General features: G+C 40.4%; 1 protein-coding gene, 2 long non-coding RNA genes and 1 gene segment (V, D, J or C); 3 read left to right on the forward strand and 1 right to left on the reverse strand.

Moving 5' to 3' along the window:
• Window positions 1-253: 253 nt before the first annotated feature.
• On the forward strand, window positions 254-35,438 carry LOC103567348 (uncharacterized). Its single transcript, XR_011541656.1, has 6 exons — window positions 254-413; window positions 5,911-6,018; window positions 7,617-7,742; window positions 32,930-33,079; window positions 33,173-33,508; window positions 33,693-35,438. It is a non-coding gene; the product is annotated as an uncharacterized lncRNA (long non-coding RNA).
• On the reverse strand, window positions 3,167-5,614 carry OR4E1 (olfactory receptor family 4 subfamily E member 1). Its single transcript, XM_008543990.2, has 2 exons — window positions 5,549-5,614; window positions 3,167-4,093 (listed from the first exon to the last, which is right to left on the reverse strand). The coding sequence occupies exons 1-2, from the start codon at window positions 5,612-5,614 to the stop codon at window positions 3,167-3,169; spliced, it is 993 nt and encodes a 330-aa protein (XP_008542212.2).
• Window positions 35,439-43,338: 7,900 nt separating the features above from the next.
• Window positions 43,339-53,190, forward strand: LOC103567351 (T cell receptor alpha variable 4-like). The segment is given in 2 exon segments: window positions 43,339-43,789; window positions 52,895-53,190. Coding segments are annotated over 2 exon segments (342 nt in total).
• A 12,418-nt stretch (window positions 53,191-65,608) lies between these two features.
• On the forward strand, window positions 65,609-67,108 carry LOC103567352 (uncharacterized). The gene is made up of 2 exons (XR_011539296.1): window positions 65,609-65,794; window positions 65,924-67,108. It is a non-coding gene; the product is annotated as an uncharacterized lncRNA (long non-coding RNA).
• The last annotated feature ends 4,981 nt before the right edge of the window (window positions 67,109-72,089 follow it).

Consider the following 72,089-nt stretch of genomic DNA (forward strand, 5'->3'; position numbering starts at 1 on the left):
ACTCTTTGGGTTGAGGTATATCAGTTTATTGTGGAATGGGCAAGTCCATAACAGGGAGACTCCACGACAAATTCCTTAGGTAAAGAGGATGATGATATACTGTGACCAAAGGGAGCAGGATTAGAGGATCCTATAGATGGTCATTGAACAGCCGTATAAAATAGTTGTATCAATTTTAATGGAGCTAATGGAATGAAATAGAGTATACTTAATACTAAAACTATATCTAATATTTCTTTGCTTATTTTGAAAGGAATTTAGAATTGATTGGGGCCTTTGGTAGAACTATTCTACCAAGTTCTGTTAACTTTCAGAAATAATGCTCATCAGTATTCTAGAGAATTGGGTGCCAGACGATATGGACATCCACATCCACAATACAGAGTAAGTGACTCACTGACTCTGGCTAAACGGTAAGAAACGATTGAAATGACGGAAAGTACTCAAAAGGACAAAGAATCAGAGGCAGTTTATTAAATAAACTGGAAGATGCTCATGAAAATATCTAAACATCATTACTTGCAAATTGACAAACAAATGTAACATATTGTCAATCTTCTACAATTTTCATATAAAACCCAAGTGAAAATCAGAGTTTTATATATTTATGAGGAAATGAGACCCAGGTATCACTGCTATACACACTTGAAAAACTCAGAAAAATGATCTAATTATGCCTCTAAATTCTGGATTTGTATATGCCCAGATTTTTATACATATTAGTAATTTTTATGCAGAAATAAATTCTTAATGCCCTATTTACTTATTTGTATTATGGCAATATTAGTTACTCTATTGCACAAAAGTTGGTTGTAGTGTGAGGAATTCAACTGTTGAATACAAAGTTGCTGAACAAATTTCTATATCAATAGGTGATGATCCCTATCTCCCTTTCAAAGAAAGTAAATCACAGAATGGAGTCAAGATATTTTCATTTTATTCTTTACTCTTCTATTTATTCAGTAACTAAACACATTTTATCCTATTGCTGCCTAAAAAGTTTTTTCTGTGAAATTAAGAATGAATGTTTACTTTACCTCCCCAGAGAGTTGTGAGGATTAATGCGACTGAAACAGGTAGTATTAGAAATTTTGCTTGAAAGTATAAAACAAACAAATAAACAAATGTGACATTGTTGTTCTGTTGTAGTTTTACCATGAAGCATTCTCTTCTCTATCACATTGCATGTGCTCCTCTGTGCGGCTCATTCCTGCTCAGGACGGTTCTACTTGGGCTCTTTTATAGGCTATATCTCCTTATTGTCTGCCATTGCCTATAACAAAAGCATTTCCTTTATACAAATTCTATAATTCTCAAATTCAGTTCCGTTATTCCACCAATGAATGTACAGTTCAGTGAATTTAGTCTTACACTATGCAGAGTGTTATCTTTGGGAAAGAAACTACTCTATTAACTATTAGATTTGTCTGTTGGAGGTTAACTTTCCTACCCAGAAACCCTACATGATGCTTTCATAACCATGCCTCTGTATAACTGAAATGGCTTGCATGGTTTGAATTTCCTTCCCAACACATTTCCTAGGAAAAATGCCATAAAAAATATGAGCTGGGTCTTCTGAACCATAGGTTTATCGATAATATCCTCACTGATTGCCTGGGAAATCACTAGCTGCATTTAAGCATGGCCTTCTTTCTTGTGGAGTCAGAGTGAACTGTCAGTCCCCAAGAAGTCATGCCTCTTGGATATAGTTATGTGAGACACTGTTGCCTGGAATAGCCTCTTCATCTCCCGTTTTCCCAGTCCACTCAGCACTCACCACTCTTAGAGTGCTTATCACAGTGATACAATGTGTGTCAGGGCAACTAGGTTGAAGATACTGGATTATAGACAATGTGTTGTTCAACTTGGTATTTTCTCCCAGCAATTAATGCAATATTGAGTGGCCATTAAGTGTTTAGTAATGCATGCTCACTTGAATGAATTCACTACATAATAATTAGAATAATTTCCTTAAAACACGTGATATCATGCCATTTCTATGCCTAAACCCTTCTTCACAGTGTACTGAAAAAGATTCTATACTCCTTGAGAGGACATAAAAGTATTCTTTTTAGTTCTCCAGTATCATCTGTCACCATTCTCTGCCTCACAGTCTAAGCTGTAACCACATTGGTCTTTCACTTCTTGGAAAAAGCCAAGGTCTTTCCTAACTTAGGTCTTTTCATCTGCCCTTTTCTGTGTCTAGAGTGTTCATTACCTCTCTTTTCTCATGATTGGTTCCTTTTCATCTTTCACATCTTAGCTTAAGTGTCATTTCCTCAGAGAAGTTCTCCTTGACTGCCCAATCTAAAGACAGTCTCTTCTACAACTCTCTAACAGCTTCCCACTGTGTTCTTTCACAGCATTCGTCATGATCTGTAATTAAAATTTATTTGCTTATATTTTTGTTCTCTATTTGTTTTCTATTTTCACTAGACCCTAAATGACATGAAGGGGGTACTATATGTATGTTTTGTTTATGACTATTAACCCAATACTTAGGCCATAATAGTTGCTCAGTAAATATTTGTCAAATGAATGAATACTAAGACATCTCCATTTCATTGCTCTGATGGCAGATTGTTCTGGACACTTGAGGATATCAATAACTTCAGTGGTTTGAAGTCTTCTTTCTAGGTCACCAAAGTCATATGCAAACTCACTTTCTTTGTTTTACCAGTGTTTGCTAAGCTATTTAGGCAAGTGTCTGACTGAATGATGTAGGCAAATGATGCCCAGAAATCTGAAGGTTTGTTTAGACCTTGGTTATCACCAGAAGACAAAAACAGCGAGAGGCAGATGGTGTATTGAAAGCAACATGAGGTTGGGTTGATACACTTGGCTTAACACTCTGTCTTCATTATTTCCTAGTCTGGTGACCTTGGGCATGCTATTTGCTTTCTTTGAGTTTTGGTTTTGCCCTGTGTAAACAAGCATAATACCTACCTCATAGGTTCTTGTGAGAATTAAGTAAATGCAAAGTGCCTAGAATGGTTCCTAGAATATGGAAGATATTAAATATCATAGCTATTGCTGTGGTTGCCAGATATTTGGCCAGAAGATAATTTTATAAGTCATGGAGTCTGATAGATATGTTACATAACTTATTCTTTGCAAGACATTTCTTTGATTTGGAGCACCAAGCATCTTAAGGGCTTAGACATTTTCATTGTTTTTCTTTCCCCTCCATCCTCCCCATTAACTTGTTTAAGGCATTCTTCATGTCTTCATTCCTAAGGGTATAGATGATGGGGTTCAGCAGGGGGGTGACAGCAGTGAAAAACACAGACACTATCTTGTCCTCGGGGAGGCTGGTGGATGGACGGGAATAGACGAAAATGCAGAAAGAGTGTCCCAGAAAGAGTGTGACTACAGTGAGGTGGGCTGCACAGGTGGATAGGGCCTTCCGCCTGCCTTCGGAGATCTGCTGCCTCAGACTCACCAGGATGACTGCGTAGGACACCACAAGGACCACAAAACAGACCACTGAGATCAGCCCACTGTTGGAGATGATGAGGATCTCAATGATGTGGGTATCAGTGCAGGCCAGTTTGATCACCTGTGGTACATCGCAGAAGAAGTTGTCAATCTCATCAGGACCACAGTAGGGCAGCTTGACGGTGAGGGAGGTCAGGGCTATGGAGTGGATGGTCCCCCCTGTCCAAAGGGCCACAGCCAGCAGCACACATACTTTCCAGTTCATCACAGTCATGTACTGCAGGGGTTTGCAAATGGCCACATACCGATCATAGGCCATGACAGTGAGGAGAAAGATCTCTGTGCAGGCAAAGAGGTGCAGGAAGAACATCTGAGTCACACAGATATCAAAGGAGATGAGCTTCTCCTCTGACCAGGTGTCTATCAGCATCTTGGGGACAGTGACAGTGGAGTGGCAGACATCGATAAAGGACAGGTTACTGAGGAAGAAATACATGGGTGTATGGAGCCGGTGGTCATAGATAACAGTTATGACAATGAGGATGTTCCCAATCAGTGTGAAGACATAGAAAATGAGGAACATGGCAAATCCAGCTATCTGCACCTTCTGATTTACAGATAAACCTCCAAGTCGAACATACGTCACTAGCGTAGGCTAGCCTCTTCCATTCTTTTTGTTGGACACTCCTGTCAAGAATTAGAAAAAAAAAATAACACTTAGCATCTGCATCAATCATTTGGTTACTTAATTTGTTCTGTGTTTATAACTTTTTTACCCATCTAGAATTTATAGTGAAATATCTTATTTTAAAGTCCCCAGTCAGCATCTTAAATCATGCTGGACACGTAGAAGGTGCTAAACACACTGTCGGGATAGTAGGACAGAGAATCCTGATTCACTGAGAGATATAAAACCACCTTGGATAGGGAGGGACCAATCCAGTTATTTCTCCCTTATAGTAGTAAGATATTAGTGCTTGGATTTAGGTTATAGAGTTTTACAGGAGAAGAAATTAAGATTCCCCTTACTCCAGATAAGTAATTTGTCCAAGATCACACAAATCCTGGCCCTGAACACAGTTTTCTTTATTGTCTTGTTGACTGTATTTTTCACTAACCAGACTACTTGCTCTCCTGTTACCTCTGCCAAGATGCCCTGAGACTATAATTTTAATAATCTACTTCTCAGAAGGCAAAGACTTTTCACCAAGCTGCTGGGCAACCGGGAATGTGGCTGTGATGTTTTTTGAACAATTCTTTGGAGGAGGCAGGATAAAAGCCTGGAGGCTTAGAAAATCCAGAGATTTGGAGAGGGTGAGGGGAGGCTTGCTTCTCCTCCACCGCTCAGATGAGGGCAGACTTGTTGGAGGTCAATGTCAAGGTCTAATAGTATCACTGTCTCGACTAGATTATCCTCAGCTCTTTTTAAAGTCTAAATCTGTTATCTGACTTACTGGCTGACAAGTAAAACAAAAGCAGTCATTTTATGTTCTTTTAAAATAGCCTACCTTTGACTCAGCCTCATTATTTTTAATGTATATATTATTTAGAGTCACAAGATCTTAGCCCGTAAAGGGATCTGAGAATTTACCTACTTTTATTTTTTTCATTTTACAAATAGAGAGAATGAGGCACAGAGAGGTAAAGCAACTGGTCCAAGTTCATAGAGAAGTGGAATAATAGCGGGGTCTAGAGCTCAGGTCTCCTGACTCTTGGTTTGTACTTCTCTACTCCACCACCGCTCTGATCTGAATTTTGGTGGTAGTTGGCATGATTGGGGCGTTAAGTAGGATGTGTCTCAGTGGCCTTCCTCTTCCTCTCCTCGGTGTCCTGGGCCAGCTTGGGTGGGCATCTGTGGGGAGCCTCTCTTCTCTAGCTTGGCTCCTTCATCTGCTGCCCTGATGCACAGCCTTCCAGGGGTGGCCCACCCAAGCGCGCGGCCCCTCTTGGTTCCTTGGGCCCGATCATCCTGTGCTACCTTCTTCGTGTGATTGATCACGACTGGTACTTTATATCATCCCTCAAGATCAGGCTTTCTGCGAGACAAATGAATCAAATCCACATGGCCTATGAAAAAAAGACTAGAAGAAGCTTTTCTCTCTGCTCCTACTTCTCTCTTCCTTCTCAAATATTTCCTATATCTCATCATGCTGGTCTTCTGCAGACAATGGCCCATTTTGTCATCTATGTCAGAGGAACGATTAATGGTAGTGTCAAATCAGGGAACTGACAAAGTAGATCTGTGACAAATAAGGTATTCAGGGGGCAGAAGAAGTCTTTCAGTTAACACTAAATTAAACTCTCCGCATCTAGTGCTTGGATTAATATTTATAGTACCATCTTACTGTAGTTATGGATTAATTTTACTATTTATAATTTTTATTAGAGTGTTTACTTAAAACTTTTGCTCCAGAGAAAGAACTATTTTAAATGTTTAATGATTTATACCTGTTATCTTTTTAATTTATTAAGTTCTAAAAGGACGATTGCAAAATTGAAAACTAAAGAACTAACCAAGTTTGGAGCCAGGGGTTCATCTTAAATTCAACATGGAAAATGTCGCCTGCACAGATGGAGAAAGTGCGCCGACTGAGAACGGTGTCTGAAATGAAGACTTCTGTTCCACATCATCATTTTTTTCTATCTCTGTGGAGCCACGAGAAAAAATGCTTTGAAAAATGGAGATCTGTCCAACTACAGTAAAACTTTGTTGTTAGTTTATGTCAAGAATAGCGTGCACAAAAAGAAAATCTAGTGTCTACTGCATACACTTCAGAAAAACGAGAGGAAACAGTTAAGAGTAGAAACAGAATAAAACTAAAATGTCTATAAAACTTACCTTGGGTTGTTTCTGATGCTCCCAGCACCTCCAAAGAGAACTGAATTGTCACAGTCTTGAGTTTAAACATCAAGAGTATTTTTCCCAGTAGAAAGAACAATTTATTTGAAGTTGGCCAAGTCCAATAACCCCATTAGCTTGATTTTTCCATAAGGAAGTTCAGAGCCTTGAAGTTCCTTTGGGTCTTGTTCACAGTTTTTGGTAATAAGTCACAGTAGATGTATCTGTTGATATTTTACCAGAAGTTCTTCAGAATTTCTGCAAAAATCACACCTTTTAACCTATATTATTGTCGTATTTTTCAATATGTAGAAGATGTAACTTTGCACTGAGATTTTCCAGAATTGCTTTCCAGTCAGCTGAAGATGTGGTATGGGAATGGCGTATTTTTTGCACTTTTTCAGACTGCAGTGATTAAAACTCACTATCAACCACTTTTGCAGGCCATACTAGTTTACCAGGACCACTTCTGTCAGAAACCTTGACCTAATTACTCAGAACCAGTGTCACTGAAGCATCCTGTTTTCTTCGCAGCATGATCTCTAGAAATAAGTTTTGTGTTGCTAGTTTCAGATGGATGATTCCCCCTTCAAGTACTGAAGGGGGATCTGTAGAGGAAGAAAGCAGCTGGGGCTGGCAGCTGCAGCACTGGTGTTTTTCCACCTGAATTATATAGGCTTTACATCCTTGGGAACTTTTAAACAATGACATCAGCTTGCCCTAGTCACTAGTTAGGAAAAGTCAATTCTGTGGGGACTGAAATTACAGACTGCAATTTTCACGAAGGGAATTTAATGAGAAATCAGGACTTCAACATCTAAGTCTTTAGGACGTGTTTATCTATGATTGAATGAACTACTATTTAGTGATTGCTTACTATGTGCTAAGTATTAGGTGAGGAGTTTTCATGTTTTCTGATTTCATCCATATAAAAACACACCGATGGGGTGGGCAATGGAATTAAGATTTTAATCAGCTCTGCCAGAGAGGTCAGGTGTTTGGACCCTAGGGTCAGATTGTCTTAGTGCAAATTCCAATGTCCTAGATGTATAAATTTGGGCAAGTTATTTAACCTCTCTGGGCCTCAATTTTCTCATCCATAAAACATGAATAACAACGGTAAAATGTTTTTAGAACTCTTGAAATGTTTGCAAAGCATGTGGCACTTAGCAAATGTGTTGTCTATATTAATATAGTTATGCAATATGCATTTCAAACAAACAAACAAAGAAGACACCACCAACTACCAGCCAATTTTTTGGCCATCACTTATTCATTACTTTGGATAACAGAAAATTTAGAGTCTTGCTCTAATTCCCCTTTTGCTTTCTCTGTTTAGATATCTGAGCTTGGTGGTTTAAGTTGGCGAATGAAGAATCCAAAGGAGAAGGATGAAGATTATACATTGAGTTTGAATTGCAAGATTGAATAGTTTGTGGGATGGTTAGGATATATGCACTAAAGGGTATGGAGCTAGAGGTAAGACTTATAGCCAACTCTCTATGCAAAAGTGTGTAGAAGAGATGATGGCAACAGAGGGACAGTATCAGAAGTTACCAAAAATTCTTACTCCTAAAGACTTGTGGCTTGGGCTCCTTTCCCTCAGTTTTCTTGTTGAATTCATTATCATTGATCAGGCCGGACTTGACTGCATTGAAAAACTTGGAGCTTCCAGAATTTATAGATCTTGCTACTTGGCCAACATGGGGCTTGTATTGTTACTTTGGCAATTAGGGTACGCATTAGGAAGCGGGATGTGTTGACCACACTAATTCTTGGTACTTTTGGAATTGAGATACTTTATCATAGGCATAATATACCAAGGGCAATATAGAAAATGATGTTCAATTGAGTATAGGGCAATGACTATCACCGCTGTCATTAGTAAAATATAAGGATGAGAAATTAATCTTTGACCTCCTATATTACAGTTTCTGTACTTTCCCCTTCCTCTTGGTAGCCCTCTCTCCCTGGCCCACTACTTTCCTCCCTGACTGCACACAGACTGCCACTTATGTGCCCCACGCAAGCTTTTCCTCCCTGAAAGTCTCTCATCTCCAAAATTGTGTGTTCCTATTTCCTCCACAGAATAAATGAAAACAATTGTTCACACTTGCATAGCACTTTAAAGTTTGCAAACCTCTTACACACGCATTATTTTGTTTGATCTTTACAACACCCCTGTGAGGTAGTGAGCATTAAAGAAAAATTGGACTTAGTGTTAAGCGATTTTTCAGATAGTTTACATTTCAGCGAAGCACCTGAACCAGGTTGAGCTGAGGTCTGCTGCTGCTTACTTACTCTGTTGCTTCACTTGGAGGCTGCACTTCACAGGGGAGCAGTGGCTTCAAGGGGGGACTGACTGGTTGGCCTCACCTCCTATGGGGGATGCACACTTAAAAGGGTTGCTTCTTAAATTATATAAAAATTTTTCATCCATGTAGGGGAGAGATAGCTTTTTGGTCTTCTTTGATCCTACTGACTGACTCTTTCCTTCTTCCCGTTCTATTCTTTCCATTCTGAAAAATCAGAGTGATATGGTCTCCACTTTTGAAAGGTCATTGTCTCCCTGCTAAAAGCTGTCAATCAGCAGTCAATAACCCAGGGTGTGTACAATATCCTACTTAGTGTAGTATGAAATAAAAAGATCGAAAAGAGTAATGATTCTTTCCTATGAGGAATATGCAATATAGTGAAATAAGACAATTTTTATTTTAGAAATTTAAGAAAACCCCTTGAAAAAAACATTGGTGTGATGCCAGTAAATTCAGTGAGACTTAGTGTGACGTGACTTTCTGTCCCAGCCTTCACAGCAACAGAGCTTGCACGCTTCTAGTGAGACCATCATTCCACCCCTGACAACAAACTGTGCGGGAATCAGAACCCAAGAGGAAGCTACCAGTAGATCTCATCACTCACCCAGCCCCTCTCAAAAGAGACCAGCCAGTCTAATCTCATCAACCCCTGTCTGCCTGGTCATTTCAGTCTTCACAATATTTGTGAAGCTCCTGTTCAACCCTATGGACTCCTACCTTCTCAAGGCTTGGTACTTTCTCTAGTCAAGCTCTTATCTTTCTCTGACCCTGCAGATTCTTCATTACGCCCTCCAGCTAGCATTTGCAAGTGGAATCCTCAACCTTTTCTTGGCACATTACCTTTACATTCCTGCTCTGAGTGGCTGTCTCCTGCAGCCCTCTTAAGTAGTGCTGTTTCTTTTCCCTATGCCAGGTCTCAAGATTTGGTATGTGTTCTTTTTTTTTTTTTTTTTTTTTTTAACAATTGCTGATTCCAGTAATTTTTCTTTCCGCCTTTGTAAAAAAATCCCTATCCTTTGAAGAATATTCTATCAGCCTATTCCATCTGTAATCCTTTCTTTTGTCCTCAACTGTTCTTTCAGCCATTCCTCTGCTTTCCTTGAAGATTTTAGCATTTGTCATCATCTACATAGATGGTCCATATAATACCCCTGTCTCAGTTCTTTGACCTCCTCTCCAGTGACCTTGTCCTCCACCTCACCTCAGCGACACAACTGTATAGATGATCTCACCTTAAAGTTTTGCTCACAGCTTCAAATAGGCAATTCTACTACATTTTCCATGGTCACTTTACTTTCTTTTACTCTCCATGGTGACTATTTTACGGTGTCTTTACTCAAACCTTTAATAACTCCTTCTATTTTCTTACTCTCAGCTAAAGATTTGCTTATTATTTCAATGAGAAATAGAAGTAATCAGAAGAGACTTTTCACCTCAGCCCACTGCTAAATCCATCCCCCAAATCTGCATTTGAATCTGTAAACTCTGCCCACTCTTGTAATGGATATCCTGCTTTACCTAAGGCCAACTCCTCCATTTGTAGCTTGGGTGCCATCCTTTCTTGCCTCTCAAGGACTTTGGTCCTGCAATTCTCTGTCTCCTGCATCATCAAATTTCTGTCACTGTTGAATCATTCCCACCCGCACAAAAACGTGCAGTCATAACTCCAGAATTGTAAAACCCTTCCTTGACTTCACCTTTCTCTCCAACCACCACTTAATTTCTCTCTTCTTTTTTTTGAGGAAGATTAGCCCTGAGCTAACATCCTCTGCCAATCCTCCTCTTTTTTTTTGCTGAGGAAGATTGGTCTTGAGCTAACATCATGCCCATCTTCCTCTACTTTATATGTGGGACACTTGCTATGTGGTGGTAGGTCTGCACCCGGGATCTGAACCGGCAGACCCCAGGCCACCAAAGTGGAGCATGTGAACTTAACTGCTGCACTCCCAGGTGGCCCCTCTCTGTTCTTATTTATAGCAAAATTCCTTGAAAGAATAACCTATACTCATTGTCTCCACTCCATCTCCTGCTATTTCTTTATTGAATCTACTCCAATATGGCTTTGTGCCTCAGTCACTCGACTAAAATTGCTGTTATCCAGGTCACCAGTGATGTCCATGCTGCCAAATTCAATGGGCGGTTCTTGGTCCTTGTCTCATTTAACTTTCAGCACCATTTAACATAGTCAATTACTTTCTCCTTTTTGAGAGAGGACACCCAACTCTCCTGTTTTTCCTCCCACCTTTCTCATTGCTCCTTCGAAATCTCCTTTGCCGGACCTTCTTTCTTTACCTGACTTCTAAATAAAGTGCCCCAGGGCTCAGTCCTTGGACTTTTGCTTTTCTCTGTTTATGCTTCTTAAGTGAACTCATTCAAGTTCATGGTGTCAATGCCATCTTTATGCTGACAACTCAAATTTTTACCTCAACTTCTCTGAGCTACAGTTTTGTATATCCAGGGCCTATTTAACATATCTACGTGGATTTCTAATGAGTATCCCAAATTTAAAAAAATCCAAAACTCTTAATTTCACGCTACTCCAAAGTGATCTTTCCATTATCTTCCCCATTTTAAGTAACGTACTGTTATCTTTCACCCAACTGCTTAAGCAAGAAACTTTGAATACACTCTTGTCTTCTCTTTCTCTTATATCTCACATTAACCCATTCATCAGCAAATACAAATGATTCTGCCTCAAAATATATTTTGAACCTCACCACTACTCAGCCACAGTCTAAGACTTCATTATTTCTCTCTTTGACTACTGCAATAGCCTCTTTATCTACATCTCTATTTCCATTCTTGCCCCCGTACAATCTGTTCTCCATTCAGCAACCAGATTCATTCTTTAAAAGCACTTGTCTCTTTTGCTCAAAATCCTCTTTCCAATAACTATAAAATAAAAAGTCTTTACCATGATCTACAAGACTCTTCTTATTATTATTTGTATGTTATTCTCTATCTGTTTTCTGTCAAATGTCATCACTTACCTCTGTCCTTTTCTGCTCTCTCAACTCTAGCCACACTGGCGTGCTTTGTGTTCCTTGAGCACACCCAACATCCTCTTTTCTCGTGGCCTTTGCACTAACTATTCTCCTCACCTAGAATGCTTTTCTTTTTTCTTTTTTTTTTTTTTTAAAGATTTTATTTTTTCCTTTTTCTCCCCAAAGCCCCCCGGTACATAGTTGTGTATTCTTCATTGTGGGTCCTTCTAGTTGTGGCATGTGGGACGCCGCCTCAGTGTGGTCCGATGAGCAGTGCCATGTCCGCGCCCAGGATTCGAACCAACGAAACACTGGGCCGCCTGCAGCGGAGCGCGCGAACTTAACCACTCGGCCACGGGGCCAGCCCCAAGAATGCTTTTCCACATGGCTCTCCACTTCACTTTCTTCAGGCTTTTGACCAAATATCACCTTTTGAGAGAGGAGTTTTTTGATCATGTTTCCAAAAAGGAACATTCTCCAAAGCTTAATCTGCTGCCAATGACTTCCAGCCAATGACAACCAAAAAAAACTGGGTGTATTGACTCCTTGCCATGAGAGAGACGGTACATCATGGGCATCATGGGGTCTCAGGAAGATGATATTAGAGAGGACTATAGGATTTGTGCTTATGTTAGGTGATAAGGGAAGGGTTCAAGAAGCAAGGCTTTTCTCTGGAATGAGGGATAATTTATCAGGAAGTGGGGGTAATTCTCTAATTGGATATCTTGATAATTCTCATCTAGAAAGCAGGAGGATTGGAGAAAACCTAAAATTGTAATTGGTGAAAAAGGAACGGTTATTCATATGGCCTGGATAGGGGAGTATTTGGTTATTTTTGTGCTTTGGACATGTTCTCATTTCTGTCTGTGTTAATACATGACTATGGAAATCGTCTTGTTTTTATCTTGCTCCATTATGGTACAGAGTGGCCTCTTCAGATATTGATGTACTGGGAAATTGCTTATGTTTAACAGGAGATCACTATGGCCTACCTATGAGTGCTGGACTAGCTCCCAGCCACAATTTCTATACAATAGTACAAGTCAGGGTTCATATAGCAACTGAGTTCAAATTTTGTACTTTGTTAGTCACAGCTTTTTCACAACAACAACAATCTAAAACAGTGGCTCTCAAACTAGTATGCATTGGAATCACTTGGAGAACTTGTTAAAACACCGAGTTCTCATTCAGTAGGTCTAAGGTGGGGCCTGAGAATTTGTACCTATATCTACCAAGTTCCCACGTAGTGTTCATGCTGGTGTGGGGACCTGAGGTTGGCCACCCCAAGATATGTCTCTTTGGCATCGGGATTATTTGAGGCTCATTGCTTTTGATAAACTGGGACAGGCAAGGAGGCTCTGAGCAATGGAACTTGCCCTTTGTTAGGACACATTTACATTTGTAAGGTAAATCTCTATCTGTAAAAGGTGCCTCCCTCTCTGTACCAGGAAGAAGAGAGGTGATGACTTTCTCTCTAGAAACTCTTAGTCAATACCAAAGGCAAGGACTTAAATCTGCATTTTATTGTGCTTGTCTGGTAACCTCCTGTAACTAACTTCCCTCCCCTTCCCAACGCTGGCATTTCTTTAAGGATTAAGCATCTTTCCTTAGGCTAGGAACTGATTGCTGTGCTCACCTGTGACCGCACAGCTCCAGACAATCGACTAGCCTCCTGCTACGCCCACTGAGATAGCAGACCACTACCTGATGTGTCCATGAAGCACTGTGCCGACAGGGTAATCTTGTGACTATTGTGGGAGGGACATGTCAATCATATGAGAAACACCCTGTTTGGGGGTATATAACCACTCTGTGCACCCCACTTCTTCGGTGCCCTTTCTTCCTTCAGGAAGAAAGGCCCCGGGCCATGGTTCCTCATAAAGCTTTGTTTAATTTTCTCTTGCTATTCTGTCTCATGTGAATTTCATTCGTTCTCCGGCCAGATGAACCCACATTTGGGAAGAGGAAATGTCTTCCTCTCCCCTACACTGGTCTGGGGACCACACTTTAAGAACCACTGGTTTAGAACAATTTTGTTAGAATGTAGAATTAGAATTTCAGTTTTCCAAAAGCTTTCGGAAATCTCTTTTGGAAGGTGTTTTGGTACAGTTTGCCTTAATTCTAGTGAGAAATATATATGTTCCTAGCCAATTTGTATTGTCATAAGTTAATCTTTCACAGTCCAAGGAGAGAGAAATTCTGCTGCTCTATTCCCATCAGTTTACTTCCGCCACATTCACAAATTCTGAAATTCTAGTAGAGGAAAACCAGGGTTATGAAGGTTCCGGAAACCAGGCAACATGAAAAATGATTACAGGAAGAGGGGATATTTCCTACAAAGATGAGGAGAAGTAGTGATACAAAAACATTTTGAGGTTACTCATGTGGAAGAGGAGTTAGACAAAGGGTCACAAACTCAGATGTACCAGGGACCTGGCAGGTAACATAAATGTATTAAGAGGACTGGGTAGGAGCTATGGCTAACGTTGATGAAAATAATCCATAACCAATCTATAAATCAAAATTGGGGTGAGTTTATTATGAGCCAGATCTGAGGACTGTACAGCCCAAGAGAGTCCTTTCACAAAGGAAAGGAGCACTCCAAAGAAGTGGGGGTGTACAGAGCAGTTATATACCATGAAAGAGCATGCATCACATATGATTGGGAAGTCCCTTTTAGAACAGTCATGAGATTCCTTAGCTGGCACAGTGATTCACACAGCAGGTAACAGGTCTGTGGTTTTGAGCTGGGTGGTCACAGCAGGTCAGCAATCAATCCCTGGCCTAGAGAGAGATGCTTATCCTTAAGGAAATACTGATGTGGGGGAAGTTACATCATTCTTTATCTTAAAGGGCATTGTTCTTGTCTTTGGGGCATAGTAAATACTCAAAGCAGATATGCAATGCATGCTTAAGAGCCAGGCCAGGCCCTTTTGGAAAAACAAGGTCAGGCCAAATTAGTTTTACACCAAATGCCTTCCTCATATACACCAATATATCCTGTTGCTTGCCTTTTATTTATCTCTAATGAGAGTGTGAATGCATCTTCTAAAATGGATGGGTACCACACAGGACAAAGGAACTGTTGCTATGTGAGTATGTAGGACCAGTACTGCTAGATCTCCTGGTTTTTCAAAAGAAGGTGGAAATCCTGAGTTGCTTGAAAAATAGCCCAATTTTTAAATATGATTAATTGATTTAAAACATTTAAAATTCATTATGTGAGACAAGCAATATATATTTGCAGCCTCAATTTGGCCTTTGGTCCTACATCTTGCTACCTTGGGGTTATATTTACTCAATGGTAACTCCAGAAGGCAGACATAGGAGGGAAACTACAACTAAATGTTGAAATAACATATAGGACAGTATTTAAGAGTGGCTTTGGAGTCAAATGCACCTGGGTCTAAGCCCTCACTCCACTATTTACTACCAGTGTGACCTTGAACAAATTACTTAATGTTGTTCAACTTTAGTTTCCTCATTTGCAAACTTGGTGTAATAATAATGCCTATGCCAAGGAGTCGCAGTTAGGATTGGTAGATAATAAATGTAAAGTCTTAGCACAACCATAGCACATAGTAAACATTCAATAAATATTAGCTTTGAAAAATTAGAAATGGAGGATGCAGAATAAGGTCTTATCTGCCCATTATCTTTCTGAAATCAATTGAATATGACAAGGAAAATGAGAAAAAAGGGGAAAAATCCATCTGTTTTAATAAAAAGGGAACACTTAAAATGCAAAAATATACAAAGAAGAGTTACTCAGTGCATTTGAAATTGGATCAGGGTAAGGGAGGATGCCAGGAAAGGATGACTGCATTACACAGTTTGGGCAGAGTCCCAGAGGCCAGTGATTGGCTACACTTTTGGAACATAAGTAGGAATGGCTGTAAGAGTCTCTGTAACCTACTTGGCATCACAACGTGGTAGAAGAGGCAAGGCTGAATGAGGAAACTCTAAATACTATCTTTGCAACAATGCTGTCTGTGAAGGAGAATCTGCATGGCAAGCAAGTCTAAAGCAATTGTGGGGGAGGAAGACATTTCCTCTTCCCAAATGTGGGTTCGTCTGGCCGGAGAACGAATGAAATTCACATGAGACAGAATAGCAAGAGAAAATTAAACAAAGCTTTATGAGGAACCATGGTCCGGGGCCTTTCTTCCCGAAGGAAGAAAGGGCACTGAAGAAGTGGGGTGCACAGAGTGGTTATATACCCCCAAACAGGGTGTTTCACATATGATTGACATGTCCCTCCCACAATAGTCACAAGATTGCCCCGTCAGCACAGGGCTTGATGGACACAGCAGGTAGTGGTAAGTCTGGGTGGGCTATCTTGGTGGGCATAGCAGGAGGCTAGTCTATTGTCTGGAGCTGTGCGGTCACAGGTGAGCACAGCAATCAGTTCCTAGCCTAAGGAAAGATGCTTAATCCTTAAAGAAATGCCAGCGTTGGGAAGGGGAGGGAAGTTAGTTACAGGAGGTTACCAGACAAGCACAATAAAATGCAGATTTAAGTCTTTGCCTTTGGTATTGATTAAGAGTTTCTAGAGAGAAGCTCATCTCCTTTCTTCTTCCTGGTACAGAGAGGGAGGCATCTTTTACAGATAGAGATTTACCTTACAAATGTAAATGTGTCCTAACAAAGGGCAAGTTCCATTGCTCAGAGCCTCCTTGCCTGTCCCAGTTTATCAAAAGCAATGAGCCTCAAATAATCCTGATGCCAAAGAGACATATCTTGGGGTGGTCAATTCCAGGTCCCCACACAATTTATCTTTGTTAACCAATGAGAAGGGAAGGTCAAATCACCTTGCAATCTCACAGACCCAAACCATTACTATTGTCACCAACTAATTGCTCTGAGGAACTCAAGGATGGGTTCAGAAGCATTTAACTGTTTAAGAGATGCAATCACCAACCGCTCTGAACCAGACTAAGCCCCGCCACAAGAGCAAAGGCTATGACCTTTGCCTCATTTTTATCACTAAGATCTCCTCTCTGGAGATTACCATAACCTGCAGTGTATGTGGGAAGCATGTTTTCCATCTGAGCCTGCACAATCAAATACTCACCTCTCCCTTTTGAATATTCATTCCCCATCCAAAATAAAGGGTGCCTGCTTCCCTTTGGTTAGGGATGGCCAAGACTTTGGAAATGATTCTGCATGGCCTCCTATTTGCTGCAAATAAGTTCTACTTTGTGTGACAACTACTTCTGTTCGAAAGCCTGATCTTAAGTCTGCCAGGAGGTGAAACCCCTTGGTTTGGTAACCCTATCTATTGCTTCACTGTGAGCAGGGAGAATCCTTGATGACTTAGAACATTCCTTTGAAGCTTTTCCCACACTATCTTCCAAAAAATAACTTGGCTAAGAAGAAATCTCCTAATTTAAAAAGGAATATTATTGTAAAAGGAAACAAGATAGGATTTATGTGAAATGCTACAATCTGAAAATGAAATAAAGAAAACAATTCCATTTATAATAACATAAAAATACTTAGGAAAATATTTAACCAAGGTGGTACAATACTTGTACACAGAAAACTACAAAACATTGCTTAAAGAAATTGAAGACTATCTCAATCAATGTAAAGACATTCTACGTTTGTGGGTTGGGAGACTTCATATTCTTAAGTGGTTGACATATTCATACTCAAAGTGGTTGACAGACCAATCTCTATGAAAATGCTAACAATCGTTTTATGCTTGGAAAAAAGCAAAAAAAAAAAAAAAAAAAAAAAAAGAAGTGGAAAAACTGATCCAAAAATTCATATGGAATTTTCAGGGACCCAGAATGGCCAAAATAATCCTGAAAAAGAAAAATAAAGTTGGAAGAATCACACTATCAGATTTTGAAACTTAATACAAAGCTATAATACCAAAAAAGTGGGGTGATCACATATGGATAGACACATATATCAATAATATAGAATTTAGAATCCAGAAATAAGTCCATATGATACTGGCTCAACACAAGATTGACATAAGGGAAGCCATATTGTAGAAAAGAAACATATTGTAACTTTGAATGACCTCTGACTAACTAACCCAGCTGGATATGCACCCTCCATGAGATCTAACTGCTCTGTGGATTTTACGACCCGTGAACAGAGAGTTTATCTGGTATAGCCACTCCCAGTCTGTAACACCAGAGGATCAACAGTCCTAACCCCCTCCCCTATAACCCACTGGCCTATATAACTGCTTCAAGATTCTGTGCCCCCCTTAAGATGATTCTTTCAGACATTAGTCAGCCATCTTCCCCCTTGCTAGTAAGCTGTAATAAAATGCCTTTTCTCTGCCACCATCGTGCCTCTTGACAATTGGCTTTTGTCTCGTGGTGAGCAGATTGTGTCCTTTGTGTGGTAACAAATCTGGAGACTCTGGTGGGACTTTAAGTCCTTCTCAAGGCCAGGTGACCTTGGATGGGCAATCTGTCGGGTATGTCCCTAGCAGCTGCTGAGTCTCCCTTTGTCTCAGGGTTCTGCCCTTCCTGCTCTCCCCTACCAATGCCAGCTGTCTCCTAACACTCCCTGTGGTGGAAAGAGAAATGGCTATTTATACTGGGTTGACAGACTCACATCTGGAGGGTAAGTCTGGTTTTTCTGCATCTGTGTCTATAAAGAGCTCCAGGATCAGATGTCTTTTAGATGAGTGACCTCATTAAAATTCACCTTTGCCTAAAATTGTCTAGCAACTCATCAGGATAGTGGGTTAGAGGTCCCATGGGTGAGATTTGTCTGCCACGTTAAAGTCCCAAGGCTAGGATTGTGGAAGACAATAGAAAAGGGTTACAGCTGCTGGGGCGCTCAAGATGATTGGGTTAGAGTCTTGAGCTCTGGGTTAGAGTCCCAGAGTACCCTTGGTTAGAGTGTCAGAGTATTGGAGTTTGGTGTTGTAGAGGGGGAAGACATTTCCTCTACCCTCTCTGGGTTCATCTGGCTGGAGAATGAATTAAATTCACACGAGACAGACTAGCAAGACAAAATTAAACAAAGCTTTATAACATGTATACATGGGAGAGGTCAGGCAAGCTGAGCAACTCACCAAAATGGCTGAAACCCTCACCTTAAATATCATCTTCAGCTAATGACAAAGGAGGATGTTGGGGGTGGAGGGGGAGTCGGTTACAGGAGGTTACCAGAAACAGGAATAAGATTATTATGCAGATTTAAGTCCTTGCCTTTGGTATTGATTAAGAGTTTCTCGAGATAAAGTCATCCCCTTTCTTCTTCCTGGTACAGAGAAAGAGGGATATTTACAGATGGAGATTTCCTTTGCAGTGTAAATGTCTCTTAACAAAAGGCAAGCAAGTTCCACTCCTCAGAGCCTCCTTCCCTGTCCCAAATAATCCTCATGCCAAAGAGACATATCTTGGTGTGGCCAAGACCAGTCTCCCACAGTGTCTATTCATCTTTGTCTATGTCTGACAGTTTGATTTCTTAAAATTGACTCTTTGGAGACTGAGTTTCTTGGTGATGGTAACAAACTCTCTTAAGAAATTACCTTGTTTGTTGTGGCCACCTTGGGAAAGGCCCCCTAAAATGGAGATAACTGTAAATAGCTGGCGAGATAACCCAGTAAAATTTAAAATAATGTTGGCTACTTTGGGCTCCTTTTGAGCTTTCAAACTGAGAAACAAAGAAGTCTTTATAGAGTCAAGGGCTCCACTTTTCAACCTAGAGGTTCCAGGAGCTATAAACATTTACAGAGAACAGCAGAATCTTACCAAGCTTGTTTTGTGTTCTGAGGGCTTGGCTTGATAATTGTTAGGCTGTGGAGGGGTCTCAAAGCAGTCTGACAAAAATATGGTTGCACCCTGTGGGGACCTGGAAATGGCCACCCCAAGATATGTCTCTTTGGCATGAGGATTATTTGAGGCTAGTTACTTTGCACACAGGAAAGCAACTGAAAAGTAGAATTTACTTACCCTTTGTAAGAGACATTTACATTGTAAAGGAACTCTCCATCTGTAAAGACTCTTAATCAATGGGGAAGGCAAGGACTTAAATCTGCATTTGTTTATTGTGCTTCTCCGGTAACCTCCTGTAACTGACTTCCCTCCCCCTCCCAATGTTGGCATTTCTTTAAGGATTAAGCATCTTTCCTTAGGCTAGGAACTGATTGCTGTGCTCACCTGTGACCACCCAGCTTGAGACAATAGACTTGCCTCCTGCTACGCCCACCGAGATAGCAGACCCACTATCTGCTGTGTCCGTCAAGTGCTGTGCCGACAGGGCAATCTTGTGACTATTGTGGGAGGGACATTTCAATCATATGTGAAACATCCTGTTTGGGGGTATATAACCACTCTGTGCACTCCACTTCTTCGGTGCCCTTTCTTCCTTTGGGAAGAAAGGCCCCAGGCCATGGTTCTCATAAAGCTTTGTTTAATTTTCTCTTGCTATTCTGTCTCATGCGAATTTAATTCGTTCTCCGGCCAGATGAACCCAGAGAAGATAGAGGAAATGTCTTCCTCCCCTACAACCCCTTTGGCAGTCAGAGATAGTTGGACAGAAATGCGGGTTGCACTCTTGTTTGTGAATAAGGGTCCTGCCAAGCTCCTGTCAGCCTCAGGGGAATTACATTGGCCACTGGAAGAAAGCCTTGGCTGGACATTCATTGTAAGGGTCTTGATTTCAGGGATGCCTGAGATTTTCACGATCTGGTTCTAGCTGCAGCACAAATATACTTTTGACTGGCCATGCATAAATTCTGAAACAATGGGAAATGCTAATTTGATCCCCACCTGTAGCCCCTTAGGCTGTATTTTCCCAAACTGAGTGACTTTTAGCTACAAGCCCATGAAACAGGAAAAGGCGGTATTCTTATAACATCTCATGGCCACAATCAGAGAGCTCTTGCAATGACTGGTCTTAAGAATTTAATCAAACTTGGAATCTCAGCTTCCTCTCATGGTCTTACAGATGCTAATGAAAGCTCCACACAACCCCCACCCCAGGGTAAATTGGTCTACAGTTGATTTGTGCATTTGGAAAGAGAGTCTTTATTAAACCCTTTGTGCAGACTTTTTATAAAGGTGTGATGATATATTGTTTTGAAGTTTTAGAACATAAAAATCTTTTGATTCACCTCTTAAGCTAAAAATCTTCCTGACATAAAGAAGTAATTGGAAAAAATGTGCTGAAAAGGTGAGTCAACCTCTTTCCAGTTCTTTGGGGAACATGGAAAAAACTATCTTTGTCTTGCAAATCCCTTCAGGGTCAGAGGTATGGCCCTAGAAAGTGGGTTAAAGTTCACTTGTCCTTTTCTGATCCCAAAGCCTCCCCTCTTCCTCTCAAAATGCTTGTAGATATCAGGACATTAAAAACTGATAAGGCATATATGCCCACAGACTCCATCTTGGAGAAAACTTGAGTGGTTTCTCTGTGCCTTTGCAATGTAGTTGGACAGGTAGATCAATCTATAATGTCATTTGAGTTGGGAATGGATTAGAGTCTTTGAACTTTTAATAACATCCTGTGATTTTCAGTTGTGACAGGTTCTAGAGATTATAGTCTGATCCAAGCTTTCAAAAAATGGGCTTCAAAAACAATGCAAACATGGTTAGATATATCTCTGTTTTCTTCTTTTTTTCACAGCAGTGAGAATAGCCTCTTTGACACGAAACTGTGACCAAATTCAAAACCACAGATTCACTAGTTAGAGGGACCTTTGTCTTAGCTCTGAAAGAACTGGTTCAATTTGGGATTTGTCTCACTCACTGATGGATAGAGTGAGATACTGAGCCCTGGGGAGGGATCATTTCCTCTCCTTTTCTGACAAATGAAAAAGCCTTGTGTCCCTGTAGAATCACTCTCTCTAGCTGGTTTCCAGTGAGGAAGGAGTCTGCCCACTCCAGAACGAGACATGAGAGCCAGATTTGGAAGGAGATAATGTGGTGGGGCTGCTCTCTGTGGGCGTGTTGGTGCTAAATGAGTTCAGGTGTTAGATATTCATTCTTGTTAATGTGGCAATTATTCTATTTAGAAAGATATAATTGCACATAGAAATGCAAATAAAGTGGGGATTCATTAACTAATAAGCAATTATAATTGTGCTAAATGTTTTTGATCCTAGCCCAGGAGGTATCTAAGCTAATTCCCCGGTAATAGAGACCACAAATGCCTCCAGAGGAGACGTCACTCTGAAAATTATAGCCACTGCTGAATCTATGCATATAATATATATTATATATTTTTATCAACACCTTCACTCTTGAAAACATTTGCAAAGGGCTCATCTGTGGCAACCATGGAAACAGAAGCAAATTAAGATATGAATCTAGTCCTTCCCTCCTCCCACCCCCCATCCCATGCTCCCATCCTAAGATAGGTTGTCACAGGTTTGAAAAGAGAATCATTAGCAATTAATAAAAAATTGCCTTCATTAGTTTCACCGCTTTGACGCTGACACACATACACGGGATTTATGGACCCAAATATTCATTCCAATATAAAGTATGTATTTACGAGTAAGAATTACAATGATGCTTATATGGGAGAATATGGCAGTGTGGAAGAGGGAAGAGAATAGAAATCGATACCACAAAGAGCTGGGTTCAAATCCTAATCCTGCCTCTTACTAATTGAATGATCTTGGGAAATTTGCTTAACTTCTCCAAACTTCATTTTTCTTAACGAAAATTGAAAATAGTAACATCTGTTTCGTCGGATTGATATGGAGATCTTATGCACTAATGAAGATATGTGTGTACTTTGTGTATATAATTAAGATAAACATATTAAAATTAAATGAATTTAATTATTTAAATAATTAAATATAATTCAATGTAAATCTTACTCTTTAATTAGATATTCAATAAATGAATTGTCTAAGAAAGTTACTGTGTGAAATGTTGATGAATACGTGGAAGATTGTGGTGAGGAAGTTATACTAGTTTCTTCGTCTCAACATCTTACTGAATTTAGCAAGAGTTCTTGGAATCTGGGCTACAAATGACATACAAGGTTGTGGTGCGGACAGTTCTCCAGACTGTGGCTGGGTTATGGAGTCTAGTTATGGTCAAGAGATCTGATTTCTAGCCTGCTACCCACTAGATGTGTGATTTTGAATATTCCTTTCACCTTTTTGCTTTTAGTATCTTTATTTATAAAGTCAGGAATTTATGTTAGATGTCCTTTAAGATGTTTTCCAGCTCTAACATTATGTGTTTTTACGAAGTGGAAATGCTGAGTGCAGAGTTAAATATGCTAAAATCTTCACATTCAATTTGGCTATCTTTCAACTCGTAAGCATTCTTTTGTATGAAAGTCAAATGCTAATCTTTCCATTATTCCATAAAATCTTACTTTCTTCTTCCTTCAGTAGTGTGCCGACCTGGTATCTTTCAAATTCTACAGTTCTCCCTTTTTCAGAAAAGGGAAATGTCTGGATCTCCTGCATGCACAGTTCCATCACACATGACAACAAGTTTTGATACCAGCCGGCCAAGGGAAGTTGGGGAACAGGGCTCCATTTTCTGGGGAACTCAACTGATGTACCTGTAGTAGTTGGAGTTTTTCTCATCAAAACTAGAATGTCCCCTAAGACATCTAATCTCTCTTAAGAGGGGGCAGAATAGAGTTAGAGCAGCATATATTTCTGTGCTGTAACAGATAATATGAGAAGAGCTGAGACCAGTGTACACCAAAATCCTTTGCTTCAGAGTGCACAGCAAGGTGGGGTGAAGTTAGCAAAGCAAGACTTAGACCTGAGAGAAATTTACAAGGTTTTAAATTGAATTTATGACCTAAATGTGCCTATGTTCAAAGACCTTAGTAAAATGGTGCTTTAAAGTGAACTTTGTGAAAAGTGAAGATCCTTTTGGAAAACATCCCAGAAGGTGGAATTGGTATTAAAGACAATTGGGTAAATCCATGTAGATTTCAAAGTTGTTAAGGAGACTTTCAGAGATATACTTATGTCTCACATGCATGGGGTGGTCTCCTAAATTCTTTGTTTGCGGGGAAGGTTCTGAATTTTTGTGGTAAATATCTTCCATTCTCCCTTGGGACTCTATCATTTTACTCCCTCGCTCATTGACATCTTAATTTTATTCCCACTAAATCAGCCTATATATATGCTTAGAACTTCCGTATAATTAAAAAATCTCTAATTTTGGTCCTGTTGATTGATTGGGCTACTATTCTGTTTCTTCTTTATTTCACCAAGTTATTTGCCCCCAATACCTGACTATCTACTCACTCTTTATTTCTTACAATTGGCTTTCTGTACTTGTCTTAGTCCATTTGGGCTGGTATGACAAAAGTACCATATACTGGGTGATTTAAACAAGAAACTTTTATTTCTCACTGTTCTAGAGGCTGGGAAGTCTAAGGCCAAGGCGCCAGCAGATTTGGTATCTGGTGAGTGCTTTCCTCCCGGTTTGCAGATGGCTGTCTTCTTACTGTATCTTCACATGGCAGAGAGCAGAGAGAGAGGTCTAGTGTCTCCTCTACTTATTATAAGGGCATTAATCTCCTCATGAGGGCTCCACCCTCATGACGTAATCTAACTCTAATTACCTCCCAAAGGTACCATGTCCAAATAACATCACATTGGGGTTTAAGATTTCATCCTATGAATTTTGCAGAGACACAAACATTCAGCCCATTACACCTGCTTTCTATGGAACTCATTCCCTTGAAGGTCACCAGTGATCTCATAATGGTTAGTTCAGAAAGCCTTTCTCTTTTTCATAACAGCCTTATTGAGGTATAACTGACATGCAGTAAACTGAACATATTTAAATTGTACAGTTTGATGAATACTGACATATGTATACAGCCATGAAACCACCACCGCAATCAAATTAATGATCATAACCATCAGTCCCAAGAGTTTTCTTGTGCCCCTTTGTAATTCTCCTTTCTGTACCTTCCCAACCTCTATCTCCCTTTCCCAGGAAACTACTGATGTGCTTTCTGTCACTATCAATTATTTGTCTTTTCCAGAATTGCTAGAATTTTATGTAAATGGACAATGTGTACTGTTATTTTGTCTGGCTTCTCTCACTCAGCATAATTATTTTGAGATAAATTTATGTCATTCCTTATATCAATGGTCACTCCTGTTTACTGCTGAGTAGTATTTGATTGGGTGGATATATCACAGTTTGTTTTTCCAATTTATACAGATGCAGTTGCCAAAAAGGTGGAACATATATAATTAACTGAAAGATGCATGGAACATCAACAACAAAAAGCCCAGAAATAAATGCTACTATATCTAAGAATCTAATATGTGATTAAAAAAGATGGCATAAGTCAATGAATTACATGAATTTAAACAAATTAGTTTTGAGTCACTGAACAGAAATTTGTAGCAAAAAATATAATTAGACCCCTTCTTCCTTGGTACAGCATGAGTAATCAAGCAGAGCAGTGACATTAAGTTTATAAAGTTTATTTTATTAAATAGATTGGGATGTGATCTTCTTTTAGGAACATTCTTTGGCAGTGATATGCAGGATAGATTAGAAATAGGAATGGCTGGAATATGGAAGCCAAAGATGGAGTCTGTGGTAGCAGTAGGAGCATGAGCTAACAAGAACAAAGACCATGAAGATGGAGAGGAAAAGGAACCTATGGGAGAGATTTCAAAATGTCAAAGGAAGGAAAAACAGGGCATCATATCTCCTTAACCACAATTCAGTTAAGGCAATCTCTTAATTTTTTTCCAGACTTGTCTTCACGTGCCATTCTCATGATTTTTGTTGGAAGAAAACTGAACTAGGAGACTAGAGTTCTACCTTTAGATCTGGTTCAATCACCAACTTTCTGTGTGACCTTAGGCAAGTTGTGAAAACTTCTGGAATGTCTGCTTTCTCTCTTGTAGTATAAACGGGCTACAGCAGGTAAAGCCTAAGCTTCTTCCAGATCCAAATTTCTTAGATGATAAGAATTTATTATCTTGAATTTCCTTTCTAGTTGGGCCTAAGACAACAGACCAACTAGCTAGAAATTAAAAGAATAAGTGAATTGTGTGGACTAATGACTCACACAGGGCCCCGGTGAAGTAGTTAACTATAATCTAGATTAGAAATCCTCTCTGCACACTGCTTTCTCTTAATGATGAAGGGAGCTGTGCACAAAGGAACAGGATTGTAGGGTGGTAATTTGCTTCTGCTTTGCTGGGTCAAACGCACTCAAGAGTGTAGGTGTTTGTAATCAGAACACACAAAGTTCAGGGAAGGAAGAAGCCTAGAATTTGGTTACTTTTGACAAATTACAGGTCAATAGGGACTGCCTGTTAAGATGACCCAGAAGAAAATCCAACCTTTTAATTAATCTCCTGTGTTCCTCTGGCCCATGCCAGCATCATAGATAATACCAGAGGATGCCTCTAGCGACTCATTATAACTCTTGCTCCCACTGATTACTTTCTGGTCTCTAAGTGCTTCTTTGCGGTAAGAATAGTAGTTAACAAAGGGAGTTGCATTCCCCAGCAGACCTTATTAAAACTGTTGTGCTTATGCGGTGATTAACTTATGTAAATTAATTAAAGTGGCCAATGAACCAAGCTGTGCACACAGAATATATCCAGGAGGCACAGAATCACAAAGTCTAGTCGTACTCAGGAGAACACTGTTTAGCATTTACGGTGAATTCTGGGAGAAAAATGGAAAAGGAACTCTGAGAATTGTTGCTTTGATTTCAGAAATACTAAACATGAAATGACAGATGATTAGAAGATCTTTGTAGAATTTGTACACGTTGTTTTAGAATGGACTACTGGAACAAAACTAAAAATGCCTTGCCATTGGGGAAGGCTGGTCAGTTCAAGAGGCTGTACTCCAGCTACCACTCTACACCTGGTACACATCCTATTTGCAGTCAGCAAACATCACCAGCTCCCTTATTGTGCCACTTGTTGTATCTCAGGGGCAGATTAATCTTACTCTGCTGTGTAGAACAGATTGGAGAGGAGAGTGAGCTAGCCTAAGATTTCAAATCTAAGTGAATGATAGAAACATTACATAAATTGAAAGGAAGGGAGGCAGGTTTTGTGTGAAAAAGATAAGTTAGATTTCGGCCTGTTTAATAATGTGTCTTGAGTAAAGAGAATTGAATTTTTCTGTTAGGAGGTTGTTTCCTTCGTGATCCTAACTCACTAGGAATGCCAGAGTTTAGGGTCATTATGGCACTTTTATGTGAATTAAAATTACTCGTAAGATGGTCACAATCTACTGATTTTTGTGAGATAAAGCTGCTTTAAATTTGCTGGAAAATTGTAATGGAGATACAAATCTACAGGTCTGTGATGTGAGTAGTTCTCCTGAGGTTGGGCAGTGCACACTTACATGATTGTATGTAGAGCTATGTCAGGTTAGTTATTTAAAAAGAAGTGGTTCACCTAATTCCCCAAAGCTTTGTCCTTGGAATGACTACCAGAGATACACGTATTGCTGAGAGATAAGGAGCAGGAGGTAAAGGTCTGGAACCTTATGGGATACCTATGAAAAGGGAGAAAAGTCAGGGAAGAAGAACGAAAAGAGTAATCTGAGAAGTTTTAGGAGAATTAGGCTTGGGCACGCTCATGAAAATTTTCAGCATTGTTTCCTCATAATCATAAGATGGAAAGCATTCCCTCTTGTTCTGTTTTTTGGAAGAGTTTGTGCAGGATTGGGGTTAATTCTTTAAGCATTCAGTACAATTCACCAGTGAAACTATCTGGGTCTGGGCTTTTCTTTCTGGGATATTTTTTTGATTACTAATTTGATCTTTTACTTGTTATAGATCTATTCAGATTTTCTATTTCTTCTTAAGTCAGTTTTGTTAGTTTATGTCTTCCTGGGAATTTTCCCATTTCATATAGGTTATCTAATTTGCTGGCATATAATTGTTTCTCTAATTCACTTTTATTTTTGTAAGCTTGGTAGTAATGCTCCTGTTCTCAATTTTAATAATGTTCGTGTCCTCTCTTTTTTTCTTGGTCAATCTAGCTAAATGATTGTCACTTTTGTTGATCACTTCAAAGAACCAACTTTTGGTTTCATTTGGTTTTCTCTACTTTTTTATAGTCTCTATTTCATTTATTTCCACTCTGATCTTTATTATTTCCTTCCTTATGTTTGTTTTGAGTTTAGTTGTCTCTTCTCTTTCTAGTTTCTTATGGTGGAAAGTTAGGTCATTGATTTGAGATATTCTTCCTTTTTATAATATAGGTATTTACAGCTATAAATTTCTCTCTAAATCTCACTTTAGCTGCATCTCATATTTTTTTTTTTAAGATTGGCACCTGAGCTAACATCTGTTGCCAATCTTATTTTTTCTCTTCTTTTCCCCAAAGCCCCACAGTACATAGTTGTATATTCTAGCTCTAGGTCCTTCTAGTTGTACTCATAAATTTTGTTGTGGGATTTTATTGTGTTTTTGTTTTCATTTGTCTCAATTATTTTCTAATTTTCCCTTGTGATTTCTTCTTTGATTCATTTATTTGAGTGTGTTGTTTAATCTCCACATATTTGTGAATTCCCCAAATTTCCTTCTTTTATTGATTCCTAATTTCATTCCATTGTGGTAGGAGAATATTGTTTGTGTGATTTCAAACCTTTTAAATTTATTAATTTTTATTTGGTTCTTTTGTAATAATTCTATCTCTTTATTGATATTCTTTATTTGCTGAAGCATAATTCTTATACTTATACTTTCTTATACTTTCCTTTAGTTCTTTATACATAGTTTTCTTTAGTTCTTTGAAGAAATAGCTGATGTAAGGTCTTTGTCTAGTAGGTCCAATATGTAGTCACCTCAAGCTCTCCTTTTCTCCTTTGACTTTTCTTTTCTTCTGTATGGACCACAACTTCTTATTTCCTTGCACGCATTATCATTTTTTAAAATTGAAAACAGGACATTTTATCTAATATAATATGGTGACACTGGAAATCAGATCACCCATCCCCTTGAGGTTTGCTCCTGTTGTTGTTTTCATTGTATTTGCTCTCAGCTTGTTTAGTGACTTTCCTGAACTAATTTGTAAGGTCTGCATTTTTTGTCATATGTGGTCACTGGGATTGATTAACTTAGAGGTTAGCTGATGATTGGACAGAGATTTCCTTAAATGCCTGGAGCCAGTAGGCCTCCTACACTTTGCCAGTGGGCTTTGCGTGGGTGTTTAGGCAATATTTCAAGATTTGGCCAGGCAGTTTACAACTCTGTGTTAACTTTCACGTCTTGCTTTCACAGGGCTTCAAGGTCAGCCCTAGGTGAAAGAGTAGGGCTTTCTTAGATCTTTCCTGGTCTTTCAAGTGGCCCTTGGCATGCATACAGGCTTCTCTGTGCCCATGCATGGAAGTCTAGAGTCCCAGGAATATGTTGGAGCTTTTCAGCGCCCCCTATGGACATCACATTCCTCAGTTTTTCCTTTAACTATTTTGGTCAGCTTATTGTTTGTTCTACTGTTATCACGTTCTCAGGCAGTGGCAAAGTTAAACAATTGGTGCTGATTGCTTTCAATAAATGCTGCCGAGGAAAAGGTTGTCTGCAATGAGCAAGATCTAAGTCAGCTCAAATAAACACAAATCCTACCAATGGAGGTTTCCAGGGATGTGCCAGACGGGTCAAATAATGACAATCCTCTGAGAATGTGTTTTTGGAGAGTTCCTAACCAGTTTCAGCTTCTCCAGTGGCTGCTAGGCTGCTGTTTTTCACCATGTAGTGAGGCTGCTGGTTTTCAAAGCTATTGCACAATTAGGGATAAAGTGATGAGAGCAGGGCAAGTTAAAATGCCCACAGAAAATTACTTTCTGCTCTTATCAAAATTCAGCAAGTATTCTTGAATAAATGCTTCTTGGACTGTTGCAAGCCTTAGGTTAACCTCTAGTATTCAGAAAAAGTTGGTTTTAACAATTTTTTTTTGCCAATGTTCTTATTGCTTTTATGGAGAAGTGACTTTTTGGAAGTCTTTGCTCTGCCATTCCCACCAATCTCACTCATGCTGTTCTGTTGTGCCTCAATCAACCTGAGTCACAGAGGTTGGATCTCTTCATTTCCAACAAAAAAATCCAACTAGAGTAATAACTCTTTTTTTTTTTTTTTTAAAGATTTTACTTTTTCCTTTTTCTCCCCAAAGCCCCCCGGTACATAGTTGTGTATTCTTCGTTGTGGGTTCTTCTAGTTGTGGCATGTGGGACGCTGCCTCAGCGTGGTCTGATGAGCAGTGCCATGTCCGCGCCCAGGATTCGAACTAACGAAACACTGGGCTGCCTGCAGCAGAGCGCACGAACTTAACCACTCAGCCACGGGGCCAGCCCCAATAACTCATTTTTAATAGACTTTATAAAAGTTTATTTGAAAAATCTGAAGAATTCATTGACAAGGTCACATTGCATGTATGTTGCTTTTTGCAATCTGGGGAACTGCACTATTATTTCCCCCCCCTTTTTTTTTTTTCCTTATTTATCTCCCACCTCATCTCCACACACCCCTCCCTGTATTAATAAGCACATTCTTTCCCCTTTGAAACCTGTATGGTATTATTTTCTTTTCTAATCACTACCTTAAATGTTGAATTGTCTTAGGAAGAATTCAAATGGATTAGAATTTTATCTATTATAAACATTATATTTAAGTCTTAGATGAGATGCATATAGATCATTTCACAAAGTCTCTTCAATCTGTACAATGGCATGTTGGCTGGCTTCTTTTCATGGAATCAACATCTTTCATTTTTCCCTCTCCCCAGCTTTCATTTTTCCTTCCCTCCACACTTGAATTTATTTTTCTCCATTCACAAATATGAGAATTTTTTTGTAACTTGGAGAGAAGAGAGAAAATTTTGCTGAGTAAAGGGGCCAAGGTGAGGAGAAGAGTGGAGAGGGAAGACAAAGCATCTGTTCTCCTGTAGTCTTCTTGTACTGATTTTGAACTCCCTCCTTAGGGGCAGGAGTTTAGAGACAGAAGCTGGTTGAAATATACTCAAAGGGAACATAGTGAGATGTACAGTATGTTCACACTCTTTTCCAGCATATATAGAACATTCTCAAAAATTGAGCGTGTACTAGGTGAAAAGGAAGTCTCTATAATGGAGACATTTCAGGTCCTTTCTCTTTATGGTCATAAGCAAGAAGGGATGGCCACTGTCACTACTGCCCATTACAGTCCTCCAAGAGTAGACGTGCAGAAGTATCCTCTAGTGTGTGTAGTTTGGACTGTGTCTAGCAGGGTAATGATGGAATAGCTTTGGATATTCAATACTGAGTGCCCTTGTTGCTGGTTGAGTGAATGTGTGGTGCTGGCGCTGAGTAGTGATGACATTTGATTGCTTGATTACAGCATCCCCTGTGGTGTGTTTGAGCATTGTTTACGGCTGTGTAGCATGGAATCCCCACTACCTACCTCTTCTGTAGAGTCTATGAGGTCCTTAATATCGCTTAATGTACTCTTTTTCTGCTTAAACTAGCTGGAGTGAATTTTATTGAATTGCATCTGAAAATTTGACTGATTAAAGGGACACCTTGGTAAAGCATATTGCTTGATAAAGATAAGATAATAAAAAGAGTATGGTAGTGTTTCAGAAAGAAGCAACCAAATCAATGCAACAAAATATAAAACTCAGGAAGAGACCTAGTTCATAGATAACTTTTTATATGATAAAGGTGGAACCACAAATCTATGGGGGAAAGATAGATGATTTTAGTAGATAGTGCGGGGAAAACTGTCTTGCTCTATGAAGAAAAATAAAGTTACATATATAGATGCAAATTTCAGATGAATTAAAACGTAAATGGAAAAGGAAAACCTATAAAGATAGTAAAATACAATGTGGGAAAAATGCATTTGTGTCCTTGGGGTGGGGGAATGATTTCTAAGTCAATATCCCTGAAACTCAAATCATAAGGTGAAAAAAAGTGATAACTTTGACTTTATGAAAATGAAGGATTACCGTTTAAAAAAAGGACACCATAGACAAACATTAACAGACTAGGGGTATACTGGAAGGAGGTATTTGTGATGTTGAACACATCTAGGGATCAACATATGCGGAACTCCTGCAATTTACTGAGCAAAAGACTGGAGAGCTAATTTAAAAATGGGCAAATCATTTGAATATGTAATATCAGAAAGGAAAACATGAATGGCTCAATTTCACTATTAATCAAAGTAACATAAATTAAAATAAGACTCCACACTCAGCATATTGGTAAAGTTTAGTCAGTGTTACAAATTTTACAATACCAATTGTTAAGGATTTGGAGAGACTTGAATGTTCATGCACTAAAGATATGTTCATTGCTGTGACAGCAGGACTTAGAGGCAGCCTATGAGTCCGTCACAAAGAGATTGTATAAGTAAATGTGGAGGAGGCACAGGCTAAAATACTGCGCAGTAGTTAGAAACTTTGAATCAGTAACATAAGACGTTTTAAGGTGCCTATAGCTATATACTAGTTGGTTTCAGGAAGAAGCTACTTGAACACTTAATGAGCTTATTTGTAGAACCATATTCCCTTCATGTTTCCTTTCATGATTCAGTTGTTAGAAATTTCAGAGCTCAAAGTAATCACAGTAGCTATATTAGTCCTTCCACTAAATGAATCTGTGCCCATTTGTCTTTGATTTTTCCATCCTAATTTTACAGCCATATTGGAATTCAGTATTTTTTTGGAAGCTATTTGGGGTCATAAATATAAATAAAAGGTCCCTGTTAGACCTAAACAATCATCTTACCGTTATTAAGGAAACTGTCAGTAAAAAAAGAGAAAAGATTAGGGAAGAAACAAATTTCTCCTGACCTGGAAGACTGTTAAGAAAGGAAAGGAAATGAATTAAGCAACCATCTTAGGATGATAGTGAAATATTTCATTCCATGGAAGTATATGTTTAAACAATCCCTTGCCTAAATGAAGAACATCTTTTGGTAACAAAAGGCTTTCCAAGAAGGCAGTTATTTCCACTGGGTAGCCTTCCCATCCGTATAGAAGTTGACTAGGATGAGGAATTTGAACAAAAAGAAAGGGTATGAAATCTGTTCAAGATGGGAGAGGCTCCCAACACTGTCTTCGGCTCCGTAGGGAAAAAAGATTTCCCATCAGTTCCCATGTAGTCCACTAGGAGGCGGTGGTGCCCATCAAAACTTCACTGTATAGACTTTGAATTGCCTCAAATCTTGTTTATTCTTCTTTTTCAATTATAATCACAAGAAAATCTGTATAAAGCAATAAAAGGCAGAGGGAGAATGGTTAGCAGCATCTGCGTTAGTAGCAGAGGGGACAGTCTCAGGCTACAGAATGAGGATAGGTACCATCCAAAAGGGATCATCTCCAAATGCAGCTTTTGGGTCTTTCTTGACCCAGTTTCTTTTGGTTACAGAAACATGTAACTGAGATTTTCTTTCCTTATTTGTTCTAGAGACCACCTTGGATGCAAGGAGTTGAATTCTGATGAATATGTTTACACAAAAATTTTTGTGCCTTAAAAAAACCCATCTCTCATCTACCACAGTTGCTAAGATTTCATGATCATTATTTTTAATGTTAGCATGTCACCATATCACACGTGGTAAGTTCAGCATACTTTTATGTGAATACATCACTTTAATTTGAATGATGAAACAGTCTCTCATCAATTTTGTGACTCCTTCTGACACCCTAGGGAGGAAAGCAAGCTTCTTGAATGATTAAATTTGCACAGTGTGGTGACCTCTGAAAGAAAGACACGTTCCCTTTAAGACTACTTCACAGAACAAAGCAGAGTCGAAGTCACTATTAAGCAGCCTCACAACTGTAGTCACTCTTCTACAGTTCACGGATTCTGGCTGTGATGTCATTGACAAAAGAAGAAAATGCAAAGCAGGTGGTCTTGAATCAGCTTCCTGGTGAGCATCATACTTACAGCTGAGGCCTGAGACCAGCTGCATTTTGGCCATGGCTTTACAGAGCGCTCTGGAAGCGGTGTGGCTGGGCCTCCTCCTCAGCTTTCTCTGGAAGGGTGAGTAGACTCCTTCATCATCTGGTCTTGGAAAAGCATGTGCCATTGTTTTAAAATTTGGACTCATGTTTTTTTTTTAAAAAACAAAAAAGTCAGATTTATTAATACTCACTGTACCTAAGGGGCGATCAGTAAGCCAAATAGCAGCATAAAAATCACAGCCTTCTTTATTTGTTCACTGCAGTTGCAGAGAGCAAGGACCAAGTACTTCAGCCTTCCACTGTGGTATCTTCGGAGGGAGCTGTGGCAGAAATCTCCTGTAATCACTCTATATCCAATGCTTACAGTTTCTTCTGGTACCTTCATCTCCCAGGATGTGCACCAAGACTCCTTGTTAGGGGCTCAAGCCCTTCTCAGCAGGGACGCTACAACATGACATACGAGCGATTCTCCTCATCACTGCTCATCCTCCATGTGCAGGTGGCAGACGCTGCCACTTACTACTGTGCTCTGCAGGACACAGAGGCAGGGAACCCATGAAGAGCTGAACAGAAACAGGGAGAGATCACAACGTTTCCAGGAGGTGGAAAAAGGATAAGCAATAGCTGCTTTCTCCCCTGATGCAGTGTTCTTCAAGCTTTCCCATTTGGCACTGCCATCAGAAAAAAATTGAGTCCAGACACACTATCTATTAGCAAATGTGCACAGGAACATATGTTTTTAGGGAGTGATTCAATGATGGTGCTATAAATCCATATTAAATAGTCTTGATGACTGAAACACTTTTGACCCATTTCTTTTGAGAGCTGATTAGATTGTTTTTTATTTTCCTCATAAAACAAATGATGATGAACTTATGATAGGAGTAAGAGGCATGTCAATTCTGCCATTTTATTCTTGCTCTCTGTGCTTGCATCTTAAATATTATCTGCTAGCTTCAGTCTCTTTGCAGGAACATTTTCAAGGTGTGCCCATTTTGAAAAGAGTAGTTTAGTTAATATTGGATAATATAATAAGAAGCTGAAAGAGAATGAGTAAGCGAGTGGCTATTACCAACAGCCCTGAGTTTGGAACCTCAATCCTTCCCTCAGGATACTTTGCATATAATCTAACATGCAGACCCAGTGAGGACACCAGTGTCAATCAGTATATGAAATATTAGTAAAACTCAATCTCATTCCTAATTTTTAAACTGAAAACAAATACGAATGGAAATTGTAATATATTCTTCCCACATCCTTATTAACTTATCTTGGTCTTCCCGCCCAGATGTGTCCCTCCCACTTTAGAGACCAATGCCCTAGGGTAGACCAGTGGTTCCTAAACCTGTTTATCAGAAGTATCTGGAATTTTGGGAAAAAAATTGATTTTTTTTTTTTGTTGTTGCTATATTCCAGATCAACTGAATCAGAGTTTGCAAGGGTGTGGCCCAGAAGTCTGTATTTCCTATTTAGTTCTCTCTGGTGATTCTGCTGCTCAGCCAAGTTTGACCTGGGAATCCCAGACTCTGGACCCCAGATCTAAGGCTTTAACCACTATTCTCTACCACCTTTCAGTTAGAAATATAGTGCTAGGGAAGGGTTTCAGGAAGTGATCCCCACATGCCAGTACTTGCTATGCAGTAGGTTTTCAGTAGGTATTTGCATATGGAAGAAAAAGTGAGGGGCAGTTACTGACCGCAGAAGAAAAGAGCATTCTAGTAATATTAAATATCATAAAGCTGTACCATCATGTCTTAAATAGCTTGGGTCTGAACTCAAATTTTTAAGAGCGTCCAAATATCTCTATTGGATATAAATATAAATTGGTATATGTTTGTACCACTTCTTTAGGCATATTCTGGTCTGGATTGTTGCTTTTTAAAAGTGTGTTAGTCTTATCTTTTTAACCAAATGAAATGTTTGAGAAGAGGGGCCATGTGTGCTTCCTCTTTAAGAGTCCTGCCCAACGCTATGTGTACTATTGTTGCTCAATAAATAATGAATAAGTATGTGGCTCTCTCACTGCCTTGGCAAGCAATAAAAGAGAGAAAATTCCCTTTGGTCATACTAGGAAGTTCTTTTCAGTTCACCGAGGAGTATGTGTGTGGTGTGTTGAAAACCCTACCTTTTACCTTGGTGTTTTGACTCTATTGTTTGAAATGTCAACAGCTAGACTTCCTACCATATTTTTTTCTAGATCACATATAGAACACTAAAGGCATCATTACCCAAAGGGGAAAGTGGAAAAAGAATAAAATAAAAGAAGAGGAAAATGCAGTTGATGGGAGAGGAATTAGAAATAAGAGAGCGGAAGTGATAGCTCCCCCTTAAAGGTAGGTTGAAGCTCTCAATGCAGTGGTGACAAGGAGAAAAGAATCCACAGCAGAGTAAAATTCCTTGTACTCTCAAATCCTGGGAGTTGGTATGTATACAAAGATTGCCATCCCTTTTTTTCATTTACTTCCTGTAAAAACAAAACAAAATAAAAAATTCCTAGGTGAAAAAGCTGTTGTAGGGATCCTGAGAATAAACATGGAGGGCAGAGCTGGAGAGATTACCTGACAGGCCAGTGCAGGTGGCATGGAGCTGTCCGAGGTCTCTCTCTGGATTGGTCTGCTCTGTCAGCTGCTGGTTGTGTCTACACTGATACTGCTCTGGGGGCAGCATCTAGGGTCACCCAGGCTCTTCAAATGTCTGAGGAACTCCTCAGGAGGATATCTGCATCTGCCATTGGCTCCACTGAGGGATCTAAGACCCCAACTCACTCTCAGGTCAGGGCTTATCTTGCTTTGCTCCTGTGGGCCCTGCCTTCTCTAACTTCACTGCTTTTCTTTGGGGGGGCATGGAACTCACCTGGGGTACCCTTCTGCACCTTCTGAAGGTTAGGGCACTACAGAGAATGAGTGGGGATTGGGATGCTGAGCTACTTTCATTTTCTTCCAAGGGTTGGTGTTATGGGTTGAATCGGGACCCCCTGAAAAAGTTATGTTGAATTCATAGCCCCAAGTACCTCAGAATGTGATCTTAGTTGGCAACAGGGTCTAGAGGTAGTGAAATTAAAATGAAGTCATTGGAATGGGCCTTAATCCAATATGACTGATGTCCTTAGAAAAAGGGGGCATTTGGACATAGAGACAGACAAGTATAGAAGGAAGACAGTGTGGAAAGACACAGGGAAAAGAGGACCTTGTGACTGGAGTGATGTATAGATAAGGCTAGGAACCAAGGATAGCGTGAAAACACCAGAAGCTCAAAGAAGCAAGGAAGGATTCTCTTTTAGAGCTGTCAGAGAGAGCATGGCCCTGCTGACAACTTAATTTCAGACTTCTAGCTTCCAGAACTGTAAGACAATAACTTTCTGTTGTAAGCCACCCAGTTTTTGGTGCTCCGATCTCCTTGCTTCAGAAATATCTAGACCAGAGATGGATATCAATTTCCATGTTAAAGAATATGGGACTCCAGGGGATATAGAGAGTTCTTCTGAGAACTCCCTGACCACTCTCCACTTTGCTCCATTGACAGCAGTGGGACATAAAGGGAAAGTGGCAAAGGAAGGTGTTTTGAAATATTTTGAACTCTAGGATTCAAGTAGCTTTATAGTTCATAAGGAGTTGTAAGAGGAAAGAGCATAACTGCAAACCATGTCCTTGAAGCTCTGTTGACTGTTTGGATTTCGGAAAACGAAATGACCAATTGGGACCAGGCCATTAAGGAAACACTGCAGCAGCACTGTGGTAGGCCCAGGTCCCAAGAATAAATCCTTCAGGGCTTTGTAATGTTACATAGAAAAAAGACAACAAAGCCAACAAATCTAAATAGTAGTACCCTCTGCTCAGAAACTCTCCCATATTGTAAATCCAACAAAAATTTTCTGCTTTCTTTTCTGCCAGCACACCCCATGACCTGTTGGGTGATTAAGTAGATTACTCTCTAACCCTTAAGACCTGTTGGCATTCTCTCCTATATGACTTGTATCAGTTCATTTATTTTTCTGCCTGAAATGCCCTCTCCTTCCCCTTTAGGTTATAGAAAATATGTATATTGGTATCTGCCCCCTGTTCCTGGCACAGAGCTCTTAAAACCCTTGTAATTTCCTAAGTGATAAGAGCACTAGGAGCATCTTTTGTTCTAAGGTTTGGTCTTTGACTCTGGCTCCTGACAAAGAGCTCCTAAATTCCTTGGAATTTCCTGGGTGACAGCTGTGTCTTTTGTTCTAATAAGGTGACTTCTGGTGAGCTCCTGGATTGGGGCTGGTCAACAGAAAGATGAAGCCATGATTAGAAGCTTGGAACCTTCAGCCCCACCCCCCATTCTCCAGAGACGGGAGAGGGGCTGGAAATGGAGTTAATGACTGATAATGCCTACATGATGAAGCTTTCAGAAAAATCCCAAAAGTATGGGGTCCAGAGAGTTTCAGGGCTGGTGAACAGGTGGAGGAGCTGGGAGAGTGGTGCACCAGGAGCCGGCATGGAAGCCCCACTGTCCCTCCCCACAGACTTTGCCCTATGCATCTCTTCCACCTGGCTGTTCATCTACATCCTTTTCACATATTTTTATAATCAACTGGTAAACAGTAAGTAGACTGCTTCCCTGATTTCTCTAAGCCACTCTAGAAAATTAATCGAACCCAATGAGGAATTGTGGGAACCTCCGATTTATAGCTGATTCATCAGAACTGGTGTTCTTTTCAGGTAGATAGAGTCAGGATTGAGTTAAATTATAGGGCACCCAGCTGGTGTCACAGAATTGCCTGGTGTGAGAAAAGCCCCCACACATCTGGTATCAGAAGGGTTGTGAGTGTGGTAGTAGTGTGAGAGTAAAAGAGAAACAGGAGGAGGACTGAGGTTTTTCCTTCTCATTCCTCATATTCAGAGTCTAGCTCAAACCCTGTACTGCCTGTGCTGAGGGCTCTCTACTGTAGTACAATGATCTCCAAGGATTTGATTCTATCAGTAAAATCTGTTACTCTTCCAATATATGCATATTTATATGCTTATAGATTATGGTCATGTATGTGACAAACAAAAATAGAAATTAGAATAAACAAAAATAGGTTAAGATGAATACATATATTAATTCTCATGGTTTTCTTCTTGCACTCAAGAGGAACATCTTGGGAAGCACATCTCTGTCCCTACTTACAGGATGAACTAGAATAATTCTGTCTTTTATTAATTGGTAAATTCCTTAAGCTTTGTGAGATCCTTTCTTCTCTCATTTGGATGGAATATCCCTAATGATTTCTCCATTGCTGCAATTACAGCACATTTTACTTTAGTTTGTTAATGGTTTATCTCCTGAATAAGTGTCCCATCTACCAAAACAGATGGTAAGTTTTCGAGGGCAAGGACTATGTCTTGTTCTTCTGCTAATGACTCAATGCAAATGGTGTCTTGCGTTTAACAGGTATTCAACAGTAATTTGTGAGGACCACCGACTTGCAAGGTTTTCTCCTGGAATAATCAGGATGCCAGGGCAGCTCCTGAGTGAACCCTTGAAGAGGTCAGGACCTCTGCAAAGGCAGTTCATTCATCATGAATGAAGGGAAACAGCTCTTATTCCATTGCCTGGCATCCAGCATGTAAAATGGCTTCTCGTTACATGGATTGCTGCTAGCTCTGTGCACTTATTTAAAGTTTCAATCATTTGAAAAATATTTATTGAATACCTATGATTTGCCAGTCACATGATTTTCCCCTTTGCTCCTGTCTCATTAAAACAAAGTTACAAAACAAACAAAACAAAAAACTCAGCCTCAGAGCTTCTCTATAAAATAGACAGACACAAACTAAAAAGAAATATGGCATAAATCTCAGGAGGTAAAGTTCTCAAAGGGAAACTAAACCATCTGTCCATGAGCTTCTTAGATCTCCTTACAGCATCACCAAGGGAATTACCAGCATTTTCTTCAAACCGGGTCCCTGCTGTTCCCACACTGTCCATCCAAACTTTGGGCAGCTGTGAATTAATAAGCAATTATCTTCATATTGAGGCAGCACCTGTGTTCCTGTGGCTTCTACACTTTTTGGAACATAGAAGTGTTCACATGTTTCCTTTACAAATTTTGGACCACATCTGATATTTGCACTGAGTAGTTTCTTTCCATATTAAACATTTATGTTTTCTTAACCATTTATTATATTTATACTGCAATTTTGATTCCCCTCTCTACTGTGCACTTCGAACAGTTTCCAGTTGGCTTATATTTCTCTAAAAATATACTTTTAGAACTTAACAATACACCTCAGATGTAGCCTGACCTATTAGTAAACAACAAGGCAACAATGAGGAAACTGGGTCTGGGTGAGAGGGAAGGTATTAGACCCGGAGAAACTGGAAAATCTCTTCAGTCCACAGAGATATGGAGGTCATTGACTTATGGTCTCTTCTGTTGGAGGTAGGAGAGCAGAAGGTTAAATCATGGATTTCCCTTTTTTCTTTTAAGAGTCTCCTAATTTATGCAGAAGAAGTATGATTGTCTTGGCTGGGCTGTATTCTTTGTCAAATTTTAATATGAAAAGCATTGATTTTCTTCCTTACTCCAACGACTTTATTTTGGGCTGATTTTTCTCTGATATTTCTAAAATGAATGTAATCTACATTTGCGTCTGATGTTTACAAAGAGCTTTCTCATTATTTTACTTGAGTCATTTCTTGGGAAATGTCTCCTGGGAAGTCAGTGACATTTACAGACTTCCGATATTTATAAACAGTTTATTGGGAAGAGCAGTAAGCACTCTTAGAGAAGCACCTGGAATCTCAGATTGAAGCCCCTTGACATCACTGCGGGCTAGATCTTCAGTGCCCTTGTGTTGTGATGCGCATGTCTGAGCAGTAGTCACACAAGAAGGAGTGAAGAGAGGCACCTCTTGGAGGGCAGGGACTCTGGAGGAGAGCAGAGACCTCAACCTGCAGCATTTTGGGAACGTGCCCCACTGGCTCACACACCTCACATCTGAGTCATCTCCAAATCAGGCAGCACTGCATTCATTTTACAGTGGGTTAGGGAAGCAGTTCATGTGATTTTTCTGTGAACTTGATGATTCTTTCAATAGAAATTGGAGAGTTGGGCAGAATTGTCAGAATGTGGTCCATACCAGGAAGGTAGAGTAAGTTGATAAGAAAAAAAGCCAAGTTTTCATCAGATTATCTGCACATAAACCAATAATGGCATAGAAATGAGCAAGAGATGCTAGAGAAGGTGAATAATCATTGCATGTTAGAGGTGGTTTAGAGACAATTATCTAGGGGCTGTTTTGGTTAAGTGGTACATACATGCGAGGTCAGCATTTGGGATCCACTCAATTAACAAAACTATCTCTAAAGTTCTACTTGGCTCATTCAAGTATATGATTGTATAATTTTACTATGATAATAGGACTACTTTCCATTATAAGGCTTTTAAAAAGTTAGTGATGAAAATTGATATTCTCAGTGTGATTTAGTAGAAAGAATACCTCTGAAGTCAGAAAAGTGTGAGTTAAAATCTTCGTTCTATTTCTTTAGGGATGACTTGAGGAAATTGTTTAATTTTCCTAAACTCTAGTTTCCTCTAAAATGTGGAATGTTAGGAAGAGCAGATGTGTCAAAAAATGCAAAGGGCTTAACATTATGCTCAGAGTAGGCATTTGATGAATAATTTCCTCATTAATCTCATAAATCAAAGCATACAAACAGAATAGCTATTGAAGCTATGTTGTTCAATTCCGAAAGCTCAGTTGATGCCCTAGAAACCCTTTGGGTGTGCACAGCATTTTGTGGAGGCCCTTGACTGCTTCCCTACCTCTTCAGCAGTTAAGGAGCAGTTCTTTAATTAGAAGCAAACAAGAGGCTGAACTGTCCTACTTTTCAAGAAGAAGAAGAATAAGGCTCCCGCATCAGTCCTGCTACTACAAATGGATTCTCATAAGTTCCAACCATAGCATAAATTCAGAGGAAAACTTTCTTCCTTCTATAACTAAGCATAGCTAATTAATAAATATGGTTAGTTCCTCCCATGAGCACCCTTAGGGGGAAACCACTGAACAATCAGTCATTTCTAGAGTAAGATTAAAAAATAAGTCTCCTAAAGGTTTTGTTCATTTGTAACTCTTGAGATTAATTGTTAAATGATTGAAGGCAAACAATATCTGTGCCACTTGCGCTATCTAGACATAATCTTGCGAGCTGTGTGTGCTGCATTTGCAGAGGATAGAGAAGTAGAGATTGAATAATTACTTGAAAAACTTTATTAGGACACTAAAGCCTATACTGGACTATTGTTTTAGTGGGACTTATTTGTCTTTCTACATTGATCAAAATACAGTATAGATATGCTCATATGTACATTTAGGGCAGACATACATCTTTGCCTGAGTGGCAGGACAACAGTAAACCTGTGTCAGGAGTCTGGATGTTTGATTTTCCTCTCCAGGTCTCCTCTCCATCCTACTCTTTGCCCAGCCGGCTGACTTCTACACACTGCATCCACTGGTCTCCCTGGTCCTTTTGCTTCTGGTTGGGTTTGGCCCAGTGAGAGGCATCGGCAGGAGAGAGTGGTCAAGATGTTTACATTCCAAGGTCCTTTCTTTCCTGTACTGAAGTCCACAGGTCCTTTGGGTGCTATTCTCTCTCAGTTACAGGTCTCCCCAGGCTAGGATAACTTCTTCCCCTGCTGTCCCTTCTGGCCAAGGAGTGGTGAAGTCTTCTGGCTGTTGCTAGCCCCAGGCTGCTTTGCTGTCTCTTGTAGGTTTCCCTTAATTCTGCCCACACATTCAAAATATTCCTTTCATTCAGCTTTTTTTTCCAATCATCCTCTTGAAGTGGTTGCCAGGAACCTCAATGATTCAACATTAACACCCATCTTAAGCTCTAGGCAAAGAGAGAAGAAATTTTTTGTATGTTTCCATTCATCGCAGGTCTCTTGGGGCTTGAAGATGAGGATTTAAAGATAATTTCCCTATTCCAAAGAAAGACATTATCATAGGGTCAAGGTTTCAATGATTAAAGCATGAGATCCTTAGCAAAGCTTTCAGAAACAGCTACATTCTGCTTTTTTTCTGATTCAAAGCAAAGAGATTTTCTATCCTCTTTTCAAAATATATGGCTTATTAGAACCTATTTAAAGGAAAAATAAGGCAAATCAGAGGAACGATGTCTTTCTATTGACACTTGCTTGTTTCCTTTAAATTCAAATCTATTGAATAATCACTCTGCTGCTACTGTGGCATTTTTTAGTACAAAACTTACCCCGGTCTTCCACTTAAAATGAGCCCTTTATCATCATAATAATACCTCAAACTTCGTTAACCATCAATTTTTGCTCAACATGCACTTCGTTTGAGTTCTTTTTTAAGTAGCTTCTCCATGTGGAAAATCTCTAGTTTTGCAACTCCTTCACAGAGGGGTTTTTTTTGCTTTATAATCTACTGTTTACTAGGGCAAATGTGCCAAGAGGTTTTTATAACACCATACCTTCCTTTTCTTTCTTTACAAATGTTTCAAGAGAAGGTTAAAGTTCTTTTTGTGTGAATCTTTAACTAAAGATCATTGTGGGGAGGGGGTCCCAACAGGCCCAACCTAGAGAAACCCCTGAGTTATCTTTTGGTCAAAGAGATTTACACAGAAGCCAGCCCTAAATTATTTCTAAAGAGCAGAACAAGGTTCTCCTTCTTTCTTATCACTTCTCTTCTCTTGCCTTACTCTTTTCTCTTATTTTGCCTTTTCTTATCTCACATTTTAATGTTTCTTCCCCTCTTCACCCAAACCTATGCTCTCTCCTTCTTTTTCAATTTATTTTCCTATCCTATTAAAAATTTCTATTTCCCTTCTTTCTGTCTCTATATTATCTTGAGAGCACAAACCATCTAAAGCTTCAGCCATTCAGCATGCGTTTTTTCCACTTTGATTCACAAACTCCTGTTTCTTCTACTTGATGCCAAATCCCCCCTCTGTCCCTCATGGAAAATGTAAACATCCAGAGATCTGGTCTTGTGATAAAATAAGACCTGGAAGCACTGGCTACTTGATAGGAAAGTCACCCGGTTCTGTGTGTGGGCTCTAGGGGGTGCTGCAGTGTGCGCCTTGTCCTGGGTGCAAGAGGAGCCGCAGTCTTGCTCCCCACAGAGCTCTGAGAAGCCTGAACCAAGATCTTGATCAACAGAGAGAAGACACAGGTGCCAGGAAGCCCCAGGTTCCCTGAACAAGGGCCATTTCTAAAAACACCTGCTAACACAGGGGTGCTGGTTCCTTTTCGAAAGCCCACTTGCTGGGGTGGGGCCATACCTCCCACTGAGGTAGGCTAGAAAGGAGCCCTGAGACAGCTCAGCTTAAGCCATGGCCTCTGTACGCATCTCAACACTGGTGATTCTCTTCACACTGGGTGAGTAATACTCCCTTCCTGTTCTCCACTTGTATTCCCTTACATTCTTTTCAGTAGCTTTGCTGATGCAGCATGGATTAATTTACAGGTGGACTGAGAGCTCAGTCGGTGACTCAACCGGATGATCTGGTCACTATCACCGAAGGGAATCCACTGACTGTGAAATGCACCTATTCAATTTCTGGGAGCCCTTATCTCTTTTGGTACGTCCAATATCCGAACCAAGGTCTCCAGTTTCTTCTGAGATACATCTCAGGGGACAACCTGGTTAAAGGAAGCTATGGTTTTGAGGCTGAATTTAATAAGAGCCAAACCTCTTTCCACCTGAAGAAACCATCTGTCCTCGGGAGTGACTCTGCTGTGTACTTCTGTGCTGGGAGTGACACAGTGGTGGGGGCTGCAGGGAGGGCTGAACACAAATAGTACAGTTTGTGAGGACAGTAAAAACCATTTTCCTGAAGCCTTTATGTCCCTCCACAAGAGGGTGGCGAGGTTCCAGGTTATGTCGCTGACTATACCTAAATTACAACTTAAAGTCACGGAATTTGTTCATTTGACAAATATTTATTGAATCCTATGTGCCAGGTACTGTCTTAAGCACTGATCATAAAGAGGTGAAAGAAGTGATCCTTGATCTCTATGTGCCAGGAGTGATCCAAAACATTTACAAAACCATTAAATTCTCACATCTATTATCATGAGCTTCATTATTTAGATGAAGGAACTAAGGCACGGAGAATTTAAGTATCGCACTCAAGTCGCAAAACTATTAAATGGCAAATTGAAACCCAGGCAGTCTGCCTCTCGGGTGTGTGTTCTAACCACTCTACTTCTTTGCCAGCCTGTAGGCTCCTTGTGGCACGAGACTGCGATTTCAGTGATGGTGTAGCCCAACTCTTCATATGGTCACTGTCAAAAAAAAGTGTTGGTTGTAGGAATGAACAGTAAATTAGCAACTCAAAACAGTTTTGTAAGCGCTAAGATGGAGGATTGCACAAATGCTATGCGTGATGAGGAAGTAGAGGTAGCTTAGCTGTGAAGGAAGGAGAGGGAGAATGCGTAATGGAAGGAGAATTTGAATCAAGGGAAGATTTAAACATAGTTCTAAATATGACTGCTTACAGCTTCTGTGCTCACATCTTATGTACACCCTTGAGAGGGACTGGACTTGATGCTCCTCCTTCCCTCCCCAACTCTCTCTCTCTCCCTCCCTCCCCCTCCTTCCCTCCTTCCTCCCTCTCTCTCTCTCCTCCAGGTGTCTATCTCCCTCCCTCTGTATCTCTCTCTCTTCAATTTCGAATATCCTGGGAAGGGCTCTGGTTGACTCCATGTGAGTCAGGTGCTCTTCCCCGGACTAACCAGTGGTGGCCATGGGTGTGCGCTGCTGGGATTAGCCCAGCTAGGCTTGCACATTTGGCCAGTTAATGGTGGCTGGGGGGATGATTCTGCAAGAAGGTAGAAGCTCCGTTTTGAACCACGTGGTTCAAAGGAGTATGTCTGAAAAGAAATTAATTTTTGCATAAGGACTTATATTTATTTATTTTTTCCAAATGGATAGCCAATAGTAGGAACACCACTTATTCAAAAATTCACTCTTGCCCCATAGATTTGGAATACTACATTTATAGTATACTAAATTCCCCTGTCTTCCTGGATCCATTTTTGAACTCTCCATTCTTGTAGTTCTGTGCTGGAATGTGCTGCTTCAGGGAGAGTCACCCTCCAGCCTCTGGCTTACACCCTGTGATCTTCTCTCCTTCTTTTCCTATCCCTAAGTCTGTCACATACCTTGAGGGGATTTACACATAAGGATGTGGACACCTTAGTCTGCATGCCTATGATCCCTGCAAGCAGCCATCTCTTGGCCATTCCTTGGTCCTAGGGCTGTGTACACTGGTGGGATGTCTGCTTTTGGGAAGACAGTCCTTTGAAGAGGCCTATGCAGATCTGGGAACATGTGTGCAGGGAATTCAGGGATCTTGGGTACGCAGAGTATGGTCTAGAAGAAGTATTTAGACTCCAGAGGGCCATGTGCCCTTGGCCCTGTGGATTTCTCATAGAAAGTATGGTGGGAGGAGCTGGAGGAAGGCCAGGGTGGAGCCTTTTAAAGAGCACGACTACAACAGGGATGTTGCTTGCTCAGGTCTAAGAGTGGCAGTGTTGTATACCATTATTGCCCCAATACGTTTGTGTTCATAAAACCACGGGCCCCATTTTAGATTTAAATACATAGTTTCCATACTTCTAGGTAAGCCCTTAGCCTCCATCACTGTTTTTCTCCAAAGTAAGTTCATCCCCAGAAGGATATTCTCAGCATACTACACCGTCAACCTTGCAACCTGGTCTGCTTCTGACTTCGATACTTTTAAGTAGGTTTTATGCAAGTCCTACAAGTGAAAGAAGGACATTTACACAATTACAACTCGTTCATTCATTTACCTATTCGTTCAACAATTATTTGTAGCATTCCCACTATGTGACAGGCATTGTTCTTGTCATTGGGAATACAATGGTGAACGAACTCTTTCCATCCACTCATTGCCCAGATTTTAAAACTATAATACCATTTCCTTACTCAAATGGAATTATTTTTTAGTCAAAGACACACAACTCTCAAGGATATTTCCTTATCAGGAAGACTCTCCAAGGTCAGACTAGCCCTCAGATGTTTGTCTTCATCAGGTGGTATGATGGGAGGGGAGTCACATAGAAAAGTGAGAATTTAATTTTCCCCATTTTTGAGGTGTCTGGGAGGCAACAACTATGTTTCCTTAGAAGTTCTATTTTGGGGCCGGCCCCATGGCCAAGTGGTTAGATTTGGGCACTCTGTTTGGGCGGCCTGGGGTTTGCCGGTTTGGGTCATGGGCGTGGACCTAACACTGCTTGTCAGGACTTGCTGAGGCAGTGTCCCACATAGCAGAACTAGAAGAATCTGCAACTAGGACATACAACTATGTACTAGGGGGTTTTGGGGAGAAAAAACAAAAGAGGAAGATTGGCAACAGAGGTTAGCTCTGGGCCAATCTTTTTCACACACACACAAAAAGAAAAGAAATCCTTTAAAAAAAAGTTCTGTTTTGTCATGTGGTCCTAGTAATTAGCCCGTTTCATTTTGTGAGGAAGGTTAACCTAGCATTCTTCTTTCCTCTGCTTATTGGAAAATATTCCTTATAACCAGGTAACCTTTAGGCAGAACAAGAGATCCAATACAGATTCTTTTCATAATATTAATTTTTTATCCCCCTTTTAATTTCACTTCAAGAACTCTGGAAAGAGGACTACGTTAAGAATTAGGAAGTGTCATTTGTATTTCCTGATTCTTCTTCTAGGTAACAATGTGCCATTGGATAAGCCATTTATACTCTATGTGCCTCATCTCCTAATTCATAAAAGTGAGATAATTAGAAGGATTGTTGTGAGGATTGTATACGTGAAACTGTGTCTCAGATTCCAAATAAAAGTGGATGTTGATGATGACATAGTAACCAGATACTTAGGGCACTGCTATAGACTGAATGTTTACGTCCCCCGAAAAGTCATTTGTTGAAACCTAATCCCAAGTGTGATGATACTAGGAAGTGGGGGCCTTTGGGAGGTGACTAGGTCATGAGGATGAGGCGCTCATTAATGGGATTAGTGTCCTTACAAAAGGGACTCCAGAGAGCTCCCTTGCCCCTTCCTCCATGTGAGGACACAAGAGGAAGATGGTGAACCAGGAATGGGCTCTCACCGGACACTGAATCTGCTGGCACCTTCATCCTGGAGTTTCCAAACTCCAGAACTGCGAGAAATAAACATTTGTTGTTTAAGCCACTCAGTCTATGGTATTTTTGTTCTAGAAGTCAAAATGGACTAAGAAAGTCACCAACACTTGGAGCTCTTATATCTGCTCTGAACTGCTTATATTTGGACTGCAATATGAGAAGATAATAAACTTTTATCTCGTTCAAACTGCTTTACCTTGGCCTTCGTCACATCATTTGGACCTGTATTCTACTGCCAGCTTCTATGCCTGAAAACCAATTTTTAGGAAAGAAGCTGGTATTATCTACTTACATTGTGGTTAAATTGGATATAAGCAACAACATTTTTTTTCCATTACTTGTGGAATCAGTTATTGTCCCTAAAATACAATTTTCAGCATATTAGAGAAGGTGTGGGTAGAGAAACATTTTTGGGGGCAGAAAAGCTGTCCTGGTTTCCCTGAGAACACTGGTTGTAGGCAGTCACCTGCTCCATCCGTGTGAGAACTTGCCTCTGCCTAGATGCTAGGGGCACACCTTCCCTTGAGAGGAACCACCCCCCACAGGACCATCTCATGCTCCATTTGGTTCTCCCTCCTCTGATCTTTTTCCGATTGCATAGTGAGTTTCACTGGGTTCTCTGCAAGAATCCAGAAGCACCTCAAATTAAATGGTGCAAAGCTTAGCTTTTCATCTTTTTTTTTTTGAGGAAGATTAGCCCTGAGCTAACATCCTCTGCCAATCCTCCTCTTTTTTGCCGAGGAAGACTGGCCCTGAGCTAACATCTGTGCCCATCTTCCTCTACTTTATATGTGGGATGCCTGCCACAGCTTGGCTTTGCCAAGTGGTGCCACGTCCGCACTCGGGATCTGAACTGGTGAACCCTGGGCCACCGAAGCAGAATGTGTGAACTTAACCGCTGTGCCACCGGGCCAGCTCCAGCTCTTCAGCTTTTCCCCCTCTCATGACAAAATGAAACAAAACGAGACAAGCCAAACTCGCTCCTTCTTTTTTTGTTTTCTATATCAAACAACGGCACCACCACCTACCCAAGTGTCATCCGCTCTCTTGCTTCCAGGTCTGTCCAGAAGCTGTTCTTTTTGCCTCTTCCTACTTCCTATTTCTTCCTACTTGGCTCAGGTTCATCCTTTACTAGGTTCATTCTCCTCTTCCCTTAGGTTTTAGTTCAGGCATCACTCCGACTGGGAAATTTTCCTGAAACCCTACAACCAAAGCAGTTTCTCTTCCTGTTTGTTCCTATAGTACTGTGTACTTTTCCTATCACAGCAGTTATCAGAGGACTATCACTGCTTTTACAATTCTCTTCCTTATCACTAGACCACTGGGTCTCTCTCCTCATTGAATGCCCAGCGTCTAGCTCAGTGCCTGACCCAAGCAGGGACTCCACAAATACTGTTTGATTGAGAAAATTGATACTTACCGAGGGTCTTAAAATTTTCTTTCTCTTTAATCCAGGAAATCCCCTTTATAGAAGCTAGTCTAAAGAAATAATTGAAAATTTAGACAAAGATTATGTACAAAGGTGGTTACCATAGTATTCTTTCTAAAATCCAAATATTTAATACTAGGAAAATTGATGATTAAATTATAGTACATTTCCATCATGGAATATTTTGAGGCCATTAGAATTAAAATTTTATATATATTTATTGACAGGCAAAAATGTTTGGGAAATTACATTAAGTTAAAAAAACAGGCGGGCCGGTCCCGTGGCAGAGTGGTTAAGTTCGCGTGCTCCGCTTCTGCGGCCCAGGGTTCGGATCCTGGGCGCGGACATGGCACTGCTCGTCAGGCCACGTTGAGGTGGCGTCCCACGTGCCACAACTAGAAGGACCCACAACTAGAATATACAACTATGTACTAAGGGGATTTGGGGAGAAAAAAGCAGAAAACAAAAAAAAGAAGATTGGCAACAGTTGTTATCTCAGGTGCCAATCTTTAAAAAAAAAAGCACAGAGTATCCAAATGTGTGTGTGTGTGCACATACCATCCAATTTTGTTGAAAATTTTTATGCATAGACAAAAGACTGAAAAGAAATATACCCAAATATTATTCAATGATATTTCTGGGAGATGGTGTTACACATGATTTTTATATTGTATACCTTTTCATATTTTTCAAATTTTGTATCTAGAATTCATTATTTTAATAATCAGAAAAAACCCACTTTTAAAAAATTTAAAATGTTCCTCTGGTTGGTGGCGCTTGCCATCAGGCGTGGTTTTCTTTCTCAACCTCAGGAATTTCTAAGATTTGCTTTAACAATTGTTTTAATTTATTATTATTACCATATATGGGTATATAACAAATAACATTAATGCATCTCATACACTTCTGCATTTATCCAGATATTTTGAGCACAAAAAATGTTTTTCAAAGGAGTACATATATAATATAAAATTATTAGCAGCATGTGTTACTTTGCTAGGGCTTCTCTAACAAAATACTACAAGCTAGGTGACTAAAGTCCAAGGAGGCTTCAAGTCCGAGATCAGAGTGTCAGCAGGGCTGGTTCATTCTGAAGGCTGTGAGGCAAGAATCTCCTCCAGGCCTCTCTCCCTGGCTTGTATGTGGCCATCTTCTCTCTGTGTCTCTTCACGTTGTTTCCCCTTTATTCATGTCTGTCTCTGTGTCCAAATTTCACTTTTTTATCAGGACATCAGTTATGTTGGATTAGAGTCCACCCAAATAACCTCATTTTAACTTGATTACTTCTGTAAAGACCTATCTCTAAACAAGGTCACATTCTGAGGTAGTAGAGATTAGGACACTAACATATCTTTTTTGGGGCGAGGCAGGGACACAATTCAACCTGTAACACCACAACCACTAATGATTACTTTCATTCCAAAGGCTGAGACATAGAAAAATTTTTGGTGTTTCTTTCTCTAGTTGCTTTATGTCCAGTAATATTCTCCTAGGTGAGATAATAGATGTTGACAAAGAAACATCAAGTTCCATTGGTTGGCCTGAAAAGGTGAGATCATTTTGGTTTTGCGATATTTCCTATTTTAAACATAGTTTGTATTTGTATAGAACACCGTGGTTTAGAAAGAACTTTCTTATGCTCATTTAATCGAGCCCTGTAATCTCTCTTATAGAGATGAAGAAACTGTGCCTCTCAGAGGTGATTTGCACAAAATTGTACAACTAGCAAGTCCAGAGAATTGTTTATAATCCAGTTTGACTAACTCCTCATTCAGTGTTTCTTCCATTCCATAAAATAGACTCCACGCTCCACGTGACCAAGCCAGACTTCCCGCTACTGCATTTAGCAAAGAACTATCATGTTCCATAAGTTGCACGGGTCTGAGAACTATTCACTTTTGTGAAACATCTTCTGTCCAAGTATATTTACCACAAGGGGACGCTGTTGCAATGGGTTGAGTCTAAAGTATAACCCCTTCACATTTTATTTCTGTACAAAGTGTCCTAGCATCTTCAGCTCCCTCATAAATACTTCCTTTCTCCTCCACTTGAATACTGAGGGCAAGCTGGTTATTTATTCCATGGCTTGTGATATCTACTCTGTCAAAATGTTACTAAAAGTCATCAGCACTCACTGACATTTTGCATGTGCAACTGGAAAAACTGCTCACCTGGAATACCTTAGATAATTCTAGACCTAGAAGAGGCACCTCCCGAATATTTTCTAGTGATTTTACATTCCCATATTATTGTACAAAGACCTCAAACAACACGCCACTATCTTTTCCACATTAATGTGAGTATCTAACATGTTTTAATTGCTGCAGTTGGCTGATTCGATTAACATTATGACGTCTTTTGGATTTGGCTCTTTTCCTTAGTGGCTGTTATTAAAAATTTTTCTTTGGTGTTACTGTTATTGAGTTCATATTGGGTATTTCTTGAAGGAAGAGTGAATGATATTTAAAAAAATCACATATATAATTCTGCACAATTGCTTTCTACTGGTCATGGTAAACTGCATGTGATTCAGATGAGAAGGAAGGGGATGAGAAGAAACTACAGCTTTGTGCCATAGGCTGACTCTGAAGTAGGAATTATTGTTCCTATTCTATGAATGAAGAAACTGAGGCTCAGATGAGTGAGTTGCTTAGTGTCACGATGTGGCAGAGCTGGGATTTGGATTTAGGTCTGTCTAAATCTGAACTTGTGCTTTTTCTTCTTCATCTCACTTCCTCCCTGGTTAAGTGAATGATTCTATAACACATATATCTTACCCTAGCTGGTCAGTAGGGACTAGTGAGGGATCTGCCCCTCATTTCAACATTTGTTAAGTGAGATCTGAGAAGCAAATGTTAGATGTGGACTTAGTGAGAGTGTAAAAGGACACCAGGGTGTCCAGAGATGAAAGGTCCAGTGCAGATGGCTTCAATTTTTGTTTTGTGGAATATGCGTAGGATTCCTTGTTTTCATCTGGCTACATAGACTTAATGGGGAATTTCTGGGCCTAATGTACCAGGTCAGAGGGGTTATTCTCAGAGCTCCATGAGTCTCAGAATGACTACAATAGATGGCTACTTTCTGGGACTGTGGAAAAGTGATGGGAAGTAGGGAGCCTGATGGAATCTACCCTCTCATGTATTTGCTTCATTCAGACCTGATCTACAAGGGGCTAGACGTTAGCAAAGATTTAGAAGGAAATCTTGGCTACTATGCTGTTGTGGTGGAAGTTTTTCCCCCTATTCTTCCTGAGTGCTCAATTAAAGCTTGAGCCCATTGGCTTCCTCCCTGCTATTGGCTGGCTCCTGAGGACAGCAGGGGTGAGAGCTGCTAGTGTGGGTTCTGGCAGGCGCTGCAGTGTCTCTTCCCTGGTTAGTATCCTGGTCCAGGCTCAGACTCAGCCACAGAGCCTAGATCCTGGGTCCTGGTTTACACCTGGAATATGAGGCAGGTGACGAGAGTGACTGTGCTCCTGATCTTGGGTGAGTTATTTTGGGGTTAAGAAGAATGGGATCCGGTCTAGACAAGGATCTACAATCTTGCCTGCTCTGATTGTTCTTTTCCAAGAGGTTGAGGGCTGACTTGGGGAATCCTGTTTTTCTCCAGGCAGTTATGTGAGGATATCTCAGGGCAGTAAAGATGTTCTGGATTACTGAGCCCCAGGTCCATCCATAGGAGGGAGAAATTAGACCTGCCCCCTCTGTACATGTGTTCCTGGGATTCCTTGGAATAAATATTTAAAGAATTTTGTCCCGAAACAAATAAGAAATAAATGTTATGTGTCTGTATCTGATGGGGAGGTAGGGTTTGGGGTGAATTTGACTGTGAGACAGAACCTAGAGGGAGCTGAGTTGGACCTTGAATTCACCTTCATTTCAGGATAGGACTAGTTTCATGTTTTTACTCCCACAGGGACTTTGAGCCTCGCTAAGACCACCCAGCCCATCTTCATTGACTCATATGAAGGACAAGAGGTGAACATAACCTGTAACCACACCAACATTGCTACAAATGAGTACATCCTCTGGTACCGACAGTTCCCCAACCAGGGACCACAATTTGTTATTCAAGGTTTTAACACAAAAGTGGAAAATGAAGTGGCATCTCTGTTCATCCCTGACGACAGGAAGTCCAGCACCCTGAGCCTGCCCCAGGCTACCCTGAGAGACACCGCTGTGTACTACTGCATCGTGAGTGACACACAGTGAGACAGACGGGGCTGCACCTGTGCAGTAACCTCCTGTGGGGTGGGCATCACAGCCCAGGGGAAAGCCCAAAAGTAGTGCTTTCTAAAATGTTAATTTTATTTTTTTTTATTTTCAGAAGGTATTAGCAAATCCATGGATTATTTTACTGTTTTTAAAAATTTTGATCTTATTTATTTCTTAAATAGGTATTCTACATACATGGTCTAAAATTCGAAATTATAAAAAGGCATACAGTGCAATGTCTTCATGTCACCATTGTCCCTGAGCTGCTCAGTTATTCAAAATGAGGCAATCTTGGTATTTATACTATTGTTCCTTAGCTCACTGGTGCCCTAGTTTGTGTGCATACACACACACACACACACACACACACACACACACACAATGTACACACATACCACACACACTGCACCCAGTCAGTGTGAACAACATGTTTCCCAGCTTTCGAAAAATTTAGCCCAGCTGTCAGATTATTATTTATTGTCACGTAAATTTTGAACATTTCTTTGGCTGTTTTCAAGCATCTATAAGATGGCTTCTAAGTCTCCTCAGAGTTTAGATCTCTCACTCTCTCTGTTGCCCCTCTTTCGCTTTTCTTTTGTCCCACTGCCCTGTAGTGGATGGTTTGGCAAGGAGACTGAAGATTAGGGTAGAGAAGGGGGTGGGGAGAGTTTTTGTTTCTGATTGGTATGATAGACTATTTTTTATAATATCTGAAGAAGAAACAGAGAGTCATTATCTCTTTTCAGAGTTGGGTCCTTTAGGGGCCCAAGGGAGACAGGAATAACGGCAAAGTTCCTGGGAATCTTGCCAGTGCTCCTGTGGCTTCATCAGGACTGTGAGGGCATTTTTGTTATTATTATTATTATTATTTTGATGAGGGGTTGTCTTTGATGTTGGCAATAAGGAAAGCAATATTTGATGATATTTTCTATTGAGACCTATGGGGCTGGACCATGGGAGGGGAGGGTGTTTCCATCTAGTTCATCTTAGGGTTTGGTGGGGGAATAGTAGTATGGAAAAACAAACAATTGTAGAGCATCAGAGCCCATCAACTCACCTCCTTTGGCTGATATCTTTCTAAACAGGGATGAGGAACCTGCTGAAGGTGAAACAGAGCACTGAGTCACTGAGTGTCCAGGACAGAGCCAGCTCTTCTCTCAACTGCACTTAAGAAGACCCACTATTTCCAGTACTTCATGTGGTACAGATAATACCCTGGAAAAAGCCTAGGGTTTCTGATTCTCATACTCTCAAATGGAGAAAACGAGGAAAGAAGATTCACAGCATTTGAACAAAGACAAGGAATACACCCCCCTTGCACATCACAGATCCGGAGCCTGGAGATTCAGTCACCGACATCTGCACAGCAGGTTCACAGTGATCCCCAAGTCCTTGGAGCCTCTGCCCAAACGAGTGGTGGAGGGTCCAGCCACACGCCTGACCTGAGAGTTGAGGTGGTGGGATAGAGGGGAAGCTCTGTATTGTTTCTATCTACTTATGAAAATAGATACACATATCTGAGAGGCATGTGTGTTTATATAAGGGAGGCATTAGACTAGTCTGTCTAGAGGAATTTCCACTTAAAGGAAATTGTAGATGGAATATTGGCCTGGGTAAATGTTCAAAACGTTCTCTATCCCCATTGGAGTTTCGTCCCACGCTTGTTCATGGTATCTCAGTTGGAGGATATCTTGGCTGTAAGCTAGAGGAAAAGACCCCTGTCTTGGAGATGGGGGAACAAGGAGTACGGTCCAGGTCTTTCAAAGAGTCACTGACTATGAGGAAAAAACACAATTAGGCTTAATTTTAAGTTCTAATGTTATACACAGGAATCCACATGTTGGGTGCTTTGGATGAAAGCCACTGAAGGATGGTATAAAGAACACTGGAATTAGAAGCAGTAAATTCTAATTCTAGTTGTACTTCATCTTTGCTATATGCCCTTGGATAGCAAGACTGAGTGGAAAAAGAATAAGTTTTGGAGCCAGGCATCCCTGGGTATGTATCTGAGATCTGTGACTCTTAAGGGTTTGACCTTGGTCAAATACTTATGGTATCTGAGCTTCAGTACCTTCTCCATAAAGTGGGGATCATAATACTATTTTCCAGCATTATTATGAGGTTAAAATCATATCTCACTAAGGTCCTGCACTTAATCAGAACTCATTAGACCAATGCTATCAGTACCCTGTGCTATCGTTTCTGTATAATGAAGTTATTGAACCTGATCTGCCAACCCTACAAAGCTGTTTGAAGTATGATATAAAATTTTGTGTGTTCAGACTCTTTATAAATTGAAGAAGACCTAAACAAATATAATAACTTTTTGGGGGTCTGGCCTCATGGCCAAGTGGTTAAGTTCACAGGTTCTACTTCGGTGGTCCAAGGATTCACCGGTTTGGATCCTGGACAGGGATCTAGCACAGCTCAACAAGCCATGTTGAGGTGGCGTCCCACATAGCAGAACTAGAAGGATCTACAACTAGAATATACAACTATGTACTGGGGAGCTTTGGGGAGAAAGAAAAAAAAAGAACATTGGCAACAGATGTTAGCTCAGGGCCAATCTTTAAAAAAAAGAGAAATTTTCAGGGAGATAAAACTCTTGGTCTTGTTATCTCTGAACAAAAAAATCAATAAATTGATCAGCTTTTTCTCTGTAGAAAGATCATATGACTTTTTTGCCAAATGACCCCCAGGGCAAGGCTTTCAAGCACAAGTTGATAAATGATGGCTCATGGAATGATTGGTGACTCTGGACTCCCAGGGGTGGATGAGTAACTCTCTGCCTTCAGGCTGAAGTCAGTCTGTAGGAATGAATGATTACAAAATGTTCAGAGCTTTGTATAATTTCAGAGACAAGGATGAGTTTTGGTCTGGATTTCTGGCAGTCAACAGTCTATCAAAGCACACAGCCCTGTTCTTATTTAGTGATAGGATTTCCATTATAGTGATCAGAAGCAGAAGTATTTATCAAGTACTCATTGGAGGAAGGCTCTGGCTTAGATCTCACCACTGTGCTGAACACATTACAGGCACCTACCCTGCCTTACACAGATGCATTTCCAGACCTGCACATGTACACACACACGTGTGTGTGTGAATTTAAAAATATAGAATATATGGTTGATATTTCCATGTGGTCCCTGCACACAGTGTCTCCAGCAGGGTAGTTTAATTTTTTATATGGCAGCTCCTAAGAGTACAAAAGGAGACCTGATTCTTTTTTTTTTTCATCCATACAATGAAATGTTTATTCAGCCATACAAAGGAGTGAAGTGCTGATACACCGTACGGCGTGGATGAACCTTGAAAACATTGTGCGAAGCGAAAGAAACCACGCACAAAAGGCCACATATTGTATCATTGCACTCATATGCTATCCAGAGTCGGCAAATCCATGGGGACAGAGAGCAGATTAGTGGCTGCCTGGGAGGAGGGCTGGGAGGAGAAGGCGATGAAAATGTTTTAGAACTAAATAGTGGAGATGCACAATACCATAACTGTACTAAGTGCCACTGAACTGTACACTTAAAAATGGTTAAGATGGTAAATTTTATGCTATGTGAATTTTGCCATAGTTAAAAAAAATCCTTGGGGCCGGTCCCGTGGCCAAGTGGTTGAGTTTGTGCACTCTGCTTCGGCAGATCCCAGGTGCAGACCTAGCACCGTTCGTCAAGCCATGCTGTGGTGGCATCCCACATAAAGCAGAGGAAGATTGGCACAGATGTTGTCTCAGGGCCAATCTTCCTCACACACACACAGAATCCTTGCTGTGTCCTCTAAGCCCACCTCGCCTCAGGCCATTTTCCCTGTGCTCATCGCCACCAATTGTGATGGACTAACTCCTCCTACAGCATCCTGCCACAGGGCTCTGCGAGACCTGATTCTTAAGCTCAGGACTGTACAGCATCACTCTTCCTGCATTCTGATGGATATGTGAATCACGGGGCCAGCCCAGATTCATGGGGAAGGCACTATACAAGGCTGTAATTCATTGAAAGTCACCAGTTTAACAGAGTACTACAATAGTCATTGTAGAAAATCTAGAAAACCATGATGAATGGACAAAGACGGCCAGCCCTGATAGCCTAGTTTGGCGCATTCTGCTTTGGCATCCTGGGTTTGGTCCCTGGGCGTGGAATCACACCACTCATCTGTCAGTGACCATGCTCTGGTGGCAGCTCACATAAAAAAAAAAGAGGAAGATTGGCATCAGATGTTAGCTCACGGTGAATCTTCCCCAGAAAAAAAAAAAGGACAAAGTAGTAAAAATGCCCCTATATCTCAATATCTTTAGATAATCATAATTTATATTTTGGTGTATTCATTTTTGGAATTGTTCCATAAATTATAAGAATATTAATTATATATAAGTAATAAATTGACCATCTGTGAGACAAGAATCAAAGACCTTTGAGCTAATAATTTCAAAAATCTTGGGTGATTGTCTTTTGAGGGTTAGATCAGATCCTCTGGACGAGTTGATTCTTAAAGTTGGAAATCAATAATAGAGTAGGTGTTATGACTATAACCACAAGTGAATAGTATACTATAATTGCATATCCTTTCTTGTACAGCTTTTCCTTTTTCATAGAGTTTCTAGTCATCTCTTTCCCTCTCCCCCCACTTTTTATACTGATATCAATCTCTCTTCAAATTCCTCATATAAGGTATTTGATCAAATTCCCTTCCTTCCTAGAAGCCATTATTCTCTGGTTCTAATATAATCTGGTTATTTAGTTATATTTCTTTGAGACTGTTAACTAGAATTTTTGTAAGTTTTTTTTCTGTTTACTGAATTGTCTCTGTTATCTTTAGGGTAATTTTAAATTTGTTTCTCTTGATGTTCGTTATTCATATAGTAGACTTTCTCTAAGTTTCTGCTGATCCCTGGCTTACTTTATCATTTAGGAATAAAGTAATTAAAAAAAGCTAATTGGAGATTCATGTAGGTGGCAAGGGCTTATAAGCCTTTTTGCCTGAAAGAAATTGGGCAAAGAGGCAGATATTTTTTCTGAAAGCTCAAAATACCAGCACCTGGAAGAGTTTTCTCTGAGGGTACTAATACCCATTCCATTGTCATTTGACTTCCTTTTATAGTTTACTAAGATTTTTTTAGTAGAAGCTTATTTTTCTTGCCTGGCAGGTAAAGCCTGGCTATGGAGCATTCATCATTTGTGTATGTCTATGTGTGTGGGAAGAAAAGAAGCTTTGAACTGAATGAAAGATTAAGTTTTGGTTTAGACAAGGTGAGGCTTGGAGTGACATCAGCAAAATGATGGCATAAGAATTTCTACCACTTGTCTCCCCCAGAAACGTCAGTTTGAGCAACTGTCTGCCTTCACAAGAGTCGGGGATTACAGGTGAGGGATTACAGTACCTGGGTGAAGCACAGAAAAGATGCATTGAGGAGGGTAAGGAAAGACAGATTCATGTTACTCCCATCAAGCCTCCCCCAAGTGCAAGCAGCCCACTGTGAGAGAGACACCTTCCCTGTGGAAGGAGAGTGAAGTGAGTGCCTGACTTCACTGTGGACCCTAGAGCTCTCCTGCCCCAGCACTGTAGGTTCCTGCAGCCTTAGGTGGTTCCCTAGGGGCTCCTACTAGTTCAGGCCTTCCCATGCTCACCCTGGCACCTGCCAGCTCCAGAGGCCCCAGGTGCCTCCTGCAGTCCAGGTAGCTCCTGTAGCACCAGGTTCCCAGTGGACTCCTGCAAACCCAGGCCTCCTGGCTCACCCTGGCACCGACTAACTCCAGTGATCCCAGGCAACTCTCAGGGTTCCAGGCAGTTTCCTCTGCTACAGGTTCCCAGAGGGCCCCTGCAAACTCAGGCCTTTTATCCATACCAGTATCTGCCAGCTCCTGCAGCCCCAGGTGGCTCCTGCTGCCCCAGGATCCCAATGGACTCCTGCAAACATAGGTCCCTGTCCTATCCTGGTGCTGGCTGACTCCTGTGGCACCAGGTTCCTGGCAAGCTCCCATGAACCCAGGCTCCCAGCTTACCCAAGCACCACCCAGCTCTCACGGCCCTTGGCAGCTCCTGTGAACCCAGGTTCCCAATCAGCACCTGCAAACCCAGGGCCCAGCACCAGGCTGACTACTGTGGGCCCAGGCTTTTGATCTACTCCAGCACCAAGGACAGTCCAAGGACTCTAGCAGCAAGCCTTCCCCCAAACACTATCAGATGGTCCACCCACAATCTCTGGACAAACTGACTGGTGAAGGGCTTTGACCACTGAAGCCAGTTTGTAAACCTGGAAGAGGTGCCTGCTTCTTTAAATGTGCAGACACCAATACAAGGCCAGAAGGATCGTGAATAAAGAGGGACCATGAATAATCATGAATAATTAAAGACCATGAATAATCAACCACCAAAGGAAGTAATAAAACTCTGATGACTAAGCCTAAAGAAAATCTATGAACTGTCTGACAGAGAATTCAGAATTCTTTAGGAAATTCAGTGAACTATAAGAAAACACAGATAGACAACTAAATGAAATTAGGAAAACATTACACAAACAAAACAAGAAGTTCAGCAAAGAACTAGAAACCGTTAAAAGAAACCAAACAGAAATCCTAGAGTTGAGGGATACAATGAGTGAAATGAAGAATTCAACAGAGAGCTCTGATAACAGACTTGACCAAGCAGAAGAAAGATAACGTAGAAGAAATGTACAAATTCTTAGAAACATGCAGCCTACCAAGACTGGATTATGAATAAATAGAAAATCTGAACAGACCTATAAGGGGTAAGGAAACAGGAACTGTAACAACAAATCTCCCAAAAAAGAAAAGTCCAGGACTAGTAGGTTTCACTGGTGAATTCTACCGAACATTTAAATAACACCACCAATCCTTCTCAAACTCATCCAAAACCTTTGGTTTTGGGGATAGAAACACTCCCAAACTCATTTTATGAGACAACTATGACCCTGATATCAAAGACAGATAAGGATACTAGAAGAAAAGAAAATTACAGAACAATATTCTGATGAATATAGACGCAAAAATTATCAACAAAATACCAGCAAACCAAATTCACAACACAATAAAAAGATCATACACCATGATCAAGTAGAAATTATCCCTTGGATGCAAAGATAGTTCAACACGTGCAAATCAGTTTAATATACCACATTAATAGAATGAAAGACAGAAATCATATGATCATCTCAATAGCTGCAGAAAAAGCATTTGACAAAATACAACATACTTTTATGATGAAAATTCTCAACAAATTGAGTATAGAAGGAACATATCATAACATAATGAAGGCCATACATGACAAACCCACAGCGAACATCATACTCAACTGTGAAAGGTTGAAAGCTTTTCCTCTAGGATCAGAAATAAGACAAGGTGCTCACTCTCATTGCTCCTATTCAGCATAGTACTGGAAGTTCAAGCCACAGCAATTAGGCAAGAAAAAGAAATGAAAGACATCCAAATAGAAAGGAAGAAGTAAAATTATGTCTGTCTGCAGATGATATGATCTTGTATATAGAAAACCCTAAGGACTCCACCAAAAAACTGTTAGAACTAATAAACTAATTCAGTAAAGTTGCAGGATACAAAATCAACATACATAAATCATTTGCATTTCTATACCCTAACGATGAACTATGTGAAAAGAAATAAAGAAAGGAATCTCACTTACAATTGCATCAAAAAAATTAAAATAATTAGGAATAAATTTAACAAAGAAGGTGAAAGATCACTATACTTAAAATTACAAGACTTTGATGAAAGAAACTGAGGAAGACGCAAATAAATGGAAAGATATCCCGTGCTCATGGATCAGAAGAATTAGTATTACTAAAACATCCATATTATCCCAAGCCTTCTACAGATTCAATGCAATACCCATGAAAATTCCAACGATATTTTCTACAGAAATAGAAAAAATAATCCAATAATTTGAATGTAACCACAAAGGACTCAAATAGCCAAAGCAATCCTGAAGAAGAACAAAGCTGAATGCATTACAATTCCTGATTTCAAACTATATTACGAAGCTATAGTAATCAAAACAGTATGGTACTGGCATAAAAACAGACAAGTAGACCCATGGAACAGAATTGAGAGCCCAGAAATAAACCCACACCTATGCAATCAATTAACATTTGACAAGGGAGCCAAGAATACTCAGTGAGGAAAAGATGGTCTCTTCAATAAATGGTGTTGGGAAAACTGGACAGCCACAAGCAAAACAATGAAACTGGACCATTACCTTACACTATACACAAAAGACGACTTACAATGGATTAAAGATTTGAACATAATACCTGAAACCATAAAATTCCTAGAGGGAAATAAAAAGGGTAAGACCCTTGACATCAGGGTAGGCAATGAATTTTTGGATTTGACACCAAAAGCAAAGGTAATGAAAGCAAAAATAAAAAAGTGGGACTACATCAAGCTAAAAATCTTCTGTACAGCAAAGTAAACTATCAACAAAATGAAAAGTCAACTTAATGAATGAGAGAAAATATTTGCAAATCATACATCTGACAAGTGGTTAGCATCTAAAATATGTAAAGAACTCATACTACTCAACAGCAAAAAATCAAACAATCCTATTAAAAAATGGGCAGGGGATCTGAATAGATGTTTTTCTAAAGAAGACATACCCAACAGGTACATGAAAAGGTGCTTACAACACTAATCATCAGGGAAATGCAAATCAAAACCACAATGTCACCTCACACCTGTTGGAATGTCAAAAGACAAGAGACAAGTGTTGGAGAGGCTGTGGAGAAAAGAGAACTCTTGTACTTTGTTGGTAGGACTATAAACTGGTACAATCACTATGGAAAACCTTATGGGCATTCCTCAAAAGGTTAAAAATAGGACTACCGTATGATCCAGTAATTCCATTTCTGGGTTTATATCTGAAGGAAATGAAATCAGTATCTTGAAGAGATATCTACACTCCCATGTTCACTGTAGCATTATTCACAATAGCCAAGACATGGAAACAACTTAAGTGTCCATTGATGGATGAATGGATAAAGAAAGCGAGGTATATACATGTTCAATGGAGTATTAGCCATAAAAAAGAAGATCTTACCTTTTACAGCAATGTGCATGGACCTTGGGGGCATTAAGCTAAGTGAAGTAATTGAGACAGAGAAAGATAAATACTGTATGTTTTTGCTTATATGTGGAATCTACAAAAGCTGAACACAAAATAGAGAGCAGAATGGTGGTTGCCAGGGACTTGGGGGAGGGTGGATGGGAAGATGTTGGTCAAGGGTACAAAATCCAGCTATAAGATAAATAAGGTCTGGGAATATAATGTACAGGAGGATGGCTATAACTAACAATACTGTATTATACTTGATAGTTATTGATAGAGTAGATCTTAAAAGTTATCTCCACAAGAAAATGGTAATTATGTGAGAGGATGGAGGTGTTAACTAACCTTATTGTGATAACTATTTCACAATACATACGTGCATCAAATCATCAAGTTGTGTCCCTCAAACTTACATATGTTATATGTCAATAATATCTCAATAAAGCTGGAAAAAATAGGATCAGGCTTTTAATATATGAAAATTAGACTGTTTTAATAATTGAAATTCACTGTAAAAGCCATGAGATCTACCAAGATATTAAACAAGGTTGTGAGAAGAAAATTGGATAGGCAGTGACGGAGAAACTTAAGCTATGTCTTGCTTTTCTGCCGTTGAGTCTAGCCTATTTTATCAACCACCTTTTTAATAAATCAAGAAAAAGAAGTATGGTTTTTCTGATCAAAGACGGTAGACTGATCGTGTAGGTTTTTCACCTTGCACTCCCAAGACTACAGATTGAAGGGCACTCTGGGAGCAAGCATCCAGCTGCTCCCGCCTGGCTTCCTTCTCCAGGGTTCTTTCCCCAGCAAACCAAGTGAGGCTCAGTCTCTCAGCTGCTCTCTCTCCTCACTTTGCCAACAGAGGTGGCCTGGGCAGGCCTCTTCTCACAGATCTTTCCAGGCAAGACTCAGATATCAGTCTCTGTCCCCCCAGACTCCAGGGACATATATCAGATTCTCCCAGGGACTCTCTTCTGCTCTCTCCTGCTTGCGGGGCAGGGCAGGCCTCTCCTGAAAAGTTTCAGCATTGCAGCAAGCATTCAGCTGAGGAGAATTGAGACTTAGCCTCACCTTCTGGCAAGTCCTTCCCAGTTTTCTGGGAGATTCTGGTGCTACCCCCACCTAGCTTAAAGGAGGTGATAATCTTTCCCAGGAGGAAGACGGAGAGCCCTGTCTAGGAATACTTTCCAAGGAATTCTCTCTTCCTCTCTGCACCTCTCGACTTCATTCTTAGGTTGGAGGCAGATGAAGGGCTTAGGGTTTCAGGACAAATTTAGCACACTCACCAAGTCCTGTTGGATATGTCTAACTTCTCAATTTAGATTTTACAGAAACTTATCCATATTGTCCTTAGCTTTAGCTGAAATGAGGAAAAACATGAAAACTCCTCATTGTCTAATTAAATTCAGTTAATATCTATTCATTCCCCACAATGAAAGCAGACTTTGTAGCTCATATATACTATATTTGATTGTTATATTACTATTTACTTCTGATCTTTTTTTTTTTGCTGAGGAAGATTCTCCCTGAGTTAACATCTATGCCACTATTCCTCTATTTTGTATGTGGGTCACTGTTACAGCATGGCCACCGATGAGTGGTGTAGCTCTGTGCCTGGGAACCGAACCAGGTGCTGAACTTAACCACTAGACCACAGGGCCAGCCCCTTACTTCTATTTTTTTTTTTTTTTAAAGATTTTATTTTTTCCTTTTTCTCCCCAAAGCCCCCCGGTACATAGTTGTGTATTCTTCGTTGTGGGTTCTTCTAGTTGTGGCATGTGGGACGCTGCCTCAGAATGGTCTGATGAGCAGTGCCATGTCCGCGCCCAGGATTCGAACTAACGAAACACTGGGCCGCCTGCTGCGGAGTGCGCGAACTTAACCACTCGGCCACAGGGCCAGCCCCGCTTACTTCTATTTTTTAAATAAGAAGCATCTACCTCCACCTGCAGGTCCATCACATCAGTCAGTGTGTTCACTCTCCTCTGTGTAAGATGAAGCTGCTAATGCTCCTACTCAGCCCTTCCTGCTCTTTCCCTCTCCTATCCCCACATACTGTCCACTACACTGTACCTTTATGTCCTTTCAATTGTCAATATTCTTAGTCTTTTTTTGTCTGTATATTGGTTCATATAATTAAGAAACAATAAATTCCATTTATTATTATGACTAGGATATTTTGTTATTTGTTCACTCCACACAAGGCAATGTGAACATTTTCTACTCCAAAAAACCAATGTCAGAACCAAAGAAAAATGTTCCCCACATCATCAGTTGGTTTTTATTTTCCTAAATTCCCTAAGTTACTTAAAATAATTTCACATTTATATCACCCCTTTCATGCACATTTTCCCTCTCTGAAGTTTCTAATCACCTTTATTTTACTTCTTTGGAAAAAACAATATACTTCCGTCATTTTCTCATTTTTCATATTCTTTTAATCACTTATCTACTGAGAAGAGCCTATCTTCTTTTTAATATTTTTAATCTTTATTGGCCTAAAACTCCCAGTTCTTGATTACATATTCTGCTAGAATGGACTTACTTTTTTGGAATGGCTCATTTTGTGAGATGTTCTAGGGGAGTGGCTGGAATTTTTTTCTTTCTTTTTTTCTTCTTTTAGCAACAGCTAAGTAATATTTTTGTTTTAATTGTCATGGTGCTCAATTTCTACCTGCCAGCAGCTGCATACTCAAAACTGAGTCTGGGTCAATCGATTGGACTTCCCTGCCCTAAGGATTATTCTGATGCTTCCATGTGATCTGTTATAGGCAATGACTCAGAAGACTGCTGTACTCGTCCATTCAATTTTTCCGTGAAGTCTCTTAGTTTCTCTCTTCTTGTGTGTCTCCATACCTGGAATGAACAGTAGGGACCACAGAGGATCACACACTCACTTATTAGGGAAGGAGGAAATGTTAAAACAGCCACAAATCACATCATGCCTCTGAAATCATAAGGACAAGAAAAATTGTGCATCTGTAGGGATTATGACTGTACATGGTTTCAATGAAAAGGGAGGAATATTCCTGAGTTAGCTGATGTGAGATAATTGCCCAGTCTGTTCCTTTCTAAGTGCCTCTCTAAAGATGCCGGAAACAGCAAGGGGTACCACAAGGCTTATGAGAAGAGCTACTTCTGTTTGGCCTCCAGAGGGCGATCTTGCGCAAACTAGAATTATAGCTAAAGAACCGCATTATTCCTTCAGCTCCTCCTTCACAGAGCAGGCTAAGGTGTCCATCTGCAGCTCATTACAGACAGTGACACATGAGGAGAATTTAGAAGTCAGAAAGCTTCCAGATTTTTCAAGGAAGAGACTCTTCCAAACGTCTCTGGAATGTGCTTAGGCAGGATTCTAGAGCACCAACCATACCCGTTCTTCCTTGTTCCAAGGGTGCTGTTTCCTTAGCCATATTCCTTCCTGCTCAGAGAAGAGCTTTAAAAAGGGTCCCACGACGTCTTCAATCCTCAGCCATGAACGTGGCTCCTGCGCCGATGCTTCTGATACTTTTTGCCCTGAGTAAGTAAAATTCCATTTCATCCTCCTGTTCCCTGAAAGTACGGTATTGCACCTCAACTCCGAATAGAGACATCTTCTCTTAATAGGTAGTTCTGTCCGGGTCTCATTGACATAGCATTGATGTTTCAGGAGGAACCGGAGCCCAGTCAGTGACCCAGCCTGACGTCCACGTCACTGTCTCTGAAGGAGCCCCTCTGGAGCTGAGGTGCAACTATTCATCTTCTGTTTCACTGTATCTGTTCTGGTATGTGCGATATCCCAACCAAGGACTCCAGCTTCTCCTCAAATACACGTCTGGAAACAGCCTTGTTCCAGGCATCAAAGGTTTCAAGGCTGAATTTAGGAAGAATGAAACCTCCTTTCACCTGAAGAAACCCTCAGCCCATTGGAGCGACTCGGCTGAGTACTTCTGTGCTGTGAGTGACACAGTGCCTGGGACTGCAGGGGGAGCTGAACACAAACTTCTGGTGAATGTGAGGCTTTCAGTGACACAAGGGGTCAAGCTGGGACATTTTCAGTAAGATCTCATGTTGTATAAAGACAAGCAGAGCAGAGGGGACTAAACTGCGTAGCTCTTGTGCTAACGTGGTCTTTACTTAATTTTCAAAGAGTCAGGATTCATGAGGAAAGGACACTTCGTGAGAAAAACACAGTGTCCCCAATAGACTGGAGACTAGACCTTGCTTAGAGAAACGTTTCAAATGGGACAGTGGCAGGGACTGTTTTGTGTGGCGATTGCCATGTGACCTGTGACCAGACAGGAGAGTACTGTGACAGTCTACCCTGGTGGTTTTAATTCATTAGTGGCACCCTAGGCTTCACTCTAGCTGAGGAACTTTTCTTAAGGTCCCATCTGTGTATGAATATTTGACAAACTGAATGGGGAGATGAGGATTAACAACACCTAGAGGAAGGGACAGAGGAAAATGTGATAAAATAAAATCACTAAGCATACAGGGAGGATATTTACTGACTATTTCTGTCATTTACTCAGCTCTTCCATTTTATCATAAGCTCAAAAAAATGGAGCTGAGATCCCTGTAAACCCATCCCTGGATCAGGCTGAGGAGGGCCTGGGCTGTGATAACATGGCAGAGGTGATTACTGGAGTGGAGTTGAGAGTAGACATCTGTTAGAGCCTAGTGGGGCTGGAGGCTCCAGTAGAAAACATCTGTATGGACTATTTCCTTTTTTCCTAATTTTTATAACTAAAATGTCTTAAAATGAACTTCTACTCCACTGACTTAGGAATTACTCAATATCCTTGATGAAATTTCTTCTCCAATATCTCTTCCGAGGAAAAAGACAAATAAATGAGGGAAATAAGGAATATAAGTAAAGAGAGGAGAAAAGGGGGAGGTGTAAGACAAGACTGGGGAAAAAGGGAGAAACGTTTTGCTCAAACTGAAAAATGTGGCCCTTCCCTCCTGTTCACAGAGCAGAATCAGGCATGTGGATGTGCAGCATGTAGGGGAAAGTGTCTGATGGGAGAGGAGAGGAGGTGAGAATGAGATCAAGGTGGACATTCCATACATGTCCTATTTCTTTTCCTACCAAGCAAAGTCTAATTGTAGACATATGCTATCTTCATGTATAAATATAGATCTATATTTTCTAGACTTACAAAACTATTTTAATTTCTTTTATTTGTATTTACTTTTCTATCAAAGGGGGTTAACAAAATTATACGTACGATGAAACAGTATTCTTTTGTTCGACATTCCATATAAATAAATTGTCAAATTCTCTATCAAACTACATGTCTTGATTCTTGTTTAGAAAGCAGAGTCCCTGAAACCAAGATCTTCCAGGACTTATTGACCCAAGAGACGTCCCTGGTTCCCTCTGAGATGTCCTCTCACTTTTCTTACCTTCCATCTAAACTTTCAAACTTCCCTTCCTAAAATAATTCTCAAAAAAAGACTGGGGATGTTGGATATGTCGCCTTACTGTTCCCCTGTCCCCACCACATCCACACACCTGAGAGACATTACACACCAGCCTAGACTGGGCCATCATGGGTGGAGTTTCCTGTTTAGAAGCAAAACGACAAAACTCAGGTGTGTGTGTGATTGGTGCTCAGTGATTCTAGTGGAACGTACTGACAGTAAGAACAAAATTTGTCTGGAGTCAGCACTTGACACCCTCCAGAGCAGGAGTGAAGGCACCCAGCAACAGAACAAAGGATCACGAAGAGACACTGGGGAGCTCTGCGGGGGCTTCTGTGGGTCCAGGTTTGCTATGAGTTGGGGCCTTCCCAGATGGGGGACTGGGGAGTGTTCCGCAGCTGACGGTGGGTGGACAGGAAGGGAGAGCTGACACAAAGCTCCTGGATGGTTTCTATGTCCTCATGGGTGTGTCTTGGGATAGTGTATAGCTTTAGAAATGGCATCAGTCACTCTCCAGTGACTTAATTTGTGTTTGCTTTTCACTTTCCAAGCAGGGGTGAAGGGGTGAATGTGGAGCAGAGTCCTTCAGCCTGGAGCCTCCAGGAGGGAGCCAGCTCTACTCTGAGGCGCAATTTTTCTACCACAGTGAACAATGCGCAGTGGTTCAGACAGAATCCTGGGGGTGGCCTCAACCTTCTGTTTTTCATGACTTCAGGGATGAAACAGAATGGAAGATTAAACTCCACAATGAATTCTAAGGAACTGTACAGTACCCTGCACATCACGGCCTCCCAACTGGAAGACTCAGCCACCTACCTCTGTGCAGTGGAGGCACAGTGCTCCCAGGTGATCTGCAGCCTCTACCCAAAACGCAGCCGAGCCTGCAGCAACACCCCTTCCACGGGGAGACTTGCATAGCAGCATTGTGCAGACTTAGGTTTCCTGACTCATTTTTGTCAATATTTTAATTCTTTCTGTGATTATAAATATATAATGCTAACATGGAGATTCTAAAAACAGTGGCAAGATTCAAATCCATGTTTAAGTAAACAGCGGAAGTATCCAATTCAGGGTCAAAGTTAGAGCCTCAGTGAGCAGACCGATATGTTACTAGTGTGAGAAATTTACAAATGTTCATGTGCTGCTGGTACAACTTGTTAATATATATTTTTTTTTTTGAAAAAGATTAGCCCTGAGCTAACATCTGCTGCCAATCCTCCTCTTTTTGCTGAGGAAGACTGGCCCTGAGCTAACATCCATGCCCATCTTCCTCTGTTTTATATGTGGGACGCCTACCACAGCATGGCTTGCCAAGCAGTGCCATGTCCGGGGCCAGGATCCGAACTGGCGAACTCTGGGCAGCTGAAGCAGAACTTGTGAACTTAAGTGCTGTGCCACCGGGCCGGCCCCCTACTTGGTAATATTAACACGTGGGTCAGCTTTTAAGGATGTGAAAAAGAGCATTGTCATACTGGCCATGCTTGTATTCGTAAATTCTGGTGCCTGGAGGTCCTGAATAACAAATATGACAGCAAAGTAGCTAATGTTTAGGGAACACTTACGTGCAATGAGCATTGTATAAACGTCTTTAGTATCACTTAATCTCCATAATACCTTATGATGCAGATACTATGTTGTTCTCATTTTGTTTTAACAACAAGGGAAAGAGGCTTAAACAGAAAAAGTTAAATGACTTTACAAGGCCAAGTCACTAAATGGCAGACTCAGTGTCGGAAGAGAAGTAGTCTGACTTCAGATCCCACATTCTTTTTTTTTTTTTTTTTTTAAAGATTTTATTTTTTCCTTTTTCTCCCCAAAGCCCCCCGGTACATAGTTGTGTATTCTTCGTTGTGGGTTCTTCTAGTTGTGGCATGTGGGACGCTGCCTCAGTGTGGTCTGACGAGCAGTGCCATGTCCGCGCCCAGGATTCGAACCAACGAAACACTGGGCCGCCTGCAGCGGAGCGCGAGAACTTAACCACTCGGCCATGGGGCCAGCCCCAGATCCCACATTCTTAATCCCTATGCTCTTACCACCTTTTCAGGAACCCATGAATAAAATTATTTATAGAGATAAGTATACAGAATGTTTTAAGAAAAGTCAACAAATAAAAAAATAAATTTTAACAGTTTCTAATTAGTGACTTCTAAGGGAAAGCTAGTTGTAGGTTCCCTATGAAGTGATGATTCATCCATTGTATTCTCTTCTGCAGAACCACCCACTGCCGCCTCCAGCAGGTCTCAGTGACCCAGGCAGCAGAGGTCAGAGACAAACGAGGCCAGGGTCATCCCAAGATTCAACCCCAGGCTCATGCCCTATCAGTCTACCGAGAATCTACTTTCTTCTCTTTAAGAGAGAAGTAGCCAAAATTATTTTATCTGGAGTTCATTCAAACATACATTCACTCAGCAAATATTTATTTTGTAGGACAATATGATAAGCACTGGTGTAGTGGTTGAAGATACCTTATTCCACAATATAGACAAGTTTCCTGCACATCTGGAATTTTTATTCTACTGTGTTGGGAGATAGAACGAGGAAACAATTGGACAAATGACTTCAAGATACAAGTGACGTTAAGAAAATAAAACAGGGTGATGGGAAAGAGATTCACAGTGGTCATGGAGCTCTCTGGAGTGGTGACACATGAACTGAGTCTTGAATGCCAAAAAAAATGACCAAAAAACAGGTGCTAAGACATGGGATAAGGAAGAGTTTTCAAATGCAACCGTGGTCATTAGGCAGAAGCAAGTTTGGTATATCTGTGAAAGAAGGCTGATGTTCCCAGAAGGCAGTGAGGAGAGTGGTAGATGATAATGGCAAAGAGGGAGTCAGGGGCCTGATCATATGTGGCCTTGTACCATTATGGTTAGGTTCAAATTTTATTCTACATGTAATGCGAAGCATTTGAAGGGTTTTAAATTAGGTGGTCTAATCTAATTTATATTAGAAGGACCACAGTCCATGCTCTGAGATGGCTCATGGGAGAAGAGTGGGGCAAAACTATGGCACGAAGACAGGAAGAGCTTCTAAGGGACCCAATGAGACCCAATGGAGACCTGATGGGGGCTAATTCTGGGAGGAATCCTATAATGTGATCACATAGTCTTTATGTGAACATTTCAAAAGTGAGCTTTCTTTAACAGCAATTGGTTAAAACCAGTCTTTTTCCATGCTAGCTACCCCACTATCAGGCTTTCCTTTGTTTCCGTGGTGTTGGAGTGGCTTTAGACATTTTTGGGAATCTGGCTAAGGTGAGATTGAGTTGAGGACACATTTAGTTTGCGTTATGTGAGATATAGTCAGGGATTTGCAGTGACTTCTGTATATAGTTGAAACTCTGCTAGCCATTCCTGATGTAGGAATTGCTTCCAGGAATATTCTTTCTGTCTACTGGCTGGACTTGCCCAACATGAGGACATGAAACTGTGCAATATTAGCTTGGGCATGTTCTATGGCCCTCAGTACTTAAGTATGTCGGTAGAATAGGAAAATCAAGGTTCGAAATATACAGAGATGTGTTATATAATTAAGTAATTTGCTTATTCTAGGTACCTCATATAAGTGGAATGAATCATACAATATTTGTCTTTTTGTGTCTGGCTTATTTTACTTTAACATAATGTCTTCCAGGGTCGTTCATGTTGTAGCATGTCTCAGAATTCTTTTTTAAGGCTGAATAATATCCCATTGTATAGATAAACCACATTTTGTTTTTTTGTCAATTGATGGACTTTTTGGTTGTTTCCATTTTTTTTGGCTATTATGAATAATGCTGCTATGAACATTCATGTACACGTTTTTGTGAAAATATGACTTTTAATCTGAGACTGGAAGGATAAGGAAGAATTAGGCAAAGCTAGCTAATTATTGGGGATGAGAATCAGGAGTATAAGAAGATAGAAGTAATCTGGGGCCAGATCACTCAGATCTTTGTAAGGAGTTTGGATTTTATTCTAAGTATAATATCAAAGCCATTGACTAAATGGAAGTTCCACATTGACATGATCCGATTTGTGTTTTAATATTGTCACATTTATTGCTACGTAGAGAATGGATTGTAGGGTGAAAACATAGTAAGGAGACCAGTTAGAAGACTGTTGCAACAGTTTAGGTGAGAGGTGATAACAGCCTGGATTAAGATTATGGCAGTGAATACTGAAATTTGTGAACACATTCAAGATCTATCTCTTCCATCAGGCTTTTTAAAATTGAGATATAATCGACATATTGTGCAAGTTTAAGGTGTACAACATTTTGATTTGATATATAAATATATCACAATATGATTACTACTGTAGCATTAGCTACATCATATCACATAATTATCATTTCTTTTTTGTGGTGAGAACAATTAAGGTCTAGCCACTTAGCAACTTTGAAGTTTATAATACAGTATTTTGACC

This window comes from Equus przewalskii, chromosome 1 (assembly GCF_037783145.1).
Source record: "Equus przewalskii isolate Varuska chromosome 1, EquPr2, whole genome shotgun sequence".
Classification (NCBI taxonomy): Eukaryota; Metazoa; Chordata; class Mammalia; order Perissodactyla; family Equidae; genus Equus; species Equus przewalskii.

Excerpts from the sequence above, each read along its gene's own strand:
- OR4E1 (XM_008543990.2), bottom strand. The coding sequence starts at position 5,614 with ATGGGCCATTGTCTGCAGAAGACCAGCATGATGAGATATAGGAAATAT. Across the intron at positions 4,094-5,548 it reads ATTTGAGAAGGAAGAGAGAA|CCTACGCTAGTGACGTATGT; the intron begins GTAGGAGCAGAG and ends GGAAGAGGCTAG.